Source organism: Macrosteles quadrilineatus, unplaced genomic scaffold (genome assembly GCF_028750875.1).
Source record: "Macrosteles quadrilineatus isolate MER2022 unplaced genomic scaffold, UCM_ALF_1.0 Scaffold_9__3_contigs__length_116548681, whole genome shotgun sequence".
Lineage (NCBI taxonomy): Eukaryota > Metazoa > Arthropoda > Insecta > Hemiptera > Cicadellidae > Macrosteles > Macrosteles quadrilineatus.
In genome coordinates, this window is record NW_026542602.1 from 98,737,825 (window position 1) to 98,794,155 (window position 56,331).

Sequence of the window (56,331 nt, forward strand, 5' to 3'; positions counted from 1 at the left end):
CATGTATTGTGTACAACAAAGCTGCAGCCTTAGAGTATAAATTAAAACAATAATAAGACATGTTTGTGGAAAACGAGATTTTTTCAGGGTAAATTCATAAAATAAACAGTATTGAATAGTGTTGTTAAATTGACAGATAACCATTAGCACAAGACGCAAGGTAAAAGAACGTATTAGTAACTTCTTCTGCTACTATGCGCTTTTCCGTGCTGGTACCGTCCCACATATGCATTGTAAGCATTTTGTCGTTTTTGGATACTACTAGTAACTTAGCAATAAAAACCGAAACATAATAAATTTTCTGGATTTTTCTAGCTCGATAACTCATATAGATTTTTCAGTTGAAAAACTGAGGCCTGCGACATGGAAAGGGATCTGAAAAATGATTTTCATATTCAAGGAAAAGTAAAAGACCAGAAAATAGAAGTCAAGTATAAAGATTCTGCGGGCAATAATATCCACCAATACTCGTTAAAATCTAAAAAAATAAGAAAAATAATTTGGAAAATCTACAGAATAGAAGCACGGAATTGAACATACAAAATTTGAATGATTGGTTTTCTATGTCTAAAAGGTGACTTGTGTTGCAAATAAAATTAAAGTGAATTTCCCCGAAACCTCCTTAAAATACAAATATACAATAAAATTATCTAAACAGATTAGTTTTATTCCGTTGATTTAGTCCACCCTCAGTGTCGCCACCCCTGACTGGAGCATTGTACCCATTGCAGGGGTCGCACCAATTACCCTACACAGACAGACTGCACCTGGCTGGTGGCGCCTATAGACAGCTGATGCTGTGTACCCCTGGACCATTGTTGGCTCCCATTGTCGTAGGTGTGCCGGACGAATAGTTTATTTTACGCACCAACAACAATCGCAATGTGCAAAGAAAATGACTAAAAGCACAATTTGTGTGGCTATCAACACCTTTGACAGTTTGTTAGGAGGAAGCGGGTGGTCAAACTCCAAATTTTCTAAGTAGGTTTGCTGGATGAGATTTTCAAAAATAATAGTGAGTCACATTTTGGAATTTTTACAATTGTTTACGAGAATGGTTTGAATTTATATTTTTAGAAAAAACAGCAGTGAAAAGGGTTAAAAATGATTCCTACGTTTATTAACGACTTTTGCAATTTTACAAGTTATTTACAAGTTACAGTCCAAATCTACATCTCACAACCGCAATAGTGCAAAAATATATCTAATAAACAAACAATTTGGTGGTTAATCAACTTATTTGGAATAAAGCGACACAACTCACGCAGCACCCTTGTTTTTATTTAACCACTCGTTACTCTCGTACCAATCTTGGACTCAATTACCTACTAAATCTAATGTCTCGCACTTGTAATGCCTATCAGTTTGATATATTTAACTTGTCACAACAAATGTTAAATGTCTGTTTGTCGAATGAATTAAAACTTTCTTATCAACGTTAATTAATATTTTTTCCAAATTGTACCTATTTATTTGTTATATTATATTTATTGCATATTTATTATATTTGAATCATGACCATCAGTACTATTTTAGTTAGTATACATTCTCTTGTTAATGTTAATATATTATTTAAATATTATATGGTCATTCTTAATTATATTTTGTATTCTTATATTCATACTGTATTTTATATTTATATTTTGAGTGAAACTGTTACTGTATAAGACTGCCACCATAGAAGACGGACATTATTCCCTTGTTGTATTTATTTCTATATTGTAAAACTCTTGTTAACATTCTTTTTGTATGATTAATGCTACAAAGTAATTGGCATGTGCTGTTTTGTAGCATTGAAAAAATAAAATAAAATAAATAAATACACGTTTTAAGGGATGCGATTTTATAAATGCATTAGTGCAAATGAAATTTCTTTTTAAAAATTTTGTGTTTATTATCCTCTTGGTTATTTTTTTAGTTTTTGTGAAGAGTGGTCTAAATTAATTTTAAAGGTCACTCTTTAAAGTCTCTTTAAAGGATCACTCTTGGTATGGGTTATGTTGCGGTTTTATTTAGTTGGTTGCCATCCAATATACGAAATCGAAAATAAAAAGAAAAAACCAGACTGTATGATTACTACCACAAAGTTTACAAATAACAATAAATATGGCAGCTTGCGGGTAAGGCCTATACTTATGCTAACATCTCTGCATACTCATGTTTGATATATACAGTGCTAATATACATTAAAAAATACACTATACCTGTAATTACCTGTAATTTTCTTTTTTTCTGCAAATAAATCCGTCAAGTTTTGCTATTTTTGTACTTTCCAATTTGTTTTTCATTTCACGAAGAGGCAATACATTTTTAGTTATAGGAGTATTTCTGTTAACTTTAGGATTATTTTATATTCCTATACTTAAGACGCCACAGAGAGCGGCAACTTGTATTTTTCAAGTGAAGAGACTGGACTCAGTTGTAAATAAAATTGTTTAATTTTTTTTGTTTTACGTTTGCCACGGTTACTGGATAATGTGGCAACGTAGTTCCAAGTGATTGTATTATTTTGTATTTATTTGTTTTGAAGGAATAAACTCATTATTTCATTCATTATAATAATTATTACGAGATGTCAACACAACTAAGGTGCAGTTAACCCAAATATGGTATGTACAGTCTAAATAAGAGTTAGATTATTCATGCAGCTTTGTCACTGACTAAGATCAGCTGTATCTTTAGTCATGACCGTTTATTAAACGGTAAAATGATCCAGGTGATGAGGATTCCAGTAATTAAGATCAGCTGGGTTCAGATTCAACCTATTGCTTTCTTTTTGCAAGATGGTTTTAGGGGCTAAGTAGCCGACCTGTAATGTATTTATATATGTAATATAACATGTTTTACTATTTAATAATTTACGAGGCTATGTTGGCAATATGTAAATGTATACGTTGAACTCAAATCGTTTGTATTTCCCACTACCAGTTAATAATATTTCAATAAACGATTGCTATTGGACGATCGGGTCACGCCACTTCCCCAACCCATGAGTCCATGTTAACCGACACCCCCAGACCTCAGTTATAGCCATCGATGTATATAAAGGTTATATACATCGATGGTTATAGCATTGAATAAGGAAATAAAAGTTTCCCTTGTTTCCCTTGTCGTTAGCAGTTTTACAGTGTTAAACAGTAGTTCTTATTAACTTCCCGATTCCCGTAGTGTAAGACGTCAGGGTGACGTAGTGACAATAATGGTAACGGTGCATGGGTATCACCGTGTAAACGAAGATACTTCACGACCTATGCGAAGCATTCGCACTGAATCCTTCTCAAATCCCACTTAACTGAAGTACACAACATACAGTTAATACTGAGTAGTAAGTATTGTACATCGTTGATTTAAAGGGTTCTTTCTTCAGGAATAGATGTGGGTTTACATTTTAGATTATTGACTTTTTCATAATGTAATGTTAAGTTATTTACGTTTTTTTTTTGTTTATAGGACCTCTTTGATCACTGTGCTTGAACTAATAATATGGCCATATACGATTTTTGTGTTGATGGCTTTGTTTTTACACAGGCAATGTTTTTACTTAAAAAACGCACCCTCGACAAAGCCACAAACAACAGAGCGTTCTACGTCCCTTGGTAAATAACCAAATCAAAACTGAGATAAACTGTTTCCTGACGGTAAAATATCCGACATAATAATTAATAACTTATTTCCTAACTCTCAGATCTCTATTAGTTGTGCAAACCCACATACTTCCGTTTATCTAACAGCTTCTCACAATTCCTATCAAAGTATATGTTACACAGATTTCCCACTAATATAAATACCTAATATTGTTAAGTCAAACACATTATACAAAATCCCTTCCAAAAATACTTAAATTTGTATTTTCATACACCAATCATTTTCACAAAAGTAAATAATTGTTTGACTGAAACGATTTCAGCTTATTTCCAAAGTTGAAATTCCCTCCTCATTCCACGCTATGATACAGTTTAGTTTAGAGTGTTCTAAGAAAGTCGGGCCTAACCATGTTTGGAACTTCCAAAGAGGAGTTTTGCACTTTACAATCCTAGTTTGTTGGGCGGCGCCTGCGAGTACTATTGACTCGAGCACGTTCGGGACAAAAATACCAAAGCCCGGGAAATACCGACCTGGTCCTCAACTCAAGTCAAACAATTTTACAAAAGGTGTCTTGTTTGAAGAGAAATTGAGAAGATTTGATTTTGAAATTTGAACATGTGTGATGTAACTAACAAGATTCGTACAATATACTTTGTACTTTACACTTTCATTTTGTGCGTTTTAACATTATTATTTTTATTACTTTGCAAGAGAACGGTCCATACGCTGCTAAGCCTTTCTCAGATATCGTCCCTAATTAGTAAAACAATGACATGACATCTATTTTTTTATAGGTTTAGAATGCACTTTTGCTTGGGATCGAACCTTGCAACCTCCAAATCTAAGGTAATCACTATAACCACTAGATTACCTAGACATGAATGAATTTAAATGGTTAATTTATTTAAATATGCTACTAAGTTTTTAGATAAATAAAAACCCTCTAGATATCAGCAATCCACCTGCAAATCAGCAACATTAACCGAAATACAACATAACTAAAATACTTTGAAGTCATTGTGAATATTCGGTAAACTATTGATACAAACAGTGAACTACGTAATGCGTTTATTCAAAACTGTGAATAATGAAAACACAGTTAATGTTTCTATAAATAGTTATATAGCCCTGGGTATCTTTTAGTTAACGCATAATTTAAAAAATGTTCGATGTCAATATTTTCTTTGGATATAATAGACAAAGTACTTAATGCTTAGTATAATATAACTATGGATAAAGCATTTTGTTATAACCATGGAGTCTGTAAACACTTATTTTGATCGACCAAGTGAACAGACACTTCTTTTTACAAATAAGTAGAATGCTCGATAGTAATTAAATGTCAATCGTTAGTTTTACATTAAGAAGGTTAACCTGTGAGATAGTCAGATCCGGTAAAATTTATAATTTTATGTATTCAAACTGCATGGTAGAAATCTTACTTTAAAACTCTCTCTTTATCCTACTTATATAACTGAAATTCAACTACTCGTAGGTTTTCCATAACTTATATTATTCCACATCTACCTTAAGAGATACACGATTTATAAAGTTAGATATAAAGTTAGATATCACTTTTGCTGTAAATTATATCCACCATAGATTAAGGGAGTTTAATCTATGTTGACTATAACATAGAACTATGTGAAATAGTAATTCATTAATAAATGACAATTTAACAACTGCATTGTAAGTTTATAAACTTCATGCTTAAACTTCAAGTTTAAATGTTGAGTTTAAATCTCATAAATAAACAGGTATCACTTTATTTTTTTTACTCATTTAGAAATTTAAAAAAATGTATATTACTTGATGTTCTTGGTTATCCTTATACTTTTTTTCATATTAAAGTTTTTTTATGTCCGCCTTCGTAACAGATCTATTTAATCGTACTTTAACACTGTAAAATAAAATCAATTAATTATTTCTTAACAATATTTCTAGTTTAAACTACTTTTGGTTGTTGTATACAACACTCATCATAAACTAATATCTCACCTCAGAAAAATTGCATTGCCATAATACCCTCCATTACCAAGACTTATTATTGAATCCATATTCATGTCTTATTGAATCTTATTATTGAATCTTGCATTGACCAATCAAAGTTCAAATACTTGAAGATTACGAATCAAAATCAGACTAATTTCACATCACCTCCTCAAACATTAGCGACATTGTCAATTTCCATAATACCCTCTACCCCTTCATTACCGTGACTTCCTGATCGACAGACCTCTGTCTCCCCTATATCAGCCGGGGACTCCGCCCCGCTGGCCACACGTCGGGTAGGGGGGGCCAGTGTGGCGGAGCCCTGCAGTACCGTGCCAGACGTGGTGGTCTAGTACCGTGCGTGCAGTCGTGTAGCCGTGCAGTGCCAGTGACATGTTAACATTCTAACCTTTTGACACCATGTTCTCCACTATGGAACCCCACTTTGGCCAACCCCTTGGAGGATTTAGTTTCCAGAATTGAAAGTAAGTTATTTTTCTTAATTGTAAATTTTTGTGCGGAGTTTATGTTGTTTAAAGTGTTGTTGTGGTCATAATTTTTTATGTGTTTATTGGTGCCAACATTTTTTTTTTTTAAGTGAACTATAAAAACATTTACCATGTTACCACCTAAGCCATTTGTCTAGATAAGATAACTGATTATAATAACTCTAACAAAACTACATCTAGGTCCAGTCTCTTCGAATCTAACCAGCGGCAGTCAGATTTTAAGGCATTAACAGTGATAGTGGTCTACCATTAATATTAAATGAAAGTTTATTTAAAACCCGCGATTTTGGCCAACCACCTGAAAAATGAAGTATCCAAAATTAAATGTAAACATTTAACTTATTTGTTTGTTATTTAATGAATGAGTTCATGGACAATATTTTTAGGGATTTAACCCTTGGGATACTTTAAATGCAAACACATTTTATGGAATATTTATAAAAGGAAATGGTGACAGCTTTAGAGGTAATGCCGTCAATGTAAGTTGTTAATTTTTCAAATTTAATGTTAATTTAATGTTTTTTCATAAGTTTGTCTTTGAAGAATTGTTATAGTTATTATTTTAGTTTTTGCGGCGTTTTGGGATTCCCGACCGTAGGCAAGAAAGCGTTTAAAACAATAGGCCCTAACTAATATAAATATTATGTGCTCGTTGGCACATATTTATATTATGTGCTCGTTGATTATTGCAGACTTTTTTGAGTCACGATAAGCGTTTCCACAATGGTTCAGAATCTGGAATATCCTACTGTTACAAATCTATAAGTAAACAAATAGAATGTAATCTATAAGAAGTATACAATAAATATCGTAAATATAAGTTGCGTAGGCTAGGTTCACACATAACATTGAATTGGAAAGGGACGCTTTGGATGATTCCTCGGAGAATTTAGTATCCAAAAGTAAGTAAGTTTTTAATAGGGTATAATTTTAATAATGAATGTACACGAAACAATCTGCAGGTGGACAACCATATAGACAACTAAATAGATTGTTTGGTATTTGTTATTGTATTCATCCCAATAGACACTTTTTAATAATAAAAAAGATGCCGCCATATATTTTGAAACAGTAGTTTCAATGACCTAAGTTAACCATAGGGATTTTTTTTGTGTCCAGCCAAATTCATCATACTTCAATGCAAGGTTTCAGGTTGTATCACTTTGTACTGAGCAATTTGTGTGATTGCCGAACAACATAAAATGTATCGTGATTGGAGGTAATATATCCAAACAAAATTAATATGATTGGTGTAAACTGTATAATTTTATTTCATTCATTTCAAACAATCTTCATTCATTTAGCACATATTTACAGTACATTGAACAGTGTCGATAAGTGATTCTTTATTAAAACTTACGTATGTTTATAAATGGATTTTAGTAATTCATTTCAAGCTTTAATTGGATCATTTGCAGCAAAACTTTATAACGTGCAAAATTATTTGAAGTGTATATTCCAAGAAAGAGAAGGTGAGGAGATTAATTTGTCATGTACTGTTTCATATGTTTATCTATTCAATTACATTGTTTTAATATAACTTTTTTTGTTTATGTGGTTCTTCATACAATTTTCAATGTTTTCCAAACGCTTTTTATTCACTTAACACATTCATTTTTTGGGAAGTAGAAAATAACATTTTAAAAAAGTTTATCGACCTACAATGCAAACGCGCTCATAACATGATGACGAACAATAAACTCGGTATTCTCATACATTTTTGAGTCATTGGTGGAAATTTTAATTAATATAGACGATTTATTTTTTAATACAAATGAAAATATGAGTTATTAGTTGTTTGATAACATTTATATTTTTCAATACTTATCTGTAAATATGAGTTTAGAATTCATGTTCATTTACATTTTTTTTACCCGATAAGAACACTTTTTAGCATTGATAATTTATAATTTTTTTTTGCTTTGCTACTTTTTCAAACTGTTATGTTTACAATATTAATGTCCACACTATCTACTACTCTACTACTATACCCTTGTCCTTATACATTTTATAGGACATAATCTACGTGAATAAAGTTTGGTAAAATGCTATTATCGTATCTTAATTTACATAAATCAGTTTTTATATTAAATTGAATGAATGGCTCATTTCGCAGTAAATTGGGATGTTAAATTGAATACTGAGCAAGGGTTTTTAATTTATGGACATTCCTAAAGTTTAAAATTTAAAGCCCTATATTGAAAGATTAAATTGCAGAGTATATTGAAAGTGTTGATTCGAGATGCATTAACACTTGAACTCAATGAATATTAAATTCTGTATTTCAAATATATTTCGACGGTGTTGTGCAGATTTGCAGTCTATAAACAAATCCACACAACACCGTTAAAAAATCATTAAATTTTTAACTCTTTCGTTTTAACATAGTTTATGCACACTCTTTAGTAAACGTTCTGATTTTTTACCCACTTAGTTTTTTATTTTATTTTTGGCACGTCGAGATTTAAAGTTTTTGACACTATTGAGCACTACGGCAATCTAAAATTGTAAGTCTTATCATAACTTATCGTCTAAGCAGTAAATGCTTATCATAAAGGTAATTTTACATTGACAGATAGGGCAAAACATACAGACCTACTTTTGCGGTTCCCATTGAAATATAGCAAAATAAATTTCTACGAATGTGTGCTATTGTTTATGGCAATTTAAGCTTGAGTCACTCAAATATTTTAATGAGAATATAATATAATTTCGTTGTTAAATATATATTTCCTTATAATTATTTCTTCTACATATGCATAATATTTCTACTGTATTTCTATTCTATTTTTTCCATTACAGAAAATGGTTGGGGCTCAGAACCTTTTGTTCGATCTTATTATTTGATTTTATTTTGGACTTATTTCAGTGTTCAATGAGCAATAACCTCAAGTTTTAGCAAGCATATTTTAACCATTTGATTCATAGAAAATTTAAAATTGCTTGTTAAAGTATTCATTAACTTTTAATTAGCTTTATTGAAAACTATATTTGTAATAATTATTTAACATTATAATGTCTGAAGTACAAAATTTAAATTTGAATCCAAACTAAGCATTGTAATTTTTAAACATTGGGAAATATTGTTGTAGACTGTTGTCGTTTAACATTCATATCACCAGTTATTTCGATCAATAGGATTAATAGGATGTTGATTAGTGATTTTAATAATATGTTGATATCATAGAATAACTTTAGACTCATACAGGTTTTTTTTTTTTTTTTTTTTTTTTTATAAAATATACTAGGCCTATAAACCTTGCCTGAATTCGAGAGTATTGTTTTATTATCTAATAATGCATTTTCCGTGATATTTTTGAAACAAATTAATAAAATCTTTTATAAGTAATTGCGAATATCTAGTTGTTATAAAATATCCACCGCCTTTAGTTTTATTCACTAATTGCTTGATAATTTATACCAAATAAACAATATTATAATGCTAATACATGGCAACTTTATACATAATACTATTTAAGAAGCAATTTTTATTTTAAAAGCTTTATAGTACTAAATTAATTTTAAACCGACGCCATACAATGATAAGAGTATTTTTTCAAATACTCTATATACGCTTTTTAAGTATTTGATACAGATTTTCACCAAAAATCATACGTTAATCAGTTAGCGTCAACTATATATTCTAATATTTTACAATGTTTCATATTTCACCTTTCAAAGTGAACTGTATCGTTCTCTTACTACCCAGACAAACGGAAACATACTTGTATAGAATATTTTATTTAAAAAATAATTTTGAATGTTGACTTCTTGATCAGTATAGCGCCTGTTATTACGCACGTGTTGCTTCTATTACAAGATGACTTCTCACGATATTATCAATTTTGTTTTATCTTTGTGTGTAGTTAACGTTGACAAGAGTGGTGGTTAACAAAAGGTTTCTGTTTCTCCTTTATTTTAGAGCATATTTTAAGATTTTGACTTCACTGCATCCAAATAATTAGCTTTTTTTTAATTATATCCCTTTATTTTATTGAACTAGGTTAAAACAAAGAATTAAACCGTAAAAAACCGCACACTATATTACATGGACAGTTCCTTCACCTGATCACACAGATTACCAAAAGATATATCTATGACGAAGTACAGTATAATTATTTCGATGCTACAACTTAAATGGAAATAGATAGTGCATTCTATCCATTGTCCACGTAAGTCTATGTATATTTCCAATTGATCAATGAGTTTGTCATGGAGACATCCCCGTCTCCATGGAGACGACGGAGTGATGGAGCGACGGAGGCGGAAGGAGCGTAGACACAGACGAAGGGTCATATAGAGCGTAGCCGTCTGGTCTAGATCGTGGAGTCCAGTAGTCGTCGGTCAGCAGTTATGCGTGGAGGCGCCTAGCAACAACATGGTCAGCGAATTACCAACGTACCTGCGCACCTTGTACAGGCAAAGTGCTCTGGAAATAAGCGAATATTCATATCATGTACTGGCGAGACGATTGGAAAGTGATCCGAAATGTTATCGAGACAGAAAGTTTAGTTGGGACATGTTATTGCAAGTTGTGTGACGAGACAAGGGAATTGTTAGGGATTTGACATTATATGGTTGGAAATAATACGTGATAAGAGATGAGCATGTTGTTAGGAATGGGAAAAGTAAAATGATAAATTATCTTAAGGGACAGAAAGGAATTGTTGGGAATGGGACAAGAAAATAATGGAACTATTATGTGATAAGATAATTATAATTTTTTTGAATGGGACTAAGTAAGATTATAAATTATTTGTAGAATAAGAGACAGAAGGGAATAGTTGGGAACATGGCAAGGAAAGAGTTTAAATATTAGGTAATAAGAGAATGAATGCATTTTTAGGAATGGGACTAAGTAAGATAATAAATTATATGATAAGATAAAGTACAGAAAGAAATTGTTATGAATGAATGGGACAGGGAAGGATTGGAAATATTATGTAATGAGAGACGGAATGTATTTGTCCTTTTAATTAACTTATTTAATTTCGACATTCAATAATGCTCAAAACTGTAGTTATTTTTAATAAATAATTGGAACTTAAAAAAATAAGACGGGAACACCCAAAAACGTGTGTATTAACAAGATTAATAATATTTTTTTGTGATAATTAGCATTTTAACTCTACAACAATTATAGGTAAATAATTTTGAACGTTGTAGTGTATATAAGGATTTTCATCAAATAAATATGCATGTTTTTAAACACTTGCAACAATTGTGTGTGTTTCCAACAAAATAGACATGTTCTAACGTTATGAAAACTATCCAAAATCTGGTCTAGTTACTGTGTAAGGACGTCATCTTGTTAGGCACCATCCATGTTTATTTATTTAATAATTAATCGCATTTTACAGCAATATCATACATTCCCAACTTGCTAACTGCACTTCCCACTTACTTCATGAAGAAATGAAGTGCAAAACCCATAACTTGAAAATAGCCTCAACCGAAATAACCGAATGTGACGTTGTCACGGTTTGACGACCAATAACGCCGATCTCACTGCGAACTGTAAATGACGTAAATATTACGACTGGCTTGCATCAAGCGGGCTTTAAAACGCGATTAACTGAGCGGTACCGGCGCCGGCGAGCGTCTCCGCTACAGAGAACTACTTGAAACTTCGGGGTTTTGACTACCTTTGCAGCTAGTTATGTCCGGAAATTAATAAATAAGACTATTTATGCAATTTTGAGTGTGGTAGTATTGAATTTGGACACCCAAGAAGAAATATTCTAGATTGTAAAAACAAGCCTTTTAAGATTTCCTATTTTGCTTTGAAATAAGCATACAGTGGCCGTTCTTAGACTAATAATTGTAATGATTACTTCTTTGATTTTTGACATTATCAAGCAGTGTAGTTGAAACTCGCCAGAAAATTCGCGGGAGCATATCTGATTTTTGATTAACAAATAATCTAATGGGGTTATCTTTCAAAATTGTTCTCTTCATTCTGATTTGTTAGCACATTTTTCATCCCTTTCGACGATTTGTTTTATAAAATATTTCATTTGTGAAATTATATCAAAGGTCTCAAAGTCAAATGAACCAGATTTTCTCATTTTCCTTCCAACCAAACCCCAACAATATTATTTTATATTTGTATCACATCCGACCACGTATCAATTTCACGTAATCCAGACAATTCTCCTTTTAATACTTCCTTCACAATATGCAGAATCATCATCCAGAATGCATAGTATTCCTTCTATTTAATTTAATCAAGATGATTTTATTTTATATTCAAATTGCTTTTAGCCATCATAGTTCTCAGGGTTATTAGATCCAAATTTCATTGCTCTCTAACATCACAGTGGGCTTTGCTATACTTTTGATATTTTCTCTATGATAATACTGTATGATCCAATTTCTTTCGGACAGCAACGTGACTTTCTGATATTAATTCCTAATTTTATTTTGAATACAACCTAGCAAATATGATTTTATATCCTAACGCCCTTCGGCCATCAAAGTTTATCAATGTCAGATAATCCAGCTACCCTTAATCTCCCTTGCGATCTTAGCTCGACAGTATTATTCTGTATACGAAAAGCCATTGGCTATCGAAGTATTTCAACGTCATTTGAACCATACTAAGTCATTTCTTAAAATCATTCCACAGTAATAATGTATTTAAATATTCTTTGCTCATCGAAGTTTCTCAATTTCAAAGTCGATTGTTTCATATTTTATCTCTATTTCATCCTTGGCCAACAATATTTTCAGTCATTTGAACCATTTATTTCTTCAAATCATTAAACAGCAATACGACATTTCAAAATCTTTGATTTGATTTTATCACTTGATCCATACCCCCAGAGCGAGCTGGTCTAGTGGCTAGAGCGCGGGATTACAGCGGATTACAGTCCCTGAGGTCCCGGGTTCAAATCCTGCCAAATCACCAATGGATTTGATCTAAGTGATATTGCCGCAACCCCTAGGTCTAGCCTGAAGTAGTGTGAAAACCATCCCGGGCTCGTGCCTAGCGTTCTAGGACAAAAGAAATACTTTATCCCAACATGCTTTGGCCATCAAAGGTTCTCACCGTAACCCATGCCTTATCCATATATCCTGTGGTCATCAAAGATTTTCAACGGCACTTTATCCGGGATATATTTCCTACAAGTTGACTATCAAGAGCAGATCGTATCCGTCTGCGGACACACGACAGACGGCACGGCGCTACAACAGACATTCGTTAAGCTCAGGATTAATTTATTGTCTTGCACTCTCGGTGTTGCTTGATTACTTGCAGCGCTGTAAATCAAAGAGACACGCCAAGTGTCAAGACAGCGTCGGTGCCAATGAATGAAGCCCCCGCCTTTGTCCATGGAATGTTTCCAATCGGAAAGTTGACGGTGGGAAAAGTTTTCATTAGCTTTATGGCGTATTGTTCAGTCTTAGTATGTATGTTGTGATTTACCGTTAGAATTTGTTGATGGGTGATCTTTCAATGTAAAAGCTGCTTGAAGAAATTTGGCGTTGACATAAAAATGTGAACGCCATGCAATTTGGTCAGAATTTCTTCTGAGATTCTTCTTCATTTGAATCAGATCAAATTTCTTCCGGGTGTTAAGCTAACATCGCTAAATTAGGGACGTTAATCCGATGTATATTTTTCACCATATTCAGCTAATAATGTTCATTGACAAATCTACATTAATATTTCTAGAAACTTTCCAAACCATGGTAATTCTAGTTAATCGTGATACTGATTACTACCACAACGTAAATCATAAGGTTACGAACAGCACTTCAAATGCTGTTTGTATACATTATTCGTTGAACCAAACTTTTTATCCAAATTTGACGAAATGCCGAAAACATTATTATTATTTTACTACCCTTGAGAAGGTAAGCAAACCCTGAAAGGACACAGATGTTGTTCTCCAAATTATAGTCACGATGTTGTCACGCAGCTAAAAATCCTATTGGTGGTCATAGATGGAAGAGTAGACCCGATCCCGAATCTTTGTGTAAAGTTCTGATCTCCAACGAGCACACCCTTGAACTTCAACTTATCTATTACGCCGTGTACTTCCTCAGCAGTGATTGGTTGGTGATCTCCCTGTGTAATGTGTAATGTTGCCGCCAGTCCGGCCTGTCAGTTTGACATGCAGCGCTGCCAGTCGCGGCGGTGGCCAGAGCAATTAACATGTTCCTTGCGATAGTCTGACTCATTCATTATGATGTAATGAACTGGGATTTTAACCACGCCTTCGCCCGCGCCGCGCTACTACTTCGCTACTTCGCTACTCGCAAACGTCAAACGTCGCAAAGACTCGCGGAATTTCCAGCGCGGTTTATTCCATTCATTCTCAGTAAGCGGATGGCCTCAGGTTTTTTTGTAAATTTTCTCTTTACAGTTCGGTTGATGTTCATTGTTTTTACATATTTTTTGTGTCTACGTCAATGCCGTTTCCAATAGTCATAAACGCTTAGGTGGTCCAAACCGATCCAAACCCACCAAGTTTTTGGGGATATGCCGGGAATCGAACCCACTACTTCGTACTGAAGTCTGAGATACTATCTACTATAACAACTTAGACACTGGTTTGTTGGAGATGTCCCTGTGTCCCGAGAAATAAATTATGTATTTAATTGTTAATTATTATTATTTATCAACTTTGAATCGAGATGGGGACGCTATCTTCGTGCGTATTTCATAAGTTAAGGATGAGGGTAGGATGGAGTGATATGATCTGTGTAGCTTTTAGTGACTAAGATTAGCTGTTTAATCATTCGGAATCATTAACCCAATCAACAGGGACAGTTATTATTCAGGATGAATGGTATCTTGGATTAGCAGAGTATACGGTGTTACCTATAGAAAATATTATTGGTTTATTTACATTATCACATTTATTTAACTGAACATAGCAAAAAATAAATATTATTCTGATTGTCACTGTTTCCTAGTCGAAAATCTATTACAAAACATAGTTCAAGATTCAAGAAAACTGTTGTTTTAGTAGCAACTATTATATTTACATATTTAAAAATATTATTTTTTTATATTTACATGACAGAAAATTATATCATGATGTTCGGAAGACAATAACTTGACAAGATCAAATATAACCCCAAAGATTATATCAATTCGAATTTTAAAAAAATCTTTGGTTAAATCACACTCGCTTAGGCCTATCAGTCATATTTTTACACAGATTTACTAGATTCAGTTTACACTAGTGTACCTGTTGCTCGAATTCGAGCAATTGCGAAGTATTACAGGCGTTATTTTAAAACGAATAACAGTCATAACTTCTGAAGAGACGACTCAAAAATTATGAAAATACTCACGATGTACCATTTTCAAAATCTGATCTTGTTTTTTAGTGTTTTCTACAAATATTTACCACTTATAGCCGCATTAGGTTGTCCATAACAACGATTATGAATATAAAAAAAAAATATTTCTATTTTTTCTACTTGGTGGCGTTCTATGACTTTCCAATGGTACCATTATTGCAAATCGGCTCTTTCAATGATTGCTCAAGAAATAAAGAACAGTGTTAATTCAGTTTTCTTTTTAGTATATCAAATAGTCTAGGCTTTCTCGCTTTTTCCATTCTATTTACATCAACCCAATTTAAAATAAAATAATACTAAATTTCAACCAAGTCAGTAAAATGTTTGTAGCACACATTTCCTTAAATTGCAACTAAAATATTAACAGCAATTAAATTATCCAGCTGATCATAATGTAAAGAAATATGTTCTTCACAAGGGTAACATGGGAACTTAAAAAGCCACTGAGGCAGAGCCCAAGGGACCTACGAACCTTTTGGTATACAATATGTGGGGTTAAATCTTAAAACAAAAAAGCCTTATTGTTCACAAAGTTTCATGTAGCTTATTAATAATATAGATTGCACGATTCACATTCAGATCCTCATACAACTTTGCACTTGCCACGACGGCTCGTCTGTTCGATTAGCAATCCCTGATCCGGTTCAAGATTGTTTACATTCAGCAGATGACAGTCTGATATCAGCTGATCTACATGTCATACAAGCTTGCCAACATGACGTCATACGTCTCATTCGTCAGTATTCTGAACTGAAGGTTGTTTATATGTCACGTAGGATTCACATTCTAGCCATAATATGTCTAAAATTCGATTTTAATATTTATATTTTAACCCAAAAGTAATTTTATTTCTTTTTCGAAGAAATATAATTTTAATTATATAAAAGATTTGGTAAGTCGGTGGATCAGATGGCAACGCAATGGACTGAGGAGCCAAAATCAGCGCGTCATGAGTTCACACCACGATGCCATATGTGTGTTTTAAGATGTATATTTCATATGTTACTATACTGACTTTTCCAAAGGCCAACCTCTTAAAAACGACCTTAAGGGCGATTCAAAATCAAATAAAAAGGTTTGGTTCCTAAAATAGATTTGCGAACTTTCACACATTACTCCAGTTTAAATTTTTTAAATTTAAAGTTATAAAATCTGTCATTTCAAAATATGTCAGAAAACTTTAAGAAGCTATATTCCAGTGCCATTATCTCCCAAGACTGTTTTGTAAGCAGTAAATGGAACTGATCTGTTAAATAAAAAATAATGAAACAAAACTACGTTTTAGTGGCTTACAACACTGAAATTCCTTGAAATTTCATCAGAGTCTTTTCAAAAGGGTTGAGGAGACAAAACGAAATTTTGTTCAAATCAATAAAAATATGAAATGAAGAGTAATCGAAACTTGAAGAGTTTAAAAATCCTTTGCCCTTCCCTCCTCAGACAACACTCCCCAGTAGAAGGCTGGGCCGATGAATAGCCGATACATCCCAGCCAATGTTCTGTATAAAAGCCGCATTTAGTTTAAGTACGGTGCTTAAGCAAATTATCTCTGTAATAGCGGAAATGCAAACAATAGGTGTTCCGGGCCGCCCATTGGCGACGTTTTGCAAGGAACATTAAACGTTCTTCAAGGCCCTGAATTGGGCCCTTGTGGAACCCCCGATGCGAAGGGCGCTTTGCACTATGTGACAATAACTTGGAAACCTTTAAATCGATTGGATCTTGTAAATAAAATATTGTACAATTTGTGGATCTTCAAGACGATACGCATCACAATGTATCCTCGATTTTCAAAATTTTATTTTACGTGGCATCAGGATTTATTATTTTACTTTATTTTGAAACGACTTCTGTTTTTCTGTCAAACTTGAATTTACCTGTACCTTCGGCATCAAATGCCATTGTCCTTAACCTTCAATCAAAGTGGGAGTGAGAGAAACATTAGTGAAGTCACCAGGACGAGAACTAAAAAATCGATGGTTTTACCCCCTGTCTCGCTACCAATTTAAACAAAATGATCAAACGTAAAAACCGATGAAATCACATACTAATACTTAGCGAATAAACCTCATTTTAATTGTTACCACTTAAGAAAAAGAAATCAGCAACAGCGTGAAAGCTGTGAAATATTCCAGGTCGTAATCTGAAATTTGCAACGGAAGTCGGTAGCCGATTATGACCGCCTGACCACTTCGCCTACGGACAACAAACCATTTAAGACGGAACTGTGATTGTCTCAGAGCGAGAAGCGACGACACCGCCCTCACTGCCGCCCCCACGCCGCCCCCGCCGAGGGTACGGCGAGCCACAAGGATACAGCTTTGTGCCAGTGATCTTTTCCGCGTACAACCGTTGTGGAAAAGTATAGACTACAGTTTGTTAGAAGTCTTGTTAAATAGTTAGGATATGAGGCAACACTTCTGCATTTCTTAGTCGATATGAAATATTTCAATATTTATTCAAGATTATCGGAAAAGGTTGTTTTATTTAAATAAAAAAAATCAACCTTCCAAAACTTGGGTCATTACTTTATAATATATTTTTATGTTTTTTTTGCCAAATGATTTGTTTAATATTCACACGGACCGTCTTGATAAAACTTTTACTGCTTTACTGTATGGCATTTCAACATTATTCTTTCTCGTAAATTGTTTTGCTCCACAAAATCAAATCACTCAACGGATTTATTTTTTCAATAACTTTCTTTGTAGACCGAGATTTTTATCTTTTACTGAATTTGGCTTGGATATATGTAATCAATCTTCTTTGGCAATGGGAATATCATTGATCATCCTACCAAAGTAGTCCTCCAACGCGCAGAGACTGGGCTCGTGGTTAACGCGAGACCTCTATTCTGGATGTGCGGGTTCGGATTGACTCAAAAATTAATGTCAATTAAAAAAAATGATAAAACATGGTTTTAAGCATATTTTATTTATCAGTACAAAATATAAGTCTCAAAGAATAACTGCCTCTAAGTCGGACTATTCCCTTCAGCCTCCAGGGACATCAAAAAGATTTCCTATTAACCAAAACCTTATATTTTTACAATCAATACTCAATGTTTTCATTAATTTCAATACTTTTGAAATATCTTGACAAATAAAGCATTTATTTTCAAACGCCATCAAGCGTAACCATATTGGATATTCGTACTCGTGTGCGAGTTCTAATCCACGCAGTGCCTTGGCGGCGCTAAGCTGTGGGAACCGCGCTATCTTATCTCGCCGCTAATTTTACGCCTTTCGACTCATTCGTTTTATGGCGGCGCTAACTTGGCAGTAAACACTGGCGGTGTCGAAAATGGCGGGGTCGTCTGTACAGCAGACTAGCGGTATGCTTCGCGTCTGGTTGCGATTTTGGAGGGAAGAAAAATGACTGCCAACATGAGACTTCTTCTTCTATTGAAACAGTAGGCCGTAGATGTGAAATTTGAACGGATACCCAAAATGTATAAGTCTTGCAGCTAGCTAACTGAGAGGGCGAAGCAATCTTTAAGACCCAGTAGATAATGATAATTGATAAACAACACCCACGTGGAGATCTCATCTCTAGAATTATTAAGTTCATTATCATTTCAGAATTCTCCGACGATGCTGGAAATGGCCTAAGTTTGCAAAGTATTCAAAGCACAAGATTGTTGTATTTCATCAAGTTAGCCACTAATACAGTAGTATTTTTATATTATTATTTCATAAATATACCATTTCTTCTTAAGGAACTTTATGAGTTGTTTGGTAAGAATAATTCATATCCCTCTTTCTGAAAGTGCAAAGTACTTGTTATTCTTTGGAAAGCACGTTAATCTAGGAATCAATATTTTAATTTTAAATGAGAGTGAAATCATCCATGATTTTCAAACATACGTATTACGATTCAGACAGTTTGTTTTTATATTTATCAGCCGCACGACCAATAGCACTCCTATGTCAATTTCAATGCAGTGAGACTACAAAGTACCAGCTGGACTTTTATTGTCTATTATTTATGAATGAAAAAGGGCTTGCCCGTCGCAGACATGACATTTATTACAGTATCTATCTACGGGAGACGAGGGACGCGTCGATACAGGAGGCGGTGACTTCCTGCGGTTACTTTATTGGTTTCCGGTGGACTGACCTTCCAAGGTCGAGAGAATGCAGATGCAAATGCAACGATGGGTTCGCTCCCGATTTTTCAAAAGGATGCCGCCCATTGTTTTGGTCGCGTAGGCGGGCTAGAATCTGATTTCATGAGGACGATTCCATTTCCGGCTCGCTTTATTGGTTTCCGGTCCACTTGTGACCTTTCAAGGTCTAGAGGATGCAACTGGACTGCAACTGTCGATTACTCTAGCTCTACTATCTCTAGCTCTAATATCTTTCTCTTTAACTGAAGTGTTATCTTTAACTCTAGCAACCATATTTACCTCTAACCATCGCTAACTCATGCATCTATTTCAGCCTTTAGCCATAGGCAGGCAACAATCTCTATACAGTATCTTGCTCCAGCAAATATCTCTCTAAAAACTCAACCATCTATTTTTAACATGAACACTACCAAATATCTATAACTCATGCCCGAGCACATACTTCTAGCTCTTAAGTCTCTTCACTCATTTCTCTTTATGTTTAGCAATAGCATCTATCTCTAACCCTATCCTTATCTATAACTCTAATATTTCTGACTCTAGCAGATACATCTAGATCTAACTGAAGAACTCTTTTCTAAGTTTATCTCTAGCAAATATATAAATATTAAGCACTATAGCATACATAATATAGCAAATATCTATAACCATACTGATTAGCTGTTATCATTGACTACAGTCAACCTATTATTATTTAAGTCAATGCTGTTATGTTCAATGAGGAGGATTTAAATGACAGTCATACGAATTATTATTCTAGTGATCAACTTCTAGTTTAAATTACTGTATGAAGAACGTTGTTTTGATTTTTGAAAGCTGATAATTTCCGTGATCTTTGCATGAACCACTTGATCTAGCTCCGGCCTCAAGTACAGTTCTAATCACCGCATAAGCTACTTTATGGTTAATGCAGAATATTTCATTTGCATTCTAATACCAGTAATACCTGTAAGTGGATCACAGGACACACATTAATTTCAGCATTAATTCAAAGGACGGAGAAACATGCATTGTGAAATTACAATTTTTATCTTGAATGATTAATTATAGACGTCACAACTTGAGACACCAACTCTAATAATATAGCTTTAATTTTAATCAGAGCTGTGGTGCGTTTAACCACAGACAAGGGAATTTCCTTAGTCAATGGTTTAACCAAAGTTCTCCCAAAATAATCCGTAGCCAACGCACACCAGTTTTACCACAGGCTTGGTTGACTCAAATTGGGCCAATATAAAGCGCCCACAACAACTGTAAACATTTTACGACCGTTTTCCGATCGTATATTTCCAGCGTTTAGGAAAATAGAATGATAACCAGTCCCAGTTAAGGTTAGGTCAGGGAGAGGCGCGGCGTCGCAGTTTTGGCGGGAGTTGGCGGCAGTTGTCAGCTGATTCAATGATTCAACAATGAGCCTGTCAGCTGTTATTGCTTCTGCCAGTTTCAACCCAGCTGACGTCTGGCGTCTAGTAGGCTCGCCCAAGTTGTATTCTAAATAAGAATAATAGTTAGGCCTATGCGTTTATCAGAAATGTTTGAATCGAATAAATTTGTGAAAAGAGTTTTTTTTTTTTTATTGAGGGGTTTTGTACAACTTGTATTTTTACCTTGTATTTTCACGTCTACACAGGCCAAATAAAATATAATAATTATTTATGGTAAGTACTGAATGTTATTTTTTTTACATTCGAGTAAAGATGTTATGAAATTTAATTTAACTTCTGAATGCAGTAACAATAATATTTACACAGTCTCGCTAGGTGTTAGGGAATGGTGCTACACGTATTTCACCGAAGATATTATTTTTTGTAATTAATTTCTCGAAAAATTATCAACGGATATCATTCTACCAGATTTTCTTGTTCTAAACTTCTAAAACATAAATTCATATGAACATATCTAATATGAACGCTGTTTGAGTATTTACAAACTTGTGTTTTACGTTAACTCTAGCAACCACATCTATGTATCTAGGTACGTATGTGTTCCTACTATTCACTAGCATTTCAAGTTCAGACTATGAAGCGTATTACACATAAATACAATTTCAGGGATTTTTATCATCATTTAATCAATCATTTAATCATTTAATCGTAAATCATTTTTTTCAACCAAGTTTTAGAAAGCACAATCCGAATCCACAAACATACAACTAAATAAAAACAGTAATTCACTGAGCCAAGCTCGACCACCAGGTGTTTAACATATAATCGGCCAAGATAGATGAATGAACTGAGTCTGTGGGATGGACTTGAGCCGAGGACCTCACAGAAATCTCATCCGGATTGTGGCATACACGCCTCCGTGGGTTCGTACCAATTATTAATTACCTGTTGTATTGTCTGAACATGAACAGTAGTCGTGTACCGGGTAGTAATAAGTCGGCCGCGGTGGCTGACTCATGTGGTTTATTACCTAACTTAAACCACAAACCCAGTGGCGTCATTTCACCAAATCCTTAGAGGAGACCGGAGGAGACAAACACTGTTTTTTGTTTGTTTTTTTTTTTTTGTCCTAGGACGCTAGGCACGAGCCCGGGATTGTTTTGCACATTACTTCAGGCTAGACCTAGGGGCTGCAGCATTATCACTTAGATAAAATCCATTGGTGATTTGGTGGGATTTGAACCCAGGACCTCTTGGACCTAAGTCCCGCGCTCTAACCACTAGACCAGCTCGCTCCCCTCGTAGGCAAACACTGCTGTGTATGGGGGTATGGAATATCCTCCACCAAAGAGGGAGATCCGGGAGCCCTCCCCCGGAAAATGTAATAGTTTTAAAACCAAAACGAGGGGTTTAAGCTTATTTTAAATGTCAAAAACCCTTAGAATAATAACAAAAATAAGTTTGAATTCTATTTAAATATAGACAGAAAATTAATGAAAATTTAGAATTGACAACAGACAGAAACATAATAATATTTTGGTAAGTTAGTCATCTAAGAAACGGTTGTATATAAGAAAATAAGTGTGAACTACACTAAATTTAATATTAAAGAAGTTTTTAGAGACAATAAATTAATATCTTTGTTTTAAATTACAAGAATAGACAGACTTTTGTATGCCGTGTTTTTTAGGATTTGACAGGAGAAAATGCTTATTTGTATATTAGCTAGTACTGCTTATTTTTTCTCTAACTAAAAACAAGAGGGGCTTATTCCCCCGTCACCCTAAATGACACCCCTGCTTGAACCTTTTATTGTTCAAGCGTTTTTGTCATAGGTACTTAAATAAAATAACCCGGGCTGCAAGAAACCTGTAGACTACGCACATTTCCATATGCCTGATTCGATTTTCACTAAAATATTTCCTTAAACATGCAAAATGTATTTCTATTTTAATATCATTAGGTTAGTATTTAGTTTGCTGCTACGGAACCTAATAAAGATTAATTTTAGTAAAATGTTATTAGCTCAGTACAACATAAATAATGTGAAAAATATAACCATGAGCTATGAAAATGTAATTATTCTCCATAAAAATAACATAGAAATTTCAAAATTTACAATTAATCACACATAGCTTCTATATACTAATTGTATTAAAGTGTAGATCTCAATTTGGTTTAGAAAAAAATGCAAAAGGTCATGTTTTAAGGGGCGAAATGGGAAAATTTATTTTTTACCCCATAAAATCCCATTTTCCATGATCGGATAGTGACGTTTCGTGAACTCGTTCGAATAAACGTAACACGTTTGTACCAAATTTAATCAAAATCGGATTATTTTTACTCACGTGTTTATTTTGTCTTATAACAGCAACATGTGTTGGAATATTGCATGAAAAGATGGAAAGGATTTAAAAAATATAATGTATAAAGGTTAACAATTGAAGAGATATACGTTTTGTGAATTAGTTAACGGAATAGTGTCCCTTGCTCGTTCTACGGCCTAGGCTTCGCTTCGGTTTTTAATCTTGTTCATTGCACTGTCCATCTTTAAAAAATATGATGTCTTGTAGGCCTAACACGTCTTCCCTATCCACCATAGTTAAATATTTCTGTTTCAGATTAAGGGGACTTTCGGATAACTTCCAGTTATTGAGACTCCCTGTACAGTAAACCAAACATAATGCCGTTCCCACCACATACTTACTTGTGAATGACGTAATTTGTCTATGTCTACAAATTTAATATTCTTCTTATATGAAATATTGCGTTACTTAATTTCACAATTCATATATCTCTCACAATTTAACCTTGAACCTTGATTCACACGCTAAAGTATAAATCATTGTCACACATGTAAAAGTCAGTTCGCATTTGTTACAGGAAAACCCACCTTGGGTAGGGTAAAAGTGTTGAGGAATTAAGTGATTTATGATAGAGAACCTCAAGGTCTAACGTCGTAAGATGGAAACGTTCAGTATAAACGGTAAATATCTTTCCTGTGAGGCATGCTTGAATATCTTTATTTTAGCAATGATAAAGTTGGTTTGATATTACCAATGTAGATGAGGACGCGAATGGACATATTTTAATTCAAATATGTGTTAAGGATAGTGTTAAACAGAGTGAGGTACAGTAATGAGATGGTGAATATTATGATGTTACTTGCATTTCTACTTACTAAAACCATATGGTTCTTCGCCAAGATGATTTTTTTTAAGTCCTGACGATCAAGACAGCCGAGTACTGTTTCGAAATACCTATAAAAGCTACTGACTTTTATACCGGACCGTACGGCTATCTTTTAATTGCAGGGCGAGCACTAAAGACATTCAGCTACCTAGCCATTTAAGGACCAAGATTTATTAAGCTAGTATATTGCACTATTCAGTCAATGCCAAAAACTAAAGATAAATTTTAAGTTTGTTACAAAGTGGGTTACAGATACGGCTACCCTGGTACATTTTCTCTACTTTTTGCATTGTGTGGGTAGCCATTCCTCTCATACTATTGATTGCCGAGCTTGTTACGAAGAAGGTTATCAAAGCTGCACTACCCTTGCAATTGTTGAACAATATTCTCGTTAGTCTAATTGGCCAGACATATTGTGGGCGATGGAAATGTAAATGGGTTGATGAATGACTTCGACATTGTGCATTTACAATTGCCAAGTTCGTTCTTGAAAAAATGGGTACGTTCTAGTTACACAGTAGAAACATTGTTTCAGGTGATGTTCAATGGTGATTTTCAAATAGTACATTATAGAGTAGCGAGCTTTTTTTACCCAAGAACCTTTAGTAGAATAAATGTATAAAATATTATTGGACAAATGACTCATTCTTGGGGTACACCGATTGAACGATAAATTGAGATTGAAATGCTTATCCAACTAAGAGTATAATCAATGCATCAAGCAATTTCAACGAAATAATAAGCAACGTCTTGTCAACTCAATCACGATGTTTTCGGTTTGATCCTGCGTAAAGGCATTAGGTTTTGATTGATTAACAGCTGATCTCGGTCAGCCACAAAGCTAGACAGATCATCCTTTTCTATTCTACACACACATTTTATTTAAATCCATTTCAAAATGTGTACTAAATACCTAATGTACGCCTTGGACAAAACCTGGCGTTGCGTGGTCAAGATAGATGTATACTTTTCTATTCAAAGTCATTGGTAGGATATGGCCTTTACATTTATCAACTTCAAGAAAAAATAATCGAAAGAAAACTCTCTGTGGGCCTAAAGTTGGCTACAGTTGTATTATTTACCTCTCGATCTACTCATTAGTACCTCATACAACCATTAGTCAAAGTTATATTCATCATAGAAAAATACAACTATCATTTAACCTCAAAATAGCTAATACTATAGGAGAGATGCAGGATATGTCTTTGTTTATAGACCATGTAACTCTTAACTATCTACTGTTTACAAGTGCGGATAAGTCTGGATTATACAAGTGCATTCGTGATACTGGTATTAAACGGGAAATTTACAACCAAAACATGGCTGTAAAGTGTACAGTAGTCGTGTTGTTGGCATTACTGTAGTAACATTTGTAATTAGATCCTGATATATCCTTGTTGGAACACAAGCACAACAAGAAAGGAATCTATGACCAAACACAAGTAATCTTTTGTAACTGTTTTGGGCTAAAGCTACAACGACCCAATATTTACACATTATACCTTCGAGATTACACTATTCAAACTACGGTATGTGATCGGTACTTGGCTTAACCCTAAATAATATGGGATTATTTTACAGGATACAGAGAGAATAGTTTATGGAGTGAATTGATTGCTAAATAGGTACTTCAAGGGGACGACTGGTGGTGTTAACAACTAGGGGTTTTAGTTTTAGAGATCCTAATTTTCAATTTTCAATTTGCAATCAATCATGAATTTCATCTGTTTAATGCTATTGCCTAGTTTTTCGGAGTATATTAAGCTTTACGTTCATATATATAGAAAAATAAAATAGGTCTCTAATGCAATACATACAGTAGTAGTTTTTCAACGTGCTAAAAATAGCCTTCCCACCTCAAACCAACCCTGAGTGAAAAACTCAGATTCGGCTGGATTTTTTTCAAATCTTTAATTTTTCTGACTTATGGTTTTTGAGTTTAAAGAGTATAAAAATTGAGATTTTTAACTTATACTAATATAGATAGAACTTATACTAGATAGATATAGAATTGAGATAGCGAAAACTTATAGATATAATAATTATACTAAATGTTTTAACTTATGTCACCTAGAGAGCTCAAACGTTCATATTATTTTCTCTTTTGTGACCCCTTCATTACACAACATGTCTATCCTACCTCCTAAACACAATCTCCTAAACTTGCGAATCGGTTTACAGTACCATAATTTCTCACTTGTCTCAGCATATGTCTGGCCCGTAGTGTTTACTTTGCCTAAATTATCCTGGACCTAAGACAACTACTGTATACAAGAAGGGGTTCGTTCGACCTTTACCTCACAAACAATTTTAAAATTCCAGGCCTGGAAATACACAAATAAAAAAGTCTAACCAAGCACATTTTAAGAAGATATTTAACAGTACAGTATTTAATTTTCAATTGTATGTGAACACGTTTTGGCGATATTTGCTGAGGCAGCCACATAGTGTTCTAGCTGCTGCAGCACTGATTCAGCATATCGGCTGCAGGCGCCACGCCGCTAGTGCAGGGTGCTGACGTAGCCTATCCTCACCCACAGCTGCTGAGACCGGAAACTCTACCTATCTTATATCCGGTGATGCAGCGCGTGCTGAGAATAGTGATAATTGACGAGCGATCTCCAATCAGAATACCTACTTATAGTGGAATCCGAACCACATTTTTACCTTGGTATAACGAATTGGTCTAATTATCGTAACGTAGTATACATACTCACTAGTGCGGACGTTAATCCACACCGGGAGTATCGTATCCACAATGCATGCCTATAAATATCTACAATTTGTGATCTCCTAGTAGCTGGATTACAAGACGTCGCCACCGTCCCAGTCGTTTTAGAGCGAGGGATTTTAGATTTAAGAGGTCCATGGTACTATATGGTCTATGGTACTTCCAGTTCATTGGTAAATCAAATGCACTGATTAGCAGAGATGGTTTTTGATTTAACAGCTAACTTTACTGTCAATTGAACATTAATATAAAGTGTTAAATGGACGTGGATGGTCACAGAAATTAGTTAAGGGTAGGCGTCCATAGTCCAGGGAACTGCAAAACGTTCAAAACTCCATAAATATGTACCTAGATAAAAGTAAAAAATGTGACATTCGGAAATTTGTAAATTAGACCACTAGTAGGACGCTTATAATTTCAACTGGACAAATAAATCCAACACGTTATTTTAGACAGACACAGAGGTTTCGCAATTTAAGGCGTTGACTTTTCGCATGTCTTTCAACTGACATCATCCAGAGGATACGGATGACCCAGGGACAGGAAGGAAGAAGAAGACATTCCCACGTCTGTGTGACGTTATCACTGTTAGTGTTATCAGACAAACAGTGTCAGCTGACATGGTTATTAATGAGGCGAGATCAAATATAGCGACTGCGTCAAATACGCTTCCTCTCCAGACAAGATAGTTGGGGACTCTCAGTCTCAGATCGCATCCATCGCGATATCAGGGCACAATGTGAGGTTTGGAATAGTGAGACAGTACAAATCTTATGGTAGAGTTGAAGTGGTCGATATTTTGATACCAGGGACTAATGATGAGGTTTAAAACACTGAGTGAGAGGCAAAACATCTGTTCGGGAAAAGTTTAAATCGGGATATTTTGAAATCAGAGAATGATAATGAAATTTAGAATACATTAGAGGCAAAACATCTTGTGGAAGAGGTTAAAGCGGTGGATATTTTGATATCACGGAATAATAGTTTTAGAACACTGTGGTTCAATAAACCTATCGAGGGAAAATTAAAACTGTATAAACTTGATAATATGTGTAATAATAATGGTTTTGAAAAGAGAAGGATATCTTTCCTGAGGACAGTAAAGAGCATAACCTTGTTTTGCGTTGTCAGGGAATAATTATAGGTTTTAGAGAACTAAGTAGCAACGCATCTCTTGTGTTAAAACATTAACAGGAGTTATGGGTTTTAAAATATTGAGAGTCAAAACATTTCTTGGAGACAAGAATAAAGCGAGTATTAATTATTTAGTTTCCCAGGGAATATTGGTGAGCTTTGAGTACCAAGAGACAATTTCTCGCGAGGAAGATTAAAATTAAAACATCGTATGTATATTACGGAATAATCGTATAAATAAGAGTTTTCGATTCTGGAGATGGAGTGAAAATAAACCTACTGAGGACATTGAACAGCAACTGTGAACATTGTTTCTTTCATATAAAGTCTTAAGAATGATAAACATGATTTCACAACCGAAAATTCTAACAAAATATGTCAACTTACTTAAATAAGTCAGGTAGTGAATTTGAAACGCGTTCATCCATCTACTTTCGGTTGACCATCGCAATCTCAAATTCAAATTGTAATCATAACAAGTGACATATAACACCTATCAAGCAATTCTTTAAAGAATTGTTTTTTTTTCTTAGAAGATCTTAGAAGATCTAATTCTTCTAAGCAATTCTTATAAGACCTTGACCTTTACATTTTTTTACATAATTCGTATAGACTCAAAGTCCCACGCAATTGCATAAAAAATTCACAAATGATTTGTTTGGGATGGCGTTGCATGGGATTAAAGGGGGATTTAATGGGAATCTAGGGCCGGGATTGGCTCTTCCTCCCGTTAACAAGGAACTATGGTGTCAATTGTCGATAAGTACAACATATGGCTGTCTGCTGCTCAATTGACAGGCGCTATCAGGTACCAAGTTCACCCACTGACTTTCAATGCTACAAGTTTGACATGTCTGTTTCATGTTGGTGACGCTTGGGAGCGCTGATGTTTCCTCCTATATGTTTTCTTTTGTCTTTAGTTTTATTCTTGCGTTATACCTTTGACTATTAAAACAACGTTATACCGTGTACAAAGGTACAAGCAATATATTACAAACCGGTATAGGTAACATATGGGTTACAATATGTATACATACATAGTAATGGCTCTGTAACATACCTTTTCCAAACGACCTATTTAACCAATTTTTACGATTCTGGTGTCATCATAAAGCTCATGATCGAACAACGGGACAAATATAGTATTTTCCTAGGGCCCACCCCCAAGAATTTAATTTGAATCCCCTAAACAGAGTCTACACAACTTTTGACAACCACTGTCCTTAAATCTACTACAGACGTTAGGAATCATAGATGTTTTTTAGGTCTTTGCCCTAGAATATGGATACGTCAGAGTAGTGTAGACCACTCAAGGTTACTACGTATTTTCTGTTTTCTCGCGTGTGTCGTCATTCATAAACAACAAGTGAGGCTGAATGGGATGAAGTGAGAAACATTGATAACGCAGACTAGACACACACACATGATAAGCTACGACGGAAATAGTTCTGTTTACATCGAGAATGGCGCCAGCGAGAATGCAACAACTGCGTTTGCAACGCAATACAGTCAGCAGTTAAGACTTGTAAATGCATTAAGATTTCAATTACTGACACTCATAAGTAGAAGGTCAGTTGAAATTGAATAATAGGAATTGATAAGAAAAACCAAGGATAGTTGTTTTATAATAAACCCCGCTAATCTCTCATTCAATAATCCGGCACAATCAATAATCAATCTGGCGTCGGGTTTTAGGATTTTTACACCGAATAAAACTTCTGGGTGTATTTAGAAGAGTTCGCGGGCCAATATGTGAAGTGAGGGGTAGGTCTAATGGAAAATGAGAATTGAAGACAACGTTGATCTGATAATTACAGTAATAGCATTTTTGGCCTTGTATATTTTAGCTGTATATCCGATTTCCTCGTAATAACGGATACTATTATTGTATGCTCAGTGCCGGAGGGAGGACCGAGGTACCCGCGGATGAGTAGTTAGTTTCTTAGCTTCAGAAAAACAAAATATTGCCCACCCGTATACTGTATCAGCAAAAATTGATTTCTTATTCAAATATATTTATTTCTGTAATTCATAATTTCAGCACTAAAGTTAGTTTGGAACTAGCTTGTAAGACTGCATTCATGTGAACACATTTCAATTTTCATTAAATTTATAGTACAAGAAACAGTAAAATCCCAAAAGTCACAGGAAGGCCGAGGAAGACATCTAGGAAAAATAAGTAGGCGTTATAGGTCCTTTAAAAACCTCGGTACCTGTTTTCGTATTAGAATTAGGTTAGGTAACGTGTCTAACTAGTTTCCCTGCCACCCTCTCTCTACCTAGCCGGAAAATTATCAATTACATGCTCTGAGGTTAGTATTATCTTTTCCGACCGAATTCGAATTTTTCCTCCTCCTAAGTCATAGTGATCCACGAACCTAAAAGAGAAAACCTTTTAAACATTCTTGAATTTTGTTCTTTTTCTGACCAAATATAAATTGTGTGCAATTTCTGTCCATAGTTTGCCCATACAATGTACACGATGCGGATTTGCGAGGAGGAAATCTCAACTCTCCCACACAATCGCGGTGAACGACGAAACCGGAATTGTCAACGTTGTGAATCTCGTGTTGTGTGTGTGTGTGTGTGTGTGTGTGGTGTACGAGTTCTCGTGTTCAGTAAATCTTGCCATTACCCGCGCCGGCGCATGTCTCGTAATACGCCGACTGGCGCCGAGGCGGCATTACCTAGGCGCCACCTTTATTTTCAAATTTTAATTGGATCATGAGGTTTGGATGATTGGATTTCACTATTACGAGCTCTACTTGCTCCGTCTGTTTCCACTGTTGTTTTGGTTCAGTTCGTTTTGTCGTTCACTGGCCTGTGAAATTGGTTCGATTGTTGAAATTAAGGCTTCTTTGTTTCGATGTTTGAGAATATTAGGTTTGTTACAGTTTCCAACTTTGTGATTGCTAATATTAGTAGGATGTAACAATTTGAATTATACTTCATTTTGGTCATAAGAGATAAAAGGGAGTTTTCTTAGGGGAGGGGTTACTTCCTCAAACTTTGAAGGCAACTTAAAATATTTATGCATTCCAAATAACGTACTATTGTGTATTTATTTTAAATAGCTATACATAGATTAAGTTCTAACATTGAAACAACTACATGTCTAATGTATATGTTTAAATTAGGACCGACCAACACAACCCTTCAAAAAAACTCTGACTACAACAAAAGTACTTTTGATTTAAACAGAACGTAATTCGATTTACATGATACGGTTTATTGAAGTATTTAGTCTAGATTTAATGTTATGTATGTCTTTTTTATTATTTCACATATCTCCCTACATTAACAAGTTCAACCAGTTTAAATAAGTTAATAAGTTTAAGTAGCTTGCATTGAGCGTTTTGAAGGAACTGACAATATGTGCTCACTTGCATACCCACGTTGACCTTTTTGACAGAAATGTACCAATCGTGGGTGGACAGTAGCTGTACAATCTCCTACTATTGGAATCCTGTTAATGGCAGACTTCAGAATAGTGATTATTTTATATTATATAAAAAAGTTTTGATGTTGATAAAGATTCCATGTTTTAAAATTGTCATTCTGTAAACTTCGAAACATAATCTTAAAAGCGGCGTACAATCAATGGATCCGTCAATTTGTTGATTCACTCAGCGCAAATCGAATGATGCGAAGGAAAATTTCCCGCGCAAATGAATGAATCAGATTGATTATTATTCACACATTGTGAGTGCCTCTGGGTAAGCAGACACTCCCACTATGACATTATGCGGTAAGCAGTGACTTACTCATTGACTTACTCCTATTATTATGTGCGTAATTGAATATTATTCTGTAGTAATGGGATTGTTTTGTCAGTTTGTCGATGAGTAGATGGGATTTTTGCACAAATCAATGCATAAATTATGATTCGACAATCTAAATCTTAATCTTCGGCAGATGATAGCGTATTGCGCCGTTGAACAGCCGAACATACTGACCGATGTTCTGTACGTAATGCGCAATTCATCCGGAAACTTCGGTATTTTTATTAATTCAACGAATAAAAGACCAGTTTCTCTCAAAGACAAAGATTGGACGGATTAATTTGTGCATATCAAACCAAACGTGTGTATAAATGTCCCCTATACACGATTACTATCCATCCAAACTGTTGTTTCACGTTGGGAAATTGTTTATATGTGCATCCTGAAATGTGTTATTCCCAATCATTAAGTCCCTTAAGTACTGTAATTTGATTTGAATACGGCTACCAGCAAAACTAGGAGATCACAACAGTTACTGTGATAATTCAGCCAGAAACCGAATCGCTAGCATTTCCGAATTCGTGTAAAATAGTCAACGAAGAAGACTATGCTCAGAGGCTACTAATAATCAAAATGTTTAAAACCAAATGACTTCATAATTTACAAATAAGAAGAACAAGAGAATCGACTAAGAGAACTACTCACACAGAGTAGCTCCTTTATCAACACACATCAGGGTCATAATCCGTAACAGTCTTATTTTAACTACCAATAATAATAAAAATGTGTAAAGCCAAACTACTAAAATTTCCGAATTTAGTTTGAGAACGATTCAGTAAACAGAGTCATTCTTTTGATTTGGAACCGGTTACGTGTACAAGACTCATGAATGGCTACACTCCCTCATCACGCACTCTTGGACGAGGAGTTACTCGCATGAAGGACATTGACATTGCAGAGTCTTCGAATAAAATGTTCATAAGACTATTGCAATATTATGGAACCCATACTATCAGGGCATTGAAAGTAGACTTCTCATACTATTTTAATTCTGAGGCATGTGCCGGTAATTATTAATTTTTTACTCGAGTAGCTTGAATGTGCGAATATATTGCTGATAAATCTCAAGTTGTGTTGACCGAAACACCTCTAAAAATACAAACTAAATAGACATGATCCTAAAATTCCGGGTATATATGATTGTACCTTAATATTTACTGCAGCGGATCCATCGTGATATGGTGAATGCATTACGAAGTATGTTTATAAGGGTCTACCCACGATTGTACTTTCATAACGAGGAGAAAAACAATAAACCTAAAATAGAAATAATACTTGTGTAACTATCAAAATCTCGAACAGGTTAAAATATAATTTCAAATGGGTGCTGGTTACTGCATTGAAAATGTTGAAAAGGTTACTTACAATGATTAGTAGTGCTTCAATGCTACAACGAGTAGTGCTTCAGTCCTTCCCATCGTTGGTGTCTCTTGAGCCTGTCTCGCGATCCTGGAACATTATAATGAATATCGTATTTTATTTTCTTTAGTTTCATCTATATCATTGACGTTATTGATTTATACGCTGCTAATCTTTATGGTTTGTTATACTATTCATTCAGGTTCGTTGTTGTATTGTGTGCCACTCGGGTATGGAGTGGTTTAGGTCTTTGGCCTTTCACTGAACATTCTACTCGACTATCCTCGATATGTCTTGTTTATGAATGTAATTAGTGTTTTGAAGTCGAATCATCAACACTCAAATCAAATCAACAATAAAATTTATTTCCAAAAGAAAGTTTACAAAAATATAAAAATCTTTAAAACATGGAATGATCCACATAGGCGAAGCCTGCGCTCGGGGAACGAGTTATTATCAGTCATTCATCATTTTGGAATTTAAATTTACTAAAACTTAATAAATTTACAGAAGGAGAAACCCAATATCAGTCCTAGACCTAACAATTCCTATCACTGAATATCATACCCAAACTGTCCAAATATATAGCATCACTGGAAGCTCTTGTTGAAACAACAGATCTCCCAAACATTTATTGCCCACCGATACTTGTTCCAAGGATTGATCCTGCATACCTCTACTATTCAAACACAAGTAGTCGTCCCACCCTCGATTCTTTATCAGAAGGAAAGTGAACGTCCTGTCCACCCAGCCCGTGTCCGGAGCCCGGAGCGATATCGTCCAAAGTGCCCGAAAGCGAGGCGTAGCTCAGTGGGCGTCCGTAGGAAGAGAAGAGCCGAGCCATTTGCATTGAAGGTGATTGGATGGTGATCATTATCAAGACACTGTGGGACGACTCGCGACGGCGTTCTCATAACACTCGGGATATCCTGCCTGACTCACCCGAACCGACAGACTCCTGGGCTACTGCTTCAGGACTGCTTTGTTTTGTCGCCTTAAGCTTTGGTGTACTGATGTGATGGTTACGGAGTTTGGAATTTCAATTGAGGAATTTACTTCGGATACGGATCTAGACATACTCTTGATTTCAATCAGCTACTGCTTAGCCTTTGATTGAACTTGAGAAACTGACATTGTCATACAAAATAGATATGCTCTTTTCATCTGCGGTTCGTTTTTGCTCTAAGAGATTCTTGAGAATGCTTTATTTTTGAAAATATCACATTGAGCTTTAATGTACTGTAGTAATAGGCTGCACACTATGTAATTGTATTCAGGACTTTGTACGCTATACCTATGTAGATATGCTCTTTATTCTTATTGGATGTGGTTCATTAGGGTCGCCGGATTTCTACCCCCGGATATTTACCCCCATGAAAAAACACCTACGTCACTTTGAGGTCACATGTATGGGGGTAGATTTCCGGCCGCGAACTTTTAGGATGGATAAATGATTATTTATTCAATCAACTCGCATTTCACGGTTTACTTAACAGTTGTAATTAATCAAAATGCTAATAAACCTGACAACGGAACTTTACCCCCGGAAATCTACCCCCAGACATCTACCCCCAGACATCTACCCCCGGACATCTACCCCCGGACATCTACCCCCGGACATCTACCCCCAGACATCTACCCCCGGAAATCTACCCCCAGTGGTCAAATCATAAATGTCCGATCCCGGAATTCTACCACTGGAAATCTACCCCCCGTGCTACGCTACGTATCGGCCAATATTCATTGTTGTAGTTGATTTTAGTAATTGGTTTATAAAAATAATAAATGGCTCTTCGTTTAGTAATTACCCTCTAATATATAGTATTAAGCATGTGATATGTCGTTGTCTTGTTTAATGTCATCTATCTTCCCAATTCATTAAGCTGTAACTGATTTAGTTGTCATTTTTAAGCTTAAGATTCAGTGCAACGCAAATTGTAATTAAAAAGGATATTTTGATAAAGGGCTTCAAAAGTTTAACCCATAAGCATTTGATTTATTTTCAGACAGTGATTTAAATGGTTGACCAATTTTCACATACACTAATTGCTAACGGCACATGCACGAGCGCAGATCGTGAAATTTAAAACATATCACTAAAGGAGGTTATTTTCTGATTAGGTACTAGTGGTAAAAATGCAATTAAATGTTGATAAAAAGCCTGCCACAGGTTGATTAATGAATTAATAATTTTTTCATTATCAATTACCTTTTAGTAGTAGGAAATGGCATAATCCCTATGTCGTAGACACTGTCCGGCGTTTTATATTGGCCAAAAAGTCTAGTTGTTTACCCAAATAATTATAATAAAAAATAAAACATAAACATATTTTATGATTTGTTCTGGTTGTCAATGCTGGTTGTGAAATAATGGAGAATAATGTAAAAGAATAAAATTGGATATTTCGGGGATTGGAGTCGTGGTAACATTATTGAAAAAACGTGACATTTTGGCTGTAAAAATGGCACAAAGTAACTACAAATCATAATTAGTTTTTCGATGTATGCGTTCCTGAACCAACCTGATTGGCGGCAGTTTCGTTTTTGTTTTTAAAGAGTAATGGCAAAATCTTAGAAACTGGCTTTTAAAAGCACTATGTCATATGAAAAATCGACCATTTTACCCCTGACTTGTATTGATCCTCTTTCTCAATTTAACAGTCTACAACTGAGTTTTGGTTTGCTAGACAATTATTACTACTACATTAAATAATTCGGAAGTTCACCACAGCTTATTAACTTCATCCCTTAAGAAATGTGTGTAAAAACGATGGTTCACTACGATGTAGGACTTAAAGGAGTACCATGTGCAAAGTGCGCAATATTATATTAATTTCAAAACGTTTCCATCTCTTGTTTACAGTCGCAGACGATCTATTCTGGTTTTCAACCTGACTTAAAAATTGATCTGATTAGTAATCTGCTCACATTTCACATTTAAAACTGTTACTGTATAGTGTGAAAGTTGGTCAACCATTGGAAGCACCTTCTAGGAATAAATCAAAGGCTTAGGGGTCAACCTTTTGAAGCCCTAATCAAAATATCCTTTTAAATTACCATTTTGCTCTGCGCAAGATCTTAAGCTTTAAAATGACACCTCAATCGTAACAATCGGCGAAGTAGGTCGGGTGAAAAAGGACTGTTACAGTTTATTGAATTAGGAAGATAGATAATGTTAAACAAGACAATGACATATCGCATGCTTTATACTGGATATTACAAGACAATGATTAACCGAAGAGCCGTTGATATCCGGGGGTAGAATTCCGAGGTCAGATATATATGATTTAACCACTGGGGGTAGATTTCTGGGGGTAGATGTTTGGGGTAGATGTCCGGGGGTAGATGTCTGGGGGTAGATGTCCGGGGGTAGATGTCCGGGGGTAGATGTCCGGGGGTATATGTCTGGGGGTAGATGTCCGGGGGTAAATGTCTGGGGGTAGATATCCGGAGGTAAATGTCCGGGGGTGGATTTCTGGGGGTAGATGTCCGGGGGTAGATTTCCGTGCTATGGCAAATCACTTTATAATCAAACAATTACATGTTGATTAGTTAATAATATATTGGGGGTAAATTTCCAGTCGCGGGCTGTTTCTCGACCGTGTATATGCCCCGCCCCTCGTGACGTCAAAATGACGTAGGCGTTTTTTCATGGGGGTAAATATCCGGGGGTAGAAATCCGCTACCCCGTTCATTACAATGTGGTTGTGCTTAATTCTTGGAATAAATACTTTGCTATCTATCAGGTTTTTTTGTTTTTTTTTACCAACAATTGGAGGGAAGAGGTACCCTGACACAAACACAAAGATTACAATTTTCTGAAAGAAATGCCCCTGGATGGTGAGGAAAATCATGAAGTAATACCAAAAATGTCAATGCAAATTTAAGACTGGCGCACTGTTCTCGATTTAATCGGAAGATCAAACAACTTAAACATGTAACACTACTCCAATTTAGTTAGTTAATTACTGTTTAGTCAAAATGCATGAAATAACTTCTTGATCAAATACATTGTAATAGCCATGTCAGTTAGACAAATTTACAACCTCCTCAAAGCAGCTAATGATGCGATTATGTGGTGAGACTTCCCAGGGCCCATGTCCGTAGAACACCTCAGTCTGGCTGGTAGGTGGGGGGGAGGGGGTCAAGCATCAATGAAAAAAGAGAATGAAGCCGAAAAGCGTCGCTTCCACGCGGATTAGCTGTTATTTATAATTTTTTTACAGCGGCTTTCAAATAACAAATTGGCCGTCGGTCGCAGCGCTCGGCTTATGCTCGGACTGACTTATGGCGCGGCGCACGGCTCTTAAAGTCACCGGGTCGGATCGAAATTTGTGACCCTAGTCTTTGTGGCGCCAGGGAAACAAAATCCTTAATCCTCGAGGTCTTGATCCTCGGCCGTGCGGATTTTATAACCTCCGACACTAATCCTCTCTCTTCATTCATGGCTTCAAACAACTTCCTTCTTAAGACCCACGGGGAGGATCCGAGGAATATAATATTTCACTTTTAAACGGCTGAAATATAATCTTTCAGCAATCCTCTTAGCTTAGGTTTGATTGGTCTTGGCTCCCTTCTTGGAACCTCGTTTGAGAAAGGAAATGGTCTTTTATAAATCCTGAGGTGTATATTGTAGTAACGGGTTTAAAGACCAACAATGACGTTTTTAGACACCTTGACAGCACATTCCAAGAAGTCTAAGAATCTATTGGACGTAATGATTGTCTGATGTAGGAGTGAGTGACTTTTGTGAGAACATTTTTTCATCTTCTAGTTTTCCAACAACTTAATCTCTTGAAAAGTTACTATTATTTGGAATAATTAATTCCAAGAGCTTTGAATGTTGTGAACATCGACCAAATATAAACGTCCCAGTGGAAACGTAAACTAATTTTTAAGGTTTTGGCATAGCCTATGCATACAAACCTAATATGTCAATATAACTGAATAACACTAACAGAACAATTAAAATATCTAACAGTTCCTTTAACAAATCCCCCAAAAAAGATCCACCATGATTTATTGATGCAGCAAACTGTAGCAAACCTAAGAATGTAGGAGATGTGGTCTGCTTGACAAATGTGGGCTATCCCGTCAATTTGCTAACTGACCACCTCAATATTTCACAGCTAACTAGGTTTTTACCACTGGTTGGATGGCGCCCGACGCTGGTCCTCTGGATTTACATAGGTATGCTGGGCGGCACAAGTGTTAACATGGCAGAATTTATAGTCTCAGGACCTACGGGGCGCCCGGATCAGATGTTATCAAACGTCTGTCTGCCCACCTCATCATGTCATCGCCCCTTCCCACTAAACTGTTTGTAACGTTTAATTATCCATTTAAAAAGTGCCCGTTTAGCAGCCCGCCCACCCCTGCCCAATATTTCTTCAGGTTTCTCAACATGGGGAATTCTCAACCGTCCAGATTTTTGTTGAAAGAATTTTTGTGATGCTGAAACTTTGTTCTGAATATGTTTCTGACATTTTTATTATAGTCTATCCACTATCTGGCCAGAAGTGAACAAAAAATAAGAAATACTACCTTCATACTTGCTTGGCAACTAAACTAATGAATATCATGTCTAGCATTAAAATAGTCAAACCTAAGTACTGTAACTAAAACGCAATACGGTTGTAATTCGTTTTATTACATGCACTGCCATGTTATTCAAGGGTTATAAAACTATTGAAATCCCTAGTAGATCCAGTGCCTGTCAAATTTAAATCACATTCATTTTTTTAGATAGATGTTTGATTTCAACTATCGAGCCTTGTTATGAGCTAAATTATCAAAAGGGGATGTTGAATGGATCAATATTAATGTGTTTTCTATACCTCCTCTAATGATCCTGTCATGTTCCAGATGGATGTTGAAGCTCGGCTGGTGCACCTCCTGAGAGTGCTGCTCCTCGCCACCGCCGCTGCCAGCCTGTCCGACCACCGCCTCCCCCTGTCACCCCACGACCTAGGACTCCGCCCTGCCTCGCCCGAGGACGCACCTCCAGACCTGATAGAAGACACCAACAGGTACCACGACCCGCGGCCTTCAGAGCTCAACAGCACACTGCTGCGTCACAAGCTGGGGAAGAATCTTGACACTTCCTTCATGAGTGTTTCACGTCCCAGGGACTCCAAGGAGTTCTTCAACCACTCGGACTTCCTCTTCAGGAGGAACCGCCGAGGACGGCTTGTGCCCGTGGGAGACATGCCGAGGCACCTGAAAGACATGGACTTTAAATTCGTCAGACTCCCGGACGGTACCAAGTTGAGAACGAGGGTGTCAGCGAAGTTAAAGAAGAAGTTGCAACAATTTCTGTGGGCGTTTACTTCTTGCCCGGTTTCTTACCGCTGGAAGGATCTGGGCTTGAGGTTTTGGCCACGGTGGCTCAAGGAGGGTCACTGTCCGTCGGGGAAGACCTCCTGTTCCATCCCCCCGGGCATGAAGTGTCGACCGTCGTCCACTGTCCACAAGACCATCCTGCGATGGCACTGCCGCTCTCCGGTGTTCAACAACGCCGCTCTGCAGCCCCATCACAGGTTGTGTAGTTGGATCAAGGTGGAATACCCGATAGTGACCCAGTGTTCGTGTGCGTGTCCTGGGCAAAACAATTCCTACTCTTGAACCCTCCCTTCCCTTGTACATTGTAAATACTGTAGCTATGAGTGTCAAGCGTGCGAGATTTGTGTGTGACTTGCTGCTGAACTCTTGTAGTTAAATTCATGTTCAATATTTCAAGTTCCTATTTCATTTTGTTATTATCATATCTAACTTTATCTATCAATGAATTTGACAATCCAAAATCATTATGTACAATAATAGTTAATATGCATGTGTATACAGTATAAATTGTTTAAATTTTTCAATCATCATCTCAATCGTCTCTAGTCCGATTTAAAAACGTACACTTGCACATTTTCAAAATATAGTATAAACTTGATTCCATTCGATTTATCATTGAATATTTCAAGTGAAAAGGGATTTTGATCAATTTTTTTGTGGACATTTACGTATGCAAATATTATAGAAAAGCTTTAAGCATTTAAATACATTTTAACTTTACTATTTATGTTTTGCAATTTAATAGGTGGACATCTACAAAAGTTCAGTAGCAGTTGTAGGGTGTGTAAGGTTTGCAATCGCTTTATTTATGTATTTACCATTGATAAGGCTGAACAAAATAGTGTTAATATAAACGTAATAAGTGTAGTATTTATTTTAACATTACCATGTTTCAGATAAATAAGAATTAGAACTTGAATTTAGTGGTCTATTGAACACTTGGAATGAGTACTTTACGTAGTATTTTGCCACGTGAAGATGTATTTTATAGATATAGCACTCCTAAAAAGACCCAAAAAATTATAAGTTAAAAAAACTATTACTAAACAAATCTCCCAAGAAAACGTGTTACAACTATTACCTACACAATAGAATTTTGCAATAAAAACTACTATTTAAAAGATAAATAATCTGTTAAATTACTGTATTACTCTACCTCAAATGTTTCATTTTCTTAATTTCGTGAAGTTATAAAGTTGATAACAGTAAGTATTAAGCACCAGTTAAATACTGTTTTCATCACTATTCATTGAATGGTTTAAAATTTATTTGGACCTTTTCACCACTTCGTTCACACAATTTAAGCGATTTGAGGGAAAGTTAACCTCACTATTTTTTTTCTTAATATATTTGGTATAGACGTGTTGGTAAACCCCAGCTGTTAAGCTATTATTTTAAAGATAGGATTAAGTGGAGGGGATTAGATTTCTTCCCTTTAAAGCCGCCTAGATTATGTGAACGGACTATAGTACAGTTATACAAAGTTATACTACAGTATTTACCTTGACGCTAAATAACTACGAAGACTGATTCGATTGCGTTAATGTCATCTGTTACAGTATTAAAATATGTTTGCTCTTTGTATTTAAATGCATGTTAAACGGCACCGTTTATATTCCGTAGCAGTAAGAATTTAAATCAGACTAGCAGAGTACCCGTCCTTCGTACGGGGTTGGCATATAAGTATCAAATGCTTATAGCAGTTATGAGTGAGGACATGGTTTAAGAAATTTCGGTTCTTTTTGAAGTTCGTTCGCTACGCTCACTCACCTTTAGGTTGGAGCTCGTTCGCTGCGCTCACTTTCCTTCAGGTTAGCTCGTTCGCTACGCTCACTTGCCTTCAGGTTAGCTCGTTCGCTACGCTCACTTGCCTTCAGGTTAGCTCGTTCGCTACGCTCACTCGCCTCCAGGTTGAAGTTCGTTCGCTACGCTCACTCACCTTTTGGTTGCAAATTAGCTGTTGTCATAAATGTAAAAGAAATAATGCTAGTGCTGCACCCTGTTGGTAATCCTTGTAACTTTAATGCTATTGAAAATCATAGAACAGAACCAACTTGTTTAATTGAAACAGCTGTTAAGATTCATTAATTCCATTACTCATAAGGTTAACATGGGAACCTTTGCTCCAGAGCCACTGGGGCGGAGCCCGGAAGGATTTTTGGGATAAAAATATGCCTATATGTTAATCGGGAATATGAGCTATCATCATGCCGAATTTCAGCCCGATCCGACCAGTAGTTTTCGCGTTTACTTTTCCCATACACACAGACACCACCTCTTTTTTATAATAGTATAGATAGATGTACAATTTTTGATAAATTTAGATCATAGAGCGTATTTTGTATTTGACATTTAAATCATAATTTTGTTTGTAAAAACGTGTTTCAGTTTTAAGCAAGTCCGCAAGTGGTTGCTATACAAAATTGTACAGTGCCTGAACTTTTTGTATAATATCCATACTTAGGCTGTATTATATTATTTATATGATTTCAATAAAGACTTGGTGAGCGTATGGCAAACACGCACAGTTTTCCGACTTGTAATTGGTACAGTTGTATTATTTTTTTAGTCCATACATGTTGTTGGACTTGTATAAATAACTTTTTAAATGTGTAACTTATTCAAACTGGTCGCCCTAGATAGCATGATTAACCTTTTAAAACATAGTGAAAGGTATTTTCTTAAAGGACCTTAAGACAACATGCAAAAAATATCCATAATTGATAAGTATTTTGTGTTTTAATTTTTAATTTTTGTTTTAATTTTTAGGAAGTAAAATGTTTAATTTAAAAGCTGTTACGTATGCGTTTATCTTTGAAATTTCTTAACAAAACTTTAAAAATTTTACCGCTTATACATTTGATTTTCAAAAAGAACAAATTGGGTGTATTTTATTACAAACTTGATTGAGCAAATTATTCATTTAATTGAGCATACCAAACCTTTTTTGTAAATTATGAATTTAATTGATTGAACATTTAGTTAACTACAATTCACATTTTATTGGTTATATTCTACATATATTTAGTTTATTTCATAAATTCTCAATTAAATCAACTACACGTTTAATTGAGTAAATTATGCATGTAATTGATTACTTTACGCATGTAATTGAGTTGATTAAAATCCAAATAGAGTAATTATTATATTAATTGAGTTGATTAGACATTTCATATAAATAAATGTAATTAAATTACGCATGTAAATCAATAATTGAATTCAGTAAATCAATGGGTCAATTGAAGTATTACTTGAATAGAATAAAATATTTATGTATTTTCTATCAATTAGATGCAAAACAGTTCACGTAAACTACAAACATATTTTGTAATACTTTTAACTATAAAAGTTCTTTATTCAGAGTAATTATTTATTATTTTTTTAATATTTTTTCTCTGTATCTAGAACGACTTACATAGAGGCACTTGAGTGTCGTGAGATGTACCTATCTAGTCTAACCTTTGTAGTTGTGTTTGTACAGCATCGAACCCTTGTACAGTAGGCCTATCGTTCGACGTGTCGGACTCATACCTGTATTGTATTGTATACTACACCCGCATTAATGATTAAAATATTTATTATCAACCAAGTATTTTATTCCTAATAAAACCTCGAAGAAAGTGTTATTCGAACAAAAGATACAGTGTTAAGGTATAAAAATTACTCATGAATGCAAAAGGGTCATGTCCATTTTTTGTGAAATTGAACAGCATTTTATAACTCATTGGAAGTTAAGATAAATCAGTGATGAGTAGTTTTTTAAGGTGAACTACTGAATATTACAATCGTATCAAATTAAAATAATGAGGAGACTGCTAGTGTATATCGCAACCTGACTAAGGTGACATAGATTGAGTTGATGTATTTTATTTTTTTTTGTTTTTAATATAATCTGTAATGACAGAATATTCCAAATTTAAGAATTTTAAAATACCTAAATTAACCCATGTTTAAAGAAATGGTAGTTAATTCAAATATTTGTCCTTCTTTGATTGTAGTTTCTTGTCTACTTTAGACTTTTAGTTTTTAATTAAATACATATTGGGCTTATGACTTTGGTTTTATGTGTGTTATAGGCCCTCCACATTTTAGACCGTAAGAATGTGGTTTCATTTTTTAATCTGAAATGTTTCACGTTTGTAAGTGAACGGTCACTTTAGGCCCATTATACGGATCGACAAATAAATATCATACATTAGTTACGATAACTGTAAATTACAAACTTGTTAAGGCCTAACACCAAATTACCTTGACTTACTATAGAAACGTATAATACATTGAATAAAATTAAAGCAATACACATTTTAATTGTGAAGGACCAAAGACAGCGTAGGCGTTGCATGGACAGACGCCATATTTACAATTTTCTTATTCTTCTCGCCAACAATTATGTTCTGACAGTGGGCATGAGGACAACAGGCGTTCCCAATTTGTCGAAAACTAACTGTTAATGCAAATCGACCCAACACTTTCTACGAGTGACACGTCATTTCGCGTAGGGATGTGTTTGAGTGCGCGAAATGTGTTCTCGTTACGAGAGTGTAAATAGTTGTGTGCACAAAGAATTGAGATAAAGGAGGATGGTTAAGATTTAAAGTTGTATATTGTTGTAATCCAGAAGCGTCACTGGTTTAGTAATAAAATAATGGAATCTCTATTCGGAGGCATAGTTTCAAATCCAGCCAAATACCAATAGTTTTATCCGTGTGATAATCCACGCGACGGTGGATTTGAGGCATCTTAAGCTCTAATAATCTAGAAAACAAAAAAGGCCGAGCCGCTTAGTCAATAGAGCCTTCCCTGTATTGGGCAAACCCTTAACTCCATTTACAAAAAGCCATACGAAAACGGGGGTGTTTATTGCTGCTATGACCCTGGCACAACTATTTAGGTTGCTTAGTAATCAATATTGTAGGGAGAGTAAGAAGAAAATTGAATAACTTCTTTAAAGGTCTAGAGACTAAAACTTATTTTAACAGCCCCACTAAAAAAGAATATAGTTGATAAATTGAAGCAACCTTTTACAATTTTTACCCTTTATTAGACTAAAGAAGTAAATTATGTCAGATTTGTAACAACACTCAACGACTGTCTTAAACACTATTCATGAAATAATCAAAGGATTAAGGTATAAAACTAGTGTACGACGTGTCACTTTTAAAACTATAAATAATCTGCTACAAAAAATTATAAATAATCATACTACATTCTCATACAGCTCAGAAGATATTTTCCATGCAACCACTAGGGTCCACATTCCAATCTCCAGTGAAAATCTTTGAATCATTAAAACCTCAAATCTTATAGACCTGTGATCCCTCTATTAACAGCTGATATCAATTATGACAGTCCTTCAACCACAATCGGAAATTTCATCGATAATTTGGACACTTAAACAGAACTTTCGACGTCAACACAATCAACATGGTTGTCAAACAGAGGGGACGTTTTTAGTGTTCCCCCTCCATCGAAGCTCTGTCAAAATCTGTCGGAGCGAAAGGAGTACTTCTCAAGGTTAACTGACAATAAGCAATCAGATCAAGGGGTTGGAATGGTTGGATATAATTGAAGGGTGGAAAGAGGTTTGTATTGAGGATATGCCAGTTAAAGGCTTTTGTGTATTTTACAAGCCCCACTCAATCAATCAATGGGCTAAATCAACTCTCAGTGGAAGATTGCTGCCAACAACAGATTCGAACAACCAAAGGATTGTGTACGGACTTTTCTGTAGCTGTATTTGTTCGGTTTGTTAATTTTAATCTGAGTTTTAACTTGTGGGGATGGAACTTCAAAACTTTAACCCGAGATTTCCATAAACAAAGAACTCATATTGCTGAGTGGTTATGTCGTAATTCGCCTTTTATATAATGGTTGAAACTGGTTCGCTTTTAGGGGTCGAAACTTGCCCCAGCTGTCCTTGAACATTTTGCGTTATTTGATGAATGGCACTGGTTGCATTAAAACAATGCATCTCACACCAGTGTACACGCTGCCTACATCCATTTATAACTTACTTTAAGCACCTCGGTGTCAACGCTGTCTTAAGTAATGATAATTCAGTTGGATTAGTTGATGAATCCAGTAAATATTCTCCCTGGTGTGAGATAGTTAACCATTGAAGAATACGATTTCCTTTCCCGAAAGGAAAATATAATACTGAACTTGACTAATAAACACCGCAATGTCCAGTTGATCAATTACGCCACTATGATCATTTCTCTATCCACTGAAGATAACGATCCGAAAGGAATTAAGGTTCTGAGTTTAACAAAGAACTCCCCCAGAGCAATTTGACTTTCACGGTTACTTTATTGTCCACTGAAGATTTGTTGAAAGAACAGGAGCATTGGGCGTTCCGCACCTCAATGTTCTAAAGAACTCCACATGAGATGCATTTAGGCGTTAGGCGGCTCCGAAGACCTATAAACCTCAGAGAGCGGGAGAGGAAAAACCGGCGTTGGCGGGCGAGTATAACGATATCCGGCGTCGCCAACAGAGCTTCCTACATCCAGACTTCCGGTCCTGCTCTCCCGCCATCGCGGGCGAAGAATCTCTCCCCGCAAACGCGACAGAAGACTCGAAACTCAAACCTAAACTTGATCTTTCCATTCGCATTGGAATTGTCTCCCTTTCAGAATCTTCAAGAAACACTCTTTACTGCAGGAAATTTTCAAAGTACGCTAGGGTTGTGGCAAGTGTTTGAAAGTAAACACTGATGGTATGATTAGAATATATTTTACCTGAAGTACGTTTAGAGGGAGGGAACTCTCACCATTCGTGGGTTTAGTACCGTGTTGTCTTAATCTTCTATACCAAAATGACTTCAGCACATAGGAAAAACACTTAAGATAGAGAGTGGACAAACGCAAGTAAGGATATTGTGAACTTAACAGGATAATTTTTCTTTTTTCTACCCAAAGTTTCATCTAAGAGATTGATACCTCAAACCACTATACTTATCACTACAACTTCACTCAAACCAACTCAAATCAATTGTATAAGTGGAATGGATGCAGAAATTGTTTGCAGAGTCAATAAAAGTCAAGTATTTGGCTCAATAGTAGTAGCATAGATTAATGGACTCTATGATATTAGTAACCTATTTAATTATTGCTAAAACTCAATCTTCATCAGTTGCATCACATTTTAATCCACCTGAATAGGAAATTGTGATATGAAGGGAAGCATTCGTCCATTTACTAACCCATAAAAAAGCAGCAAGACGATAAAAAGTTGTCAATGGAGGCGGAAAATCTGCCAAACTCTGAAGTATCCCATTCATTCAACCGTAACAAGGTGAATGATCTGCCGGCTCTTTGACTTGTCTCTGTCTCTTTGATACTTTCGGTGTTTGTAAAACTCTTTTTAAAAGTAAGCAAACTGAGGTACAAAGTCCAATGTGTTTGGTAGAATCTTGCAAGAGAATGGTACACCTGAATGAAAATAAAATACTTGATACCTACTCTAGGATTTTCAATATTATTCGTATTAGAAAATAGTACGCTCATTGGCGAGTCGATGATTTAGTCGGGTTTGCTCCAGAAAATCACGAACCCATGACAGCAACATTGTAGGTTCACGCCCATTACAATCTTTCTTGTACGATACGGTTCACTACTTGGATTCCTAAATAAATTTCACGCACAGGCCCGATGTTCATACATTTGGATACATAAAAATACTTGAATTGAGGATTAGCTGTGTCTTCCACACGAGGATTACGATTTGTCTTCCCCCGTTAAACACGTTCACATACAAAGTTTCCAAATCCACTCAAAACGTTTCCGCCCACAAACTTACAATTCACAAAACCCATTTGTATTCCGGTTTGGCATTGGCGTTGCAATAAAACAAACCAACGGGCGCCCGCCGGTGACCCATTAACGGAGAAATAAAGTTGGCGCGGACAGAACAATTAGGCGAGAACAACAACGGAACAATTATGGATCCCTGCGGGACACCAACATCGGTGAATGAATGGCCGAGTCAATATTTACCCGGACTGCGCGTGTGTGAGTGTGTGTAGACGGGATACTGCCTACATAACCACTCCTCTTCCTCCGTAGCTAATTTAGCAGTGAACACAAGTGTATTCGCCGTATAAGGAGTGCGCGGACCGCCACTTTCGTTTTATGTGTCCAGCTCAGCGCTCCGCGTGCCGAAAATAGTCCGCGAGAATCGAAAATGGTAAGACAAGAGCAAGATAGGTTTGCCGGGTCAGCCGTGTTAACTGGAATGGTTTAAACGCAAATGCGGTGAGTCACTGTTACAATTAATACGGAAACCTTTGAGGGCCATAAAGGGTATTTGATTTTAGCGTCTCGGACGGTGGGAAAGGGATGGGTTAAAGTCCCTGACGTGTCCATAAGTTTGGTGAATTTTGATCCATTTCCCTTCAAAGTATTTGGCAGTGGAGTAGAAACTACCAAAAACTAGCTTTTTGTACCAAAGATTAAAATTATTAGTTTTAAGGGATATACTAGATGGACGATTATGGTTCGAGACCGGCTTGAGCTTGTTTAAATATATAGAAACAAATGCGGTAAAACCGTTTCTCTTTACGAGAGAAATTCCTTCCCTAAATGCTACAGTTTATTTTCAATAAAAACATGGAACTAATATTACGACAATTTCATGCCACAACAACATAATACTCGGCCTTAAACTGTCAATTTAAGAGTTACGTCAATTATTAAGACTGATATCGTAGAAGCTCTACTCGCTAGATTCAGCTCACCTCTATCAATTTTTAAAGACTATTCAGGTGGTAAAATCCCCCTCAGTTAAGCATCCTAGAGTAATTCTGGCTCGAAGTAGACAAAAATAATACCTTCCATTCAAAAAGCTAATACTTCACGCTTACTTCAGAAACTGCGTCGAAACTGAGCATTCCTCTTAAAACAACAAGTTGTGTTATATACTTCGATGGGAAGTTCAATCCACCCACCCTTGATGACGGGTCAGTCATCAGGAAGCTGTTTCGGCATTGACAAGACTCTTAGGAGAGTCAATTAAATTTGCATCCCTGTTGTTTGATGTAGTCACGTCCCAATCAGACTGAAAGCAGGAATAGAAATACCATTTAATGGACTTAAAGTCAAAAATCGATTTGATTAACAGTGATGATCGCTTTCTTCTTGAGGAATTTAACACTTTTAATTAGACATACAAAATTAGTTTGGTTCCAGTAATTTAGAAGCGCTTCTACCTTTTCCGTGTAAGGAATGTCTACTTCCACATTCCAATTTGTTTGTGAATTATCTCAACGACGTAAATGCTCGAAATAATAATTCAGTTATCAATTAATTGCATGTAATAAATACCAAAGCTGCGTATAGTGGACTGAAAACTACGGTCGAGAATGTATATTGATGTTTAACTGTAGACAAAACAAAAGTACAATACTTAAGAGTAGATTACATAAAAACCGTATGCAGTAATGTAATTAAGCCTTTGCACTATAATCTGATTACAGCTATCGGTTTTATTACAACTACTGCAGAACCCTTCTCTTATAGTAAACTCTGACATTTACCTGCCATAAACGTGCCTGTAAGTGTGGCATTTATTGGTAGATCTCACCAGCGATATCATAAAAAGTTTATTAGATAAGTAAATAACCACGAACGAGCAGGAAAACAAATAAAGCTAAATCGTGGACATAATGCTGATTTTATAGGATTGTCTGGATAAAATCAGCATAAAATGGAAATTGAATATGATCAGAGCCGAGACGAAATCAAGAAATCGTGGTTGGATTGCATCAATGCCATCAGGGAGTTGAGCGCGTGTACAAATTATTGTACGTGAAGTCTTTAAGAACCTTGATCTATGAAGGGCTTTTCAATGAGTGGTTTTTAATTTGCGTCGTACCAAATGAAGTAAATAAAAACTTCAACTTTATTTGATCTGTCGGATAAAGACTGTTAGTGCCTAGAGTGTTTTAATACGTTATAAGCACCTTCATGTTGTAATAACATGATGATGGTTTGAATATGCATTGAATATGACAGACGAGCCCGTTAGTGATTATGATTACATTGTTTCGAAAAGGACTGGAGTGCGCAAACAACTCATCTATAGAACTATGTAGCTTAGGACTACGAAAATTTCAAGAGGTGGAAGGCTTAAACTTATCAAAATACTTCCTTATTTGAGGGGTTTTAGGTTAGCCGGGTCTAGTAGAACTAAATTAAGGGATACAAATTACAATGTTTCTTTAGAATGTATGGACATTCAGCATTTAGATACACTTAAAGCGTCACATGAAGCTCTTCCAGACTTTTGGTTTACATTCTCTGCTTGCAGGTCCAACCAACGCTCAATTCACCAAAATTGTTTTGAGGGGGTTATGAGAGAATGAAACTAAAATATCTTCTGAAGAAATTAACTCAGACTTAAGTAACATCGTAAAGCCAACGAAAGCAATCGCTGAAGAGGGCCAATACCCGAGAACAGTTATCGCTTAGCTGTTCATTCTTTGGATCTTCAAGATAATCTTTTTTCAGGGGTTCAAGTGGTATGAATGGACAGCTTTTCACATTTTGAAACTAGCTTTTAACGCAAACATACCTAGCTCCCAGATTTAGCATTATAAAAATGAAAACTCAGCTGAACACGAATACATTTCTTTTACCACTATCTTCTTGGGTATGTCAGAACGAGTGCAAACTTTTCAGAAGATGTGCTTTGAGGATATGATGAACAACAGTGTAGGGAATTATTGTTCCTGTTAAATAGCCAAAGAAGTTTACATTACTGTGAAAACTTGTTTCGTTACAATTCAGGAAAATGTTTGCTTAAAGCATAGAGTCTTCGCCTCCAAAGGATTGGCCTCTACAGGTGTCCAGAACAGAAATAGCATTTGTTTGAATGAAAATCTCAAACAATTTATACTACAACGTAATATACGTAATTGTAATATACCGGTGAATATGAGAAATCCTCAAATTTTAAGAATACTCAAGCAAATATTCCAAATTGTATCATACAAGCCAACTGAACACGACCTGAGAGAGTAGAAGCACCTACAGGCAGACCTGTACCGTAGCCATTCAAGCCTCAACAGAATTCCAAGCCTTCGAAGGCGTCTTTTTTCTCGACGATCATATTACATGTGGAATAATCCGTGGTTAACCTCTGACCTCAGCGCCGGCGCCGACTGCCCTCTCATCCACACCTTCATTGCCAACCTTGCCGCTCAAATTATCCCGACACCTCGGACCCCCAAGAATTATCCCCCCGGCTCGCCCGCTACTATACGTGCGCCACGCGGCACGCCAAGGCACGATAGGTCATCCAAAATAGAGAAGAGTCTAAATTGGGATACTTTCACGAAAATTTGCTTATAGTGTTGTATTTTTACTTGGTCTAATCTGTAATGAGTGGTAAAGTTATCATTGTAAATGTTGTTAATGTAACTAATGTGAGGCGTCTGTCATTTTTAAGACTTTAATTTTTAAGTCAATGTATGTATTTTAACATATTTTCACTTAGACCCGTTGATATTCACTAACACCATTTTGCCGTCATGGAATATTTTATCAATGTTTTCCTCCAATGTCAGCTTTGAACATTCTTCCCTTTTTGAACTTTGTCCGCTGAAGTCTCCACTGAATTGATAATAATTGTCTGTGCTGTAGCAAATAATAATAATTGCTCTGTTAAAATGCTATCACTTTGTCGTGATATTTAGTTATTAAAAATATATCATAGTTAGTTCAAAATATACAACCAATAGATTTCTTACATTTTTTCTTCAGCAGGATAAAATGTTAATGTTAAGAAGTGTACATTGTATGCTGTTTTACGTCCCGTAACGTCGTTGGAATGGTTTGCAATCCACCCTTCATTTACAAGTAAATCATATCTCTTAAAATTATAGAGACAAAACAACAATGAATGCAAAAGGTTTGAATTCGTTTAGAACAAGGAATTATTGAAAATTATAGCGCTGATCCCGATCGCCAATGAAGGAAAATAGCAGGGCTGCCAGTGCTGCCACCACATGAGCTTGTATTGTCCCTAACCTGTGAATCTCTGTACTTATGATTTGGGTTGCGTAAAAAAGGATCCTGTATTTTACATTATGACGAAATCATAATAAATCCATTTGCTGTACCCAATCTTAATGCTTTTACTGAATCAAGTAGCTGTGGTACTGCATATAGGCCCAAAGACTCAAGCATGAAAAAAGTGTTGCCTTGAATCAAGGTAGTCATTGCTTGAAGTACAGTAAATAGGAGGACAATCCCCTCCCTTAAATCCGGTAACATAACTCCCATGCTCTACGTTGAGTGTTGTGTGTTGAGTGTATGTTGACCGATTGTGGGCAGGCGCCAGTTGATGGTAATAGCCGCGCCGTTTGTGTGTCCGTCTGTCTTCAGCAGCCGCCACGTCAGCGTCTGTCTCGACAGATGATTTGTCAAGTCTATAGTGTTTATTTGACAAGGTCAAGTCAATACGTCTCCCCAACAAGCCGAGTAAAAGATTCAAAATGATTTTCAAAAGAATATTTTAACATCTTTATGGATTATGGCTTAACTATTTTTACATCAAATATATCGACAACACCAGATTGATGTAGATTTTGTTTTATCATTTGTTGGAAACGCTAACTCTGTAATATGGCAAATGGATACAATACTAAGCTTTAAATCTGACAGTTGTTAGTTCGATTCTGATCGGGATGAATCTGGTAGATTTTTTCTATAGCAAAAGCTTGACGTTGGATAAACAATACCATGAATTTTAGCCAAGAACATAAAAAATGGCAATTACATTGAAAACACTAACAAAATCTAATTACTCTCAATACTAGTAAAATCCCAAAACTGCAAAGTGAAAACTACTATTGAAATGCGAAGGAGCATTTTTTTTACTATTGCCCACATCTAGATTTCCAATAAGGAATCATGTTACTGTAAATTTATCTTGAAAGTTAACATTGGTATGAGGTTGGTCGAGTGGTTAGAGCGCATGACCTCTACCCTGGGGACATGGGTTAAAACCCCGCCAGTTACAAATATCTAATTAATTACGTCAATCGTGGGTTAGGAACGGTCCATCCAGAGAGCACAGAATAGAAATATTTCTATTCTGTGCTCTCAGGGTCCATCACATAAAGCTAGGTATCTAAGTTGAGAAAATCTGACTCTATATTGGAAATGACCACATCTCTCTCTCACGAAAAGTCATACAGTACAACAAAATAAATCGATACGTGATGTGTTTTCATTCATCGGCGATGAGCTCAGATCTGTGTATCTACGAAGGCACCAGACCCATGCTGTGTAGGCACTACAGAATACCCGCCACTCGTGACCCATAACTTACACACACACGCTAGACGACACACATTGACATAAGTCCCACGACATCTTATATTTTACATTTAATCTACCTTTATTATTCTCGAAGCATTTGCATTATCAAGGTTTTGTAATACATTTGCTCTCAGATCCTTTTCCCGACAAGTCGGATTGATTTCCCTTGCAGTTTGGATCTATATATATTTTCAAGAATTCTATAAAATAAAGGTCTTTGTTGTGATTTCTGATACCAATGTCATTTATACGGTCCGGTTGTAACCACATTTCATTTAGTGAGAATATTATCAATTATATCAGTAAAAAAAGTTTTTAATCTTACTTGGTTTGGATTTGCTTTTAAAACGTTATCAGGAAAGGTTGCGGTATTTGTAAAAATCATTTAATGTAAACATATCATGACAGATAGAAAAAAAAATCTTGATCCAAAAAGCTGTTCGTTATTTCATAGATGATTATGTAATAAACATTGGGAGAAAACTTGATATAAATCGCACAAAATTGGGTTTTTGGACTACCGTTATTTTATTTACAAGGTAGTGAGGCCATATTTTAATGGCTAAAGACACTCTCACTAATCCAGTGAATACATTAAAATGATTTCAATCATGATAGGTACTCTCGTTTTCAGGAGAAGGCCGCGTAAAATGCCTTCTGACAGACGGACAGACGTAAAAGGCCGTGACAGACAGACAGACAGACAGAAATATATTGTAGTTGAATTAGTGAGCTAAGCTAATGGCGTTATATTTCACCTCTTTAGTTTGTCAGTTTAATATTATAGTTCAAGGAATATGGAATATGCCATTGGTTCCCCTTCCACTTTAGTGTGCATGGAAAGAAAATGCATTTCATCAAAGCATACTCTGTAGGTAGTTCAGTCGAACCTTTGCTCTAAACTGGCTACATCTTTACCATGAAAATGGAATATTACTAAACGGTAGTTATCTATAGTCACAATATATGTCAGTATGGCATTTTCGTTTCTGTGTTAAAAGATTAACATATTCAAAAGTCCACCTCTTTGAAAAGTGGTTGTTTTACTCACAAGGTTGACCTGAATACAGATTCGAACAATTTAGGATTGAATGTTCGAAAATTTTTGAGGATCAAAATTATTGACACTAAGGAAGCAGCCGAGACCAATCTTGAAGTGCACATCTTTGAATTCAGTCTACAACGCATAAATCAAGAAAAAACATAACCGTATCCGACATCCAGTAACAATGAACATACCGCGGTGGCGCCCCACCATTCAAGGCGGCAACTTGACACCAAGGATCACAATCAGATCCAAAATGTGGTCGGGGCTCTGGTTCCCTTTTTAATTGGACCCCCCCCCCAGATGGTATCCGCACGATCCGGCGCCTCGGACCATCGCCGACCGCAAATTTATTCCGCGGCCACGACTCCAGTTTTTGTGTCCGACATGTTGTCCCTGTCACCCTGTAATGTGTTGTAGGACAAGAAGATGGACAAACGACCGCCACTGGACTACTGACTAGAGGCATTCGGTTGGCAAAGACGAACTACAGTATCACCAGAGGCCTACTGAAGGTAGGTGGCAAGAAGAAGCGCACTTTGGCCTGAAGGTTTGGCGAGGAAAGTGAAAATGCCACTGGACAACTGACTGGAGGCATTTGGTTGGCATATAGGGTCTGCACTACTCTGAAGGAATTTTATGGAATGTGGAAAAAGCTAGAAACACGCCACCGGAAAGAATACTATCATATGAAGACATTCCATTTGGTTGGAAAAACACATATGCCACTAGACCAAGGAGGAGTGGCTGGCAAAGAAGGAGTGCACTATGTTTATTAGGAGTTTTGTGAGCAAAGATGGACATGTGCCACATGACTTCTCAATGGAAGCATGGTTGGACAAGATGAACAAACAACCGCCAGTGGATTCTTGAGGACAGTTTTGGTTCTGTCAGCCAAAATGGAGATACAGCACTGTATTACGAAGTTGAGTTCTTACTGAGTTGGGACGATTGGAAAACCTTATAACCTACTGATTTTTCTCAAGATCAAATCTTATGTTTTCTCGGTTTCTGATTATTAGGCAGGCACTATATGAAGAGTTTTTAAACTTCACTAGGAACACCATCTTCTTATCCACCCTACAATATCATTGTCCACCTTCAACACAAATCATGAGGAAGTTTCGCACGTGGGTGTCGGAGCGTCAGAGCGGCCCCAGAGCGCGATCAAGTACGTTATGACACGAGCTGGAGGTGCGATTTTTCAGTATGCAACATTGTATAATACAAGTATCCCACACACATGAGCGAGGATAAAACTGTTAAAATACACGAGCAGTGGGCGTTTGAATGGGCTAAAAATAGTGACAAACCCACAACCTTCCTCCCAGGGCCAAGGATGTGGACAATGGAAATGGATGTTTGGAAATTGATGTTAAAATGTCTTCCTCCATTCCTAGACAGCTGTTAGTTGGTGTGTTGAACGAGGAAGCAACTGGGGACCTATGAGCAGGAATATAACATGCTATCTTGCAGATTTCATCTTTTTGTTATGAAACGGAGAAAAATTGTTAGGTTAGCTCTGTCCCATTTATGTACAGAGTGTTTTGTTGTCTACGATTTGTCTTATTGGTTAAATTGCAAGAAAATATATAATAAAACCCCTTTAATATATAAAAGTACATGCAAATTCCTCGACATTGTCAAAAATACATAAGGATACTAAAATGCCAAGGAAGAATTTTTAATGTATGCCTAACCTCCTTTTAAACCATCTACTTTTAGTACACCGACTTTTAAACTTTTAGTGCACCGGTACGTTTTTCTTCTTCAGAAGGATGACATATATAAAATAGTATGTTTCATTTAGTATTGTACTACGAGAGTTTTCTGTAAGTTAAGGTCCCCCAGCGAACTCCAGTAGTTAGTTCAAATATGAAACTAGCGCTGTATTCATTACTTCCCTCACAATACACAATGTTCTAGCCGGTTCCTATATACGACTCGTAGATTCTACCTCTATGCGACGATCTTTGTTTCGTGCTAAAGACTGCTAAGAGCAAGAGCTACCCGATTTTAAAACTTATTGGATACAATTTATGTATCCTACCGGTATTCTTTGTCCTCTGGATAAACATGAATTGTTAAATATACCGTAAATAACATTGAAAAAAAAAACCATGCGGATGTCGTCAGTGCACTAAAACGTCACCAACAGCAAACATAATGTTGGTGACGTTATGTTATGTTTCATGTTGGTGAAGTTTTAGTGCAGTGACTGACATCCACATGATTTTCCAATGTTATTTACGGTAGGCTATTTTAAATAACACAGTACCGGTATGGGATAAACATCTTAACAACATACCAAAACGAATTGTAGAAAAAAATGTTAATTTCAGGTTATTTCCATTTGGAAATATAGCTAATTCAAATGTAACTCTTGCAACATTCTTTATCCTAAACATTAGCTGAAATTACTGTTAAGAGTTATTAGAAAAATTGTTGCGCTCGAGCCGCAGGCGGGTGTGGAACGTTTTTCGAGTGCAGTAAAGGCTCTTTA

General features: G+C 35.8%; 1 protein-coding gene across 1 annotated transcript; it reads left to right on the plus strand.

Moving 5' to 3' along the window:
- The first annotated feature begins 5,860 nt into the window (after positions 1–5,860).
- Positions 5,861–40,016, plus strand: LOC129004513 (noggin-2-like). The gene is made up of 2 exons (XM_054433124.1): positions 5,861–6,062; positions 38,982–40,016. Exon 2 carries the CDS (start codon positions 38,982–38,984, stop codon positions 39,738–39,740), a length of 759 nt encoding a protein of 252 aa, XP_054289099.1. The 5' UTR covers positions 5,861–6,062; the 3' UTR covers positions 39,741–40,016.
- Positions 40,017–56,331: the final 16,315 nt, after the last annotated feature.

What these genes read in the sequence shown, in the direction of transcription:
- LOC129004513 (XM_054433124.1), top strand. Translation starts at nt 38,982, where the DNA reads ATGGATGTTGAAGCTCGGCTGGTGCACCTCCTGAGAGTGCTGCTCCTC.